This window comes from Coffea arabica, chromosome 4c (genome assembly GCF_036785885.1).
Source record: "Coffea arabica cultivar ET-39 chromosome 4c, Coffea Arabica ET-39 HiFi, whole genome shotgun sequence".
In the NCBI taxonomy this organism is placed as follows: Eukaryota; Viridiplantae; Streptophyta; class Magnoliopsida; order Gentianales; family Rubiaceae; genus Coffea; species Coffea arabica.
This window is the reverse complement of record NC_092316.1, coordinates 15374942-15447030: the sequence shown is the minus strand read 5'-3', so window position 1 is coordinate 15447030 and position 72089 is coordinate 15374942. Positions and strand designations below refer to the sequence as shown.

Here is a 72089-nt window from a genome sequence, read left to right as displayed (position 1 = left end):
CTCCATCTCCCAAGAATGCATCCTTTAAATTATCTGGTAACTGCTTTAATTCCACCTTCGGGGCTTGCACAATAGATGGCAAAAGCTGTGAATGAGACAAAGGTAATTCCAAGTAAGACACATTGGAAAATTCTGGACAAAGAGAATTCAATTCAAAAATAACTTCCTGCAATTCAAAAGGAAAAACAAACTTTCCTTTTATTTTTTGCAAATTTTCCTGACAGAGACCAGTAGAAATAGCAACCTTCAACGCATCGTCATTATTAAATTCAAAATTTTGTTGCGCCAAAGAATCAATTACATCTATAACAAAAACTGAATGAGATTCACCAGGATATTTCATGGCATCATAAATACTAAATTTAATAACATCACCATCAAATTCCATAGTCAATGTGCCAGTGAAAACATCAATTTTTGTTCTAGTAGTTTTCAAAAATGGTCTCCCTAACAGTATTGGAGATGAATTAGAATTATCATCCTCCATATCAAGCACATAAAAATCTGCAGAAAAAATTAAATTATCAATTTGCACTAAAATATCCTTCAAAACTCCATCAGGATAGGCATTTGATCGATCAGCCAGTTGAATTATTACGTCCGTCTCTTTTAAAGACCCAACGTTCATTAAATTATAAATAGAACGAGACATAACATTTATCGAAGCACCCAAATCCAACATAGTTTTTTCAATTTTAATATTGCCTATTTTGCAAGGGACAGTAAACATACCCGGGTCCTTGCATTTAGGAGGCAATTTTTTCTGCAGAACTGCCGAGACATTTTCTCCCATATGCACTTTCTCGTTTCCTATAAACTTTTTCTTACCAGTGCATAACTCCTTCAAAAATTTAGCATATCTAGGAATTTGCTTAATTACATCTAAAAGAGGGATATTTACCTCAACTTTTCGAAAAGTGTCCAAAATCTCTTGTTCTTGCTCTTGCTTTTTGGACTTTGCCAGTCGACTAGGAAATGGAGGAGGAGGTGTAACCACTTGTGTTGATTTTTCTCCAAAATCTGGTTGTTCCAAGGCCCTAGGTTGAGACACATTCCCCTCTTTTTCGAGCTCTTCCTCGATTGCTTGTTCAGAAATTCTCTTGCTCGGCTCAGGCAACTCTTTGCCACTTCTTAATGTGATGGCACTGGCATTTTGCTTGGGGTTGAAAATTGTCTGCGAGGGTAGCTTTCCAGATAATTGGGACTCCAATCTATTGACTGTGGAAGCTAACTGGTTCATTTGATTCTCCAAATTATGAATGCTAGCTTTCGTCTCCTGTTGAAATTGTTGAGTGTTAGTAGCCAAAGATTTCACAATATCCTCAAGTGACATACCTGATTTAGGAGCAGATTGTTGCTGTGAAAGTTGAGGTCTAGGTTGATATTGTGGCTGTTGTGGAAATCCTGGTGGCCTTGCTACATAACTAAAATTAGGATGATCCCTCCATCCTGGATTATAGGTGTTTGCATAGGGATCATACCGCCTTTGAGGTGGTCCTGGAAATCCAACTGCATTAGCCTGCTCAGTCGAATCATCTTGGAGTGTGGGGCACATATCTGTTGGATGACTCGAACCATAGCAGATTCCACATGTTTTCAATTGCTGCATTTGTCCTATAGCTAACTTTTCAACCAAAGAAGTTAGACAATCTAATCTTTGCTCTATTGAAGAATTACTTACCTCATTAACTCTACGAGTTGTGTTATCCTGCCTGTCTCCAAATTGTTGAGCATTTGCAGCCATACTCGATATCAAACTTCTTGCCTCCGTGGGTGTTTTATTCACTAAGGAGCCCCTACTGGCAGCATCAATAATTCTTCTGTCAGTTTGGGACAGACCCTCATAAAAATATTGGATGAGGAGCTGGTCAGGAATTTGATGTTGAGGACAACTAGCACATAATTGCTTGAATCTTTCCCAATATTCATGTAGAGTCTCTCCATTGAATTGTCGAATTCCACAGATGTCTTTCCTAATGCTTGCAGCTCGGGATGCAGGAAAGAATTTTTCTAGGAAATGCTTCTTCATGTCTGTCCATGTGGATATTGACCCAGAGGGCAGATAATAGAGCCAATCCTTAGCTTTATCGGCTAAGGAAAATGGAAAGGCTCTTAATTTAATTTGTTCCTCTGTGACTCCCTGGGGTTTCATTGTCGAGCAAACCACATGGAATTCTTTGAGATGCTTGTGGGGATCTTCACCTGGTAAGCCATGAAAAGAAGGCAGTAAATGGATTAGTCTAGATTTTAACTCAAATGCAACCTCTAATGTAGGATAAGTAATGCATAGAGGCTGTTGATTTAAATCTGGTGCAGCCAATTCTCTCAATGTCCGTTCATTAGCCATGGTGCTATTTATCTCTTCTGTCTCACTAAATGAATCCACAAAATCTCCTACTGAATTATGTCCAGTAGATGAGGAGGATGCCTCTGCTCGTTCTCTTGTTGCTTTTCTCAATGCACGAACAGTCTTCTCTATCTCAGGATTATATTGCAGTTCACCTGTATGAGAAGATCTAGGCATAAACCAGTAACAATAAAAATAAAAATAAAAATAAAAAATAAACAAAGAAAATAAATTTATTTGGACATCAAGTCCCCGGCAACGGCGCCAAAATTTGGTGGGTGTCAAACCAGCAAAAGTAAAATTCCTACTCTTAAATCACGAATTAAATCCACTATGGTACTGGAGCAGGGATTTAGGCTGTGCAATGGGTTACTAGCTTCACCCTGATGCCAGAGTTTACTTGATTCGATATACCAAAGTATCTTAATTACGTGAAAGATACAATTCGAATATAGCAGTGAGCAGGGTCGAATCCACAGGGACTTAGGAATTTATTTTGAATGAAGGTAACATTAAATAAAAATGGGGGGATTGATATGGAACTGTCTAATTTAATTGCTCAAATAAAAAATAAGACAATCACAGAAAAAATAAATAACAATAAATACAAAGTAAATTAACAGAAAAAAAATCTCTAGTCAAAGGTATAATCTCCACTAATGGTTCAAATCACTGATCACAGATGCATAGATAAAATCTTTCATTTACAAATAAACTGGTTATGGTTGTCAACAAGCTCTGACAACCTGCCTGACCTTCCTGATTCGATAACCACAACAAACTCTGTAGTTATTGCCCTAGCCAATTAAGCAGTCCTAAACACGCTCTTAGGATTTAACCTATTGACAGCATTAATCATTAGACTGGCCACCAATTATAACCAACAAACACACACGCTCTATTTATTTAGGCTATATCATATATTTCCGCAACAACAACTCAAAAGTTTCTACTACAATTGAATCATGTCACTTTCCACATGCACTAAAATTACCCAACAATTATAGATTGAGCACTCTTAGATGGCTGTTAATTATTCACACAATTAAACAGTGATCAAGTATTTAATTGCAAGAAATAATCATATGCATAAGTGAACAGGAAAATATATAAATACTTGCAAATTAAAGAACGTAGGCAAATCAATTCGATCTCACAGTTTTGTCAAACCAAAGCTTCGATTTAACCTCTGACTAAATGAAGAAATTAGCCACTCCTCATAGTTGAATTGCAGCCAAAAGTACTACTCGAGTTCTTAATTGAAAAAGGAAAATAAATTGGGAAAAGGAAGGAAAAAGGGGACGGAATAGAATGGCCTCCGTTGATTTTCAGAGTCTCCCTTTTTTTTCTTTTTCTTTTCCTCTTCAGTTGAACTAGAGGTCTTGTTTGACCTAGCCTTCCCTGGGCTTCTTTAGCGTTTCTTTTTTTTTGTTCCAAAAATGGGCCTCGTGTGCAATTGAAGCTCAATGGGATGCGGACTTCCTGCTGCATCAGTTGTACTGTTCTTTGCCGTAAACTAACCAAAAGCAAAAGTCCAAAACGCTTACTAACTTCATGCAGTAACAATCATCAACCAAACAGGGCATTGTAGATGAATACTCCTGGATGATTTCTACACCCCATCATCCCTGATGTAGCGGTTTTCAAGTATCAACTAAGAAACTTGTATCAAGATTTTCTTAATGAAATTTCCTCAATTAGGCTTCAATTTCTCCTTTTCTGCCTCAATTGACTTGAAGTTCCTAGAAATCATACGAAAATTCAAATATAAGTAGAATCTAGCAAATTATCACAATATTTGGTCAAAATAAAGGGGGAAATATTAACAAATAAACTGCCTAATTTGCGCATTAACACAGTCCCGTTTAAATTTTTGGTTCGAGTCAGTCCCATTTTAAACTTCTTGTCTGGGTCAGTCACATTTTAAAATTTTGTTAAAGGGGTCGGTCCTCAATCGCTCGAGTAGTTTGCAGCCGAATAACACAGTTGAGTATTTGGTGTCTATTTTTTTGTTTCAAGTTTTTCCAAAACTCAGACAAAAAGGGGCAAACTGTAGACACCAAATTTTTGATTTTTTAACTTTATTTGTTTAATTAATTTAATTTTAGTTTTATTTGTTTCAAGTTTAGGGTTTTTTAATTTTATTTTTATTTTGTTCTGGTTTATTTTATTATTTTATTTTATTTTTGTCTTCATACTAAATTTCAGAAAAACAAAAGAAAAAAAGGAAAAAAAAAGAGAAAAGAAAACAGAGTGAAAATGACAAGTGGAAGGGACATGCATGGGGACAAGTGTCCCTTTTGGGCATTAGACAACAAGGCACCTAAAGGGTTAGGTGTTAGACACTTGGAGGCCAAGATTTAAAGGAAAAGAAATAACCAAAGAACGGGGAGAGGCTTCGAAAAAAAAGAGAACAAGAAAAGCAACGAGAAAAGAAAAACTAGGAAAGGGAGGTAGAAGAAAGAGCTCGAGTGGAGAGAAAAAGAAAAACAGCGGAGGGGCGACGACAAAAAAAAATGGAGGAGAAAAAGGTCTTGGGGGCTAGAGGGAAAAACAGAGAACAGGAAACAGAGAAGAAGGAACAGAGCAAGAAAACAGAGGAAAAGAAATAGAAAAAACAGAGGAAAAGAAATAGAAAAAATAGAGGAAAGGAGGATGCTTCAGCGAGGAAAGAAAGCTACGGCAAGAAACCGAAGCCAAGCTGTGGCGAGAAACAGAGGAACCAAGGGTCCGTTTGTTTCGGTTGAAAATGTTTTCCAGGAAAATATTTTCCTAATTTCCTGTGTTTGGTTGCACAAAAGTTATTGAAAACATTTTCCTATGTAAAATATTTTCACTCGACTTATGGAAAACAAATTCCCTTCCAAACTTACTGAAGTTGTTTTTCGAAATGCATGCATCCCGCTTGTAGTATATTCCAAATTTACTGAAAATATCTTGTAGTGTGTTCTTTTTTTTTTTAGTGTAAACAGGAGGACTTGAACCCAAAATCTCTTCCTTACACTCCCTTCCCCGTACCACCCAACCCAACCCAACCCTCCCCCTAGTATATTCAAAATAAAAAAAAAATCTCATCCTGCTCATCTTATGCTAGTAATTAATTATGTATAATAGGGACATTCTTTTCTAGAGAAACTTTCAGCAGTGAGAGTGCAAAATATATGTCACAATAAGCATTGCATGTGATTGATATTTGACACTAAATGGTCAGCAATTTGTTTATTGTTTAAGGAGATATTTTTTATTCATATATACATTTCTCCAAGATTTTTAAAGTTAAACAATGAGATAAATTTTCTTATTTTGCATGAAAAAAAGTATGTAGTTCTAATGTGTAGAAAGTAAAGATAGAGATAAAAGTGAAAATATTTCAAAAGTTAAACAAACACCAGAAAAATGAAGTAAGAAAATATTTTCAATAAACTAACCAAACACCTGAAAATGATGAAAGGAAAATGATTTTCATGAAAAATTATTTCCACGAAAAATATTTTCCCAAGAAAAACATTTTACTTCCAGCCAAACATACCCCAAGTTGCGGGAAAAAACATAGAAGGAAGACTTATCTGAGAAATCCCCAGTCCGCATCCGCCGCTGTTGCTGTCTGCCATCGTCACCACCGCACACAACCTCCCTGGCCGCTGCCGCTCTCTACAAATCTAGATGAAAGCTCTCAGACAAAGTCAGGCTTCGTCATCTTCCAATTCCAATTCACCGTCTTCGTCTTCGTCATAATCGCCGTCTCCACCGCTCAAGTAAGAGCACTGTAAGTTGACCCTTTTCCTTTGAATTTCAGTTTTTCCTCAAGCACAAGTTTTGGAAAGTTTTCCAAACGGGTCTGCCGTGACTTTGTTGTGCGATTTCCCTGTTGATTGTCCATATTTTTTTTGAATTTACATGTTTATATGTGGATTGGATTGAAACCTCTTGTGTCGCTGACAATTTTGGGGCAGATTATAACCTTAATTGAACAAAAATTTGGTGAAATTTTAATGCTCCTTTGCTGTTCGATGAAATGCTTGTTTGAAAATTCTAATTGGAAGGTAGTCTCTCTACGTTTGCTGGTGAGGAAACAAATGGTCAGTAAGTTCCATGCCTGTTTGAATGATTGAATTTCGTGAAAAAGTGGAGTTTGAAGAGTTTCGTTTTCTTAATTTCCCTTTTCATGAACACGATTTAATGACATGAATTCGTGTGGGTTTGAAGTTGAGTTTTTTCGGATATTTTTTTCCTTTGTGAGAAAGCTGCGATGGCGGTCAGATGTTGAATTTCATTTGGAGAAGATGGCTGGCCTACATTTTGCTTATGAATAACATCTGGTCGCGTTTTCAGAAGAAAATAGCCTGTGTATTGCAAAGAAGACGAACTGGGTTGGAAAATGTTTATGAATTCGCAAATTGACCCTTGACCTTTGGTGAAATCACATTAAAGCCTGCGTAACTTCCAGATCTTGGTCAATTAAGTCATGATTTAAGCATAAATTGACCCCTGGACTTTACTTTTCTTTAATTTCGACCCCAAAACCTTCATGATTCCTCCAATTAGGTCTCTATTTTGTTGTGATTGAACCTCTCAAGTTTCCCCTTTATTCTGATATGACCCGAAAAATTGGAAAAGTGAACTTGTTTCTCCCTTTTAGATTTTAATCTTTTAATATGCATAAGTAGTCTTTTCTAGCTAGATTAATTCTTGTTTTTTTAGATCATAATTGTGGCTTAATAATTTTTGTTGATTTTATCATGTTGGGCTTAGGGAAATTGGATTTTTTGTTTGGTTGGGTTTGATAATGGATTTTGGTATATTTCTTTTGGATTTATGATTTGGCTCGGTTGGGCTGGGGTAATTAAAGATGGGCTAGTCTGATTTTTTTTAAGGCTTTCGGTCAGGGCTTGGGAGACAAACCCTAGCTGTTTTGGTTGGACTAATTGATGGACCAGCCCATACGTTTTCTTGAGATTCTTTGATGGGCTGAAGATAATCTCGGCCCAGGGAGATAAATAAAATGGCCCAATGGCCTGTTTCTTAAGAATCTGGTAACTGAATTTGCAAATCAGCCCCTGGATTTCTCCTTAACTATATTGTGGCCCTAGAAACTTTCAACTTCTTTCAATTGGGTCCCTAATTTATTTACAAATAGGTTCCTAAACTTTGTTTTTCTTTAATTTTGACCTTATATCTTTGTGATAATTATAATTTGATCCCCATAACTTTGTTAATTTTGTAATTTAGCCCCTACTTGTTTTAATTTCTTAAACGTAGGTCATTTATATGATTTAATTGATTCAGTTTCATGTTTATTTTCATCGTTTATGATTATTTGTTAATTAAAGTGATTCCTTGACCTTTTCTTTGTTTTTGGAGGGTAAATAAGTGATTGCATCTCATTAGGGGTACCAATTCAAGGGAGGTACACGCTTCCCCTTGTTTTGATTTCTACTTGACCCTATGTGAACTTATATGTGAAATTGCATGCCTTCTGAATATTCTCATTCTATTTATTCATTTAGTTACTTTATTTGTTTTAATTTTGTATATCTATTTTCATTTAATTTGTAATTATTTGGGAAGGCAATTAAATGCCACAATTGTAATAGTTAGGTTATTATATCATTTTATTTAACTCATTCCCCCTTAGATTGTAGTAGGGCCCCCCCCAAATGTAATAGTTAGGGCTTCTTTGCTTTATTTGCTTGGTGTGATTTGCGTGCCTATGTGCTATATGTTACTGCTTTCCTAGGTTTTTGCATTTAGGTAAGCATGCATATGTGCTACATGCTATGTGAAACTATGTGCTTTGCATGTCTATTTGCTTTAGCATTATATCTGATCATGTGGATGAATGCACGTCACCGTGGCTAGTCTAATGCTAGTCATGGTCTTCCCCTCGAGATCTTACAAGTCCAATGCTTGTAAATGAACGTTAGTAAAAGGCTAGTCCAACGCTAGACCTTTTTTCCGCTAGTGTCATATCTGCATGCCTTCACTACATTTCATTCATTTTTCCTTTTAGTATTTCTCATTTTGCATGCTCCCCTAATCTTTCCCCTACACATTTAGGGCTGCATTTTCATTTTAGACTAATTCATTTGCTTGCATAGGTTAGGGAGTCACCCTTCTGGTAAGGGAAACGAGCGAGTATGATTACACATAGGTTTAGCACGCTAGTTCTTCCTTCTAACCAAAAGACAAATTAAAAGTCACGATTTAGGATCTCCCCATACTCGTCTTGCTTACATCTCCCTAAGGCTCATGCATTTCCGAAGCACCTTACTATTTGCACACTCTTCACACTATCATTTTACCCCTTATCACTTTGCACTTACACTTCACATATTATCACCCTCACTCTACACTTCACACACCACCACTTTATATATTATCACTTTTTACACTACTACTTTTTACCACTATCACTTCACACACCACCACTTTATATATTATCGCTTTACACACCACCATTTTACCCACTATGACTTCACACACTCTCACTTTCTACATAGTACCCATTTGCACATTCCCACTTACACACTATTGTCTTTTATTACTTTTTTCCACTTAACACAAGCTTATGTTTTCACATTGCATACATTCATTCTATTCATTCTTACGTCATTAGCATTATTCGTGACCATCTTGGAGGGCTTATCCTTGGCTATCACAACTCATGTGATTTAGTCCAATCGAGCCTCTAAGAGATATTTGTCCCACTAGATTCATCATTAGATTTAGGATTGCATCCATGTTAGTTACATCCAAATGCAATACATCTTTTGGTTAGAAATTAAGGAAATTATGACTAAATCACGCAACTAGTTTAGGCGAGGGTAAAAGGGTGCCTTAGACTTTGTCTTTGCCTTCTCTTTTATCAACTGTGATAGACTGCAATTTATCTATTTATTTTATTATTATTTCCCCCTATTACCTGACTTGATGTGGATTAATTGCTGGATTCTACTCATTTTTCGTAATTTACGTATATTTCAGGGAGTAGAATGAAAATATGATAACAGGTGCCAAATTGACAGGAAAAAAATTCAGATGATAAAGCTTGTCCCAGGGGCACTTTTGGAACAGAAGATGTCATGCCCATTTTGGTAATTTTTGCAAAGGAATGACGGACGGAGGGCTTCTCTTCCTGTTGATGTGCGCCGCAATTAAAAAGGAACAAGGAGGAGGAAGTTCACTAGCTAGCTTAGTTTTTAGTTTTCCGTCTGTAGCTTAGCTTGAGATTGTTGACTTTTCCTTGAGCTTTTGCTCTTGACTTCTCTTACACATGGCAGGATAATTTAGCTTGAGTTCTTGACTTTTCCTAGTTACCTTACGTTTAGCTTTTTGTCTCCACGCATGTTAGGAGCAAAGAGTTGGAGCCCACCTTCTTTAACTTTTCCACCTTGTTTCTCTTGAGTGGCCCTGCTCCATGGATGCTAGCAACAATAAAGAAACTCAATTGTCACTTGTAATTGTCGTGTGCCTTATAAGTGTTCGACGAATTGCGGATTCCTAAGATGCAGACTAAGGCCGTGACTCTGGCTGAAATTTCCTGCGGGCTTAGTTCACCCAATATGAGCTAATCCCCTCATTCTAGTCAAGAAACGACGGATGCTTTGATTCGCCTAAAAATTGTGAGATCGATTTAATTTAATCTTTCCCATTTATTTATTGGTATTCGTGTATTCCTTGATTGCTACGCTTATGGTTATTCAATTAATTGATTGTCTTGGATCCGGATAATTAATTGATTGGGTAATCTATTGTCAATTGGGACGTTAAATCCGTAATTGTTTAATTGTCTCAAAATAGTGATAACTGGCATGATTAGATTTGTGTCAGGGGAATACGCGGGCTAATCTAAAATAACCCTGGTAGTGCGTTATTTGGTTAGAATAGGACTCCTCTAATACGTAAGGCAATTGGGAAATTAAATCTTATGAGCGTACCTAGGATTGTTTCCCAATTAGAGAAGTGATTAACGGGCGTACCTTGATCACCGACACAGTAAGGAGGGGTTAACTGTCATCGCTTGTTTGGCAGTTATAACCTATTTATTGATGAATAATTGGAATTGCCCTTGTTTCGATGATCAATTAGGTGAACCATTGCTGAAGTTATTTCTTGGCTAGATTCTTAATTATCACTCATTTGATTTTAGTAATTTGTTATTTAATTTCTAGTTAGCTATTTTATTTTTATTATTTTACTTTTAGTTGAATTGTCTAACTTGTCACCCCTGATATAAAAACACCCCCCTTGTCACTGTGAATTTGAAAAGAAATAATTACTCTCAGTCCCTGTGGATTCGACCCTGCTCACCGCTATCTACAGAAATTATTTTTAGTTTGAGCAGGTTTTTATTATTGCACAGGCTTCGACAACCTGTCAATTTTTGGCGCCGTTGCCGGGGACTGGCGTTATTATTTGTTTCTTTTTAAATTCATTTTTTGTCCTAATTTTCTGGTTTTCTTCTAGTGTATGCCTCGATCTTCTCGCACAGGTGATTTGATTTTTGACCCTGAGGTAGAGAAGACCGCGCGTAGAACGAGAAAGGAAACCAGACAGCTCAGAGAAGAGCACTCCAGTGCTACATCTCAAAGACCCGAGTCAGAAGTTGAACCAACAGATTCGTTTGGTAACACTTCGAGTGACTCTGACCAGAGGGAGGGCACCATGGCTAATGCACGAACATTAAGGGAGTTGGCTGCTCCTGATTTGACTCAGCAGCCTTTATGCATTACTTTCCCGAGTTTGGGTGATAACACTTCGTTCGAATTGAAATCAGGTCTAATTCATCTTTTACCTTCTTTTCATGGCTTACCAGGTGAGGAGCCGTATAAGCATCTGCAGGAGTTTGATGTCGTGTGCAATAGTATGAAACCCCCGGGAATCACAGAAGAGCAGATAAAAATGAGGGCGTTCCCCTTCTCCTTGAAAGATTCTGCGAAGGACTGGCTGTACTACCTGTCGCCAGGCAGCATCACACGTGGGACCAATTGAAGAAAAAATTTTTGGATAAATATTTTCCTGCGTCCAGGGTTGCAAGTCTGAGGAAAGAAATTTGTGGGATCAAGCAGCATCCAGGGGAGTCATTTTATGAGTATTGGGAACGGTATAAGAACTTGTTGCGCAGGTGCCCCTAACACCAAATAAGTGAGCAGTTGGTCATACAGTATTTTTATGAGGGGCTCCTTTTCAGAGACAGGAGCATCATTGATGCTGCAAGTGGAGGGGCACTGGTGAACAAGACCCCTCAGGAAGCACGGGAGCTAATAGAGGGGATGGCAGAAAATTCACAACAATTCGGTACGAGAGAGGATGTTCCAATACGCAGGGTGAATGAGGTAGAGAAACCCTCTATGCAGCAGCAGCTAGCTGAGTTGACCGCGTTTGTTAGTCAACAGGCTGTGAGAAACGCATCACAAGCCAGGGTATGCGGGATTTGCACTGGTATAGGTCACTCTGCAGACATGTGCCCAATGGTTCACGAAAAAACTGCAGAACAGGTGAACATGGCTGACCACGCGCCCGCGCCAAGAAAGCAGTACGACCCTTACTCAAGCACCTACAACCCAGGGTGGAGAGATCATCCCAACCTCAGTTATGGAGGGAGTAGGCAACCCAACTTTGCACAGAACAGGCAGTCTAACTTTATGCCAAATAAGCCACCAGGGTACCAGCAATAATACCAATCCGACCACCTCCGCCCCCAAGCTCTGGTTCATCTTTGGAGGAGATGATGAAACAAATGATGACAACCATGGTGCAAAATCAGCAAAGGACGGAGGCAACCATTATGCAAAATCAGCAAAGGACGGACTCCGAAATGCAGGATATAAGGAATCAGATAAGTCAAATGGCCACAACAATCAACCGTTTGGATTCCTAGAACCAAGGAAAATTGCCATCTCAGCCCGAATTGAATCCGAAGAACGTGAGCGCAATGACCCTAAGGAGCGGGAAGGAAATTCAAGGGTCTGAACCTGTGATCCCTAAGGATAAGGATGAGGACAAGATCGAAAATGAGATTGAAAGGGAGGACAGCAATGGTGCAGATCTAAAGGTACTTCCTGACCCAGTAATTTCAACTAAAACTAACCCGCCTCCTTTTCCTAGCAGGTTGGAAAAATCGAAAAAAGAGGATAAGGAGAAGGAGATCTTGGAGGTTTTTCGCAAAGTTGAGATAAATATCCCCCTAATGAATATTCCCTGATAAAATATCATAAATCTTTGATCTCTTTGAGCGGTATTGCTTATAAGCAATATGATATTTATAATCCACATCGACGGGATGGGTTCCATTTTGTTATCTTTGGAATGATAAATGACCTACTTAACTCAGTGGTTAGAGTATTGCTTTCATACGGCGAGAGTCATTGGTTCAAATCCAATAGTAGGTAGAACTTATTAGATACCGGAGTTTATGGTATCTAATAAGTTTTTTGACCCACCCCCCTTTTTATATTCAATTAATTGATTGTCTTGGATCTGGATAATTAATTGATTGGGTAATCTATTGTCAATTGGGACGTTAAATCCGTAATTATTTAATTGTCTCAAAATAGTGATAACTGGCATGATTAGATTTGTGTCAGGGGAATACGCGGGCTAATCTAAAATAACCCTGGTAGTGCGTTATTTGGTTAGAATAGGGCTCCTCTAATACGTAAGGCAATTGGGGAATTAAATCTTATGGGCGTACCTAGGATTGTTTCCCAATTAGAGAAGTGATTAACGGGCGTACCTTGATCACCGACACAGTAAGGAGGGGTTGACTGTCATCGCTTGTTTGGCAGTTATAACCTATTTATTGATGAATAATTGGAATTGCCCTTGTTTCGATGATCAATTAGGTGAACCATTGTTGAAGTTATTTCTTGACTAGATTCTTAATTATCACTCATTTGATTTTAGTAATTTGTTATTTAATTTCTAGTTGGCTATTTTATTTTTATTATTTTACTTTTAGTTGAATTGTCTAACTTGTCACCCCTGATATAAAAACACCCCCCTTGTTACTGTGAACTTGAAAAGAAATAATTACTCTCAGTCCCTGTGGATTCGACCCTACTCACCGCTATCTACAGAAATTATTTTTAGTTTGAGCAGGTTATTATTATTGCACAGGCTTCGACAACCTGTCAAACTGTGACCCCCGAACTCGTCTCTCTGATTTTCGTGGGTTAGGAGTTATCTAAAAAGATTTTTACTTCATTTTTTTTACTTTTTGGGTGATTTGGTACACCCTAATTCAATACCAAGTGGCGACTCCTACTTTTCTAAAAACCTTTTTAGATTATCATTTTGGCCAAACCGTCGCATTTAAAAGTCCCATGACCTTTTCTTTTATTTCTCACATTCACACACTTCACATATTTCACACACACTACACATTATGATTTCAAAACGACTCTTTTTCCGATTTTTCAAAAAATGGGGCGCGACAGTTACGTTAAGTATCTTGTTTGTTATGTTTAGTATTTTGTTTTGTATTTAATGTCTTGTTTTTGTTTGTCTTTTAAATTATTCTTTTTGACTAATCTTACTTATAAGATTATTTGAAAGTGTTTTTAGGTTCTACGGAGGATAGTAAACAAAAGTGGATAAAAACTTGAGAGAAGAAAATTCAGTAATGAACTACAATTTTCAAAACTACAACTATGGAAATAACCAAAGAATGTCTGAAGGTTCAGAGTGATTAATTCAAATTTATTAGTAACCAAATAGGCTAGACATTATATTTCACTCCCTTTCCCTTCTCTATCTCGATGTGGGATATTACACTCTCTCCACCTTTAACACTTTTGATCCTCGCAAAATCTGTTATTATTCAAACTGTCCACTTAGTCATGCATAGGTTCTAGAAGTGGCTCATATAGGTTTTAGATGTAGTCCCCATTTGATGTGTGTAGTCCCCGTTTGATGCGTTCTAAAGGTGGTCCCCCATCGAACGTGATATTTAATCCTATACAGCACTTACTTTCTTGTATTTCTTTGCGTAGTTGGAACCATAACCCAATAGTTTAAACTCATCCAGCACAGAGACCACGTGAAATTTGCTTTGATACTCACCGTAACGACTGGCCCAATACCCTTTCAGCTGAAACTACAAATTCAAAATGGTTAACCCAAAGTTATTAGTAACTCAACGGGTCGGGCATCATATTTCACTCCCTTTCCCTTCTCCGTCACGATATGCGACATTACACTTGAAAGCAAACATAATTCCATCAAGTGCATATGTACAATACTACAAATAAAAGAAACAAGCTCCAAAATCCAAACTTAATACATAAAAATTAATATTGATGTCTTTAAAGTGCAATAGAAATGGACCAAATGCAGCAACACTGCAAATCTAGATTCCACCTTCAAGTTTTGAACAGCAAAAGCAGCAACAGCAGAAATGAACAGCAGCAAAAACTAATAGCTAGCAATAGGCAGGAGCAGAAATGAGATGCAACAACAGAAGAAATAAGAAACAGCAGTAGCAATAAAAATGAATAGCAGCGGTCAGCAACATAACTCTACTGCAGCAGCAGTAGCAGGAATGAAAATTTCAGCTCCAACCATTTAACTCCATGCAGATTCTGTATTCAAAAATCAAGATTCCAACAACCATTTAAAAGTGAAAAATGAACTCCTTCTAGGCTATAATAAACATAGAATATAACAGCCATGGACTATTCATTAAAGAAATTTCCAACAATATTCGGGACTCCAAAACAAGCATTTTGAGTCTCATTCACATACAATAACAATTCACTAACAACAAAAAATGCAAAAATTTCACTAAAACAGCAACATACATCAATTCACTCACACTATCATTTCACTTAGAAGTTAGAACAAGCTTTTGATGTGAACCATTTCTCTTAGAACCAGCAATCTCATTAGCCATTTCAACAGCTATAGTGGCAATAAATGGAATAAAAAATAAAGGAATGAAGTGAACTATAAACATTAAATATTCAACAATTAAGAAAAAGAATGTACCACAATATGAAACTTGGTCCATGTGGCATAAATTTTATAACTTTTGGCAAGTCAATTTCTTTGATTGGTTTGACTTCCTGCATAAAAGAAAGGGAAAGAAGGCAAAACACAAAAAGTTAAATAAATTATGATAAGAATAAAGTAACTTATCCTCAATAACTCAAATTTGGAAGTTTGCTGGTAAAATAATAAAGCTGACCTTCATTTTCTTTTTGACCCTGTAAAGCTTCCTAAACCAATCTCCTACGTACATCAAGACTTGAACTATATTTGGATGAAGTGAAGCTTGATACGCATCAATTACTAAAGTCTAGGCACTAAATGTGGCTTCTAATGCAACTATAGTTATCAAAACGACCAATATATCATAGCCCATTCGAGATAGTACTGGGTTTGAGATCCAATTTATTTTCCACCATTCCAAGCAATCAAAGTTGTCCGGGTCTGCTCCAATCTTTTGGTGAGGTTTGTCAAGATAATCAACCAATCTAGACTTGTGGGATTCAATGGTCTTGATTTAATACTCATCACAATCAACCTACCTAGTTCCAAGCACATATTTTCCCCACCTTTGTGAAGAGTGTTCTTCCACTGCTTCTCTAGCTGCATTCACTGCCAAAGCAACATATTCATCATATAATTCAAAGATCACTTGACGAATGTTGGAAATGTTCTTAGAAACTTCTAATGGTGGTTACAATTGTGAGTAGGCGAACTCTACAACCCTTATTTTCTGTTCAAATCTAAAATAGCAGCTATAGCCATTAACAAATACACTCACCCCAATATTTGCTGAACTTAGTTTTTATCTTTTGAACCATGGCCCAAATGAAGTAGTCATCATCATTGACTCAAGCATTCCAAAAAATTTTTTTATCTTCACAACCCCCTGAAGGAACAAATTGCTTATTGGATAATTTGGCCCAAAAATTACATGTGTGCCCTCCTAAAATTTTTCTAAGATGGAGAATACCTTTGTTGCGTTTTTTCTAATCCTCAGGAGATGGGCAAATATCGTAATGTTGCTTTCTAGCCTGGAAACAGGAAAAATCTTCTTTCCATTATTGATGACCATGTACTAGATCTTTTGATTTTTTGACTTCCAAAAATCTGTTGTGATGCTCACCTTTTCCACATTCTTGAACTTATTGTTTTTTTTGAACTCCATAATCCTGCATACAATCATTTTTCACTGTTGTCCGAGAGATTTTCTTCCACTCTAGTGCCGCACGTTTCATTATAATGTGGAAACCCTCTTTCTTTAATATGGAGAAGGGATGCTCGTGCATTAACACCCAATGTGCATCTCCCTCTCTCATTTTCTCCATGTCAAACTTGTGGCTCAATAGTAGTAAAGTTGAAAAACATTCATCAACCAACTAGAAATTGAGTTTGATTTGCTGCTTCACCTTTCTGATACTTGCTTTCCTAGCTGGACAAGTGATCCAGTGTCTCAACATGGTAGTTGCTTGCATGGTCTTTCCCCTTGAACGCTTTTTCCTGCAGTGATGACAAATGGCATAGTACAAGCCATTTGCTGTAACATCCTTGAAATCATCCTGAGTCTTGAATGTTTTACTCTTTTTTGGGATGCAAAATCCTTCTCCACCTTCATTCTCCTCCCATGTGCATATTAGCACCTACTTGTTCTCCTTCAATAGGCAAAAAAGCGGTTGCAGAGCCAAGAGCAATCACTGGAACTCCCAGGTTTGCTGTTGTATCATTGCTGATAAAAATAGAACTATCCAACATCATTAGAGCAGATGAATCTGTAGTGGATACAAGTGGGATAGAAGAAACCTCTAGAGGACTAGGAATGCCTACAATTTACCCAAAATAGAAAAAAAAAATTATATTTGTGTCAGGCACCATAAAAAGTCATCAATATCACTACATATCATTGTCAAAGGCATCATTGTCAATCCAAGAAAACTGAACTGGCATTTAGCTTACCTACTCCTTCAGGAGTGGTTTCTAATCTTGAGCAACTTGTCCAAGGCCCAGTTCCGCTTTGCATTTTCTTCAAGAAATCTTCGACAAGAGAACAACAATTTCATGCTTTCACCATTTAAAAAGTCAGGCCATTTTTTTTTAACCTACTAAGCATTAGATCTAAATTTGGGTCTATATAAATATGGTCAATTTAGGTTTGGATTTAGCAGTGCAGGACATGCATACTTGTCATTTTAGGGCTGGCCATTTGGTGTCTCCTCAAATTAAGAATAGTATGAACTCGCAAGCTACTCGCGGAGACTCAGGTATCATATGTCTGGTTCGAACTTCACTTGGTTATGCAATTGAATAGCTTGTGCTGAGTTTTAAATTCAGTCCGAGCGAACTTGACTTCAATATACAATTGAGTAGTTTGTACTTAATCTCAAACTCAGTCCGAACAGTTGACCACACTGCTTGCAAGTAGTCCAATTCGCCACCACCCCTACTAGTTGATAGCATGCAGACCCAATTGGGCCTTAAGGATTAGCCGGATCAGTAGCGTGTACACCAGGAGGAGGCCTCACACGTATAATAATATGTATTAGCCAGAAATGGACTTTAAAAGTTCTAGTTTTATCAAGGGAAAAAAACATCCCCCCTTTAAAGCATAAAGGGAGGATGGAGTGCTAGAAACTTTTTTAGAAGTGTCAATAACATCTCCCTTTTTATTCCGTATAAAACAAGATCGTAATAAGATCACAATATCGTTTTCATCCGTAGTTAACACTTGATTTTGTGGATCTTTTTCTACTCTGTCCTTCACAAAATTCAAGTCCAATAAAACAAGGCCTATAAAGAATCTACGATCGGGTGCTAAACCACGCTGCATCAAATGCCCAGCTCTCACTTACAAAACATCAAATAAAATAAAACAAGTGGCTTGTCAAAAAACTTTCGTTATTCTTAAAGTTAACATGCACATCATTTCGTCGCCCAAGCTTTATACAACAGAATAGAACTGTTAATCGAGCCGAGTCGAGCCGAGTATTTGACTGCCGAGCTCGACTCGAGTTTAATTCGAGCCGAGCTCGACTCGAGCTCGTTAGGAAAACGAGCTTTAAAATGTGTTCGAACTCGACTCGTTAAATGTACATGTGGCTCGAGTTCGAGCTCGACTCGTTTATCACAAATGAGTCGAGCTTCACGAGTTCGAGCTCGAGCTCGTGCAAATTAACCTTAATAAAAACCTATAATTTTTAATTTTTATAATTTTGATTTCTAAAATGACAAATATGCCCTTCATTAACGAGCTTTAATGAGCTACTCGAGTATCAAACGAGCCGAGTAAGCTCGGCTCGTTAACTAAACGAGCATGTTTCGAGCTCGAGCTCGACTCGTTAACCAAAATTAACGAGCCGAGTTCGAGCTTTAACGAACCGAGCTCTAACGAGCTTTCGAGCTACTTGATTAACTTAACAGCTCTACAACAGATAAAGCAGCGACCAGATGGCTGAAATAACACTCCAATATACGTCTATCCAATCCTCTACGACTTAAATAGCCGCCTGCATAATTGCACAACATTCAAGACTGCATTCCCTACAATCTAAGCATCACTCTTCTAGGCCACCAAGATCTGACTCTCATTCAACTTTTTGAAACTTAATTTCTTGTTTAGAGCACCAAGATAGGCCCGAACACTAGAAACAACAATGTCCATTGCCGCACCAGTTCCACTGCAGTAGCAATCAATAATTTAATCAGTTTGATTCACTTTTAGAAAAGAAACAAGAAGTTCCTCTATTTTGCCGGTACAACTAGCATTCGGCATCAATATTATCCTTGTAAAGATCAAGCATTTTCTACCTGAATGTCCGAGACATTGCTTCTCCAGTCAAGGCATGAGTGGCTGTCTGACTATCTCCGCGAATCAAAACTCGGGTTGTCGCTATAGCATCAATGCCTTCTGTGACAGCACTCAAGGAATACTCAAGAAGTATTAGAGGAACCTGCACATATTAATGAGAAAGACTTCAGATGCTGCATTATAGAGGCAGTATCCAAGCTAGAAAAAGGGGATTTACAGCAGTCATCCATAAACTAATAACACAAAAATTGCAGGGCTCCATACAAAGACAAAAAGGCAAAACAATTTTATGTTTAGCATGTAAGTAAGCTTTAGAGCACAATCTTGTAGGCCAAACAAATTCATCACAAACAGATTGATTTGACTGAGCTTTGGCTGAAAACTTGCAGATTAACTGAAGTTCATTACAAAAAATATGCCATTAAGCAAAGAAGCAGGTACTTGACAGATTTCAAGAACCAGGTTGAAATGGTCCATGGAAGCAAGATTCTTAGACATATTATTACCTTGTCCATTTTTCACACCACCGACCAACCACCACAAGCTGTACCATACTTTATTCTAAAGCCACTCAATGATGACGAAGATAATAGAATACTCAAAAGCTAGAGAGCAATCATTTCAAGGTCCGCACAATAACTGGTTTCAACTTCAGATTGAAGGAGAATAAATTTAAAGTTCACAAACCTTGGTAATGAGATCAATTGCTTTGTAAGCTGCATCAACTGGGCCAGTACCAACAGAACATTCAATATGCTCTTTACCATCAGCGTCTATCAGTTTGACAGTTGCAGTAGAAAGACCAAGAGTTCCACAAGTTACCTGTGGCCCAGGAGGACAGCCCATACAATTGGAGTACTGTTTTCCACATTAAGGGACAACTAGACAATAAACAACTAACTGAATTTCAGTCAAATACCTGTACATCTCCAAGTTTCCAGAAAACTTGCGGCTGGAAAACCTCATCTGACACTAGTGCTATCAGGTCCTCATCAGTTATGTTCTGGGACAACAAAAACAAAATAAGAAGAGACAATTTTATTATGTCAAAACGCAAATAAATTGCTGTGGACTATTAGACGTTCATTCGATAAGAGACAAGACTCTTAAACATTCACAACTACACTAGGAAGACATAGGCCAAAAGTTCTTTCATTCATATGTACTGAAAGGACATGGTAGTAAATCACTCCCAGACAAAGTTGAAACAATTGTTAATTGCTATGAGATTTGAGAGGTGAAATCTAGGTTAGCGCCACAGTTGAAGAATGACAGATTCAAGACTGCCATAAGAGAAGACGTAATATAGATCACAAAAATTTAGCTGCAGCACAGCTGTCAGCCTTTTCAACATATGTCCAATTTGAGCAAAAGAAAACAAAATTTATCAAACTATCAACTAGCAGCATTGGTCAGAAAAACTAAACAATGAACTTCCAACAAACTTTTTAGGCACATGCATTGGAGATTATGCCACAGAGAATTTTTATGGAGAAAACATGTTAGCTTTGGTAATAGCCCAATGCATGAAAATTGGATGGAAAAAAGAGAAGTTAACAGTTAGTCTAAACAAAATGCTTCAACATGGTATCGAAAAAGAGCCAATTTATTTAGGGAAAGAATCTTTGTTAGATTGGTAATTTGGACATACGTAAAAAAAGATGACATACTTGAACAGAAGGGAAGCATTTTAGCCTCTATAGGAGTCATGAACGCAGCCTTGAAAGGTGTTCAGACACTACATCAGCATCAGCAATTTGGAAGCATTTTAGCAGAAAAAACAAGAATTATAAAGCAGAAGTTGGAAATCCAAACTAGTACAGCGCATCCTTTCTTCAATTTTAATGTATTGTTGTCCTCTATTAGTTATCTGGGCCTATACGTTTTTGAACTGTTAAATTGTATGTACCAGAGCCAACAAGGAATGTTCACAAGCAATTGTAAAAAAATATATTTATGTACAAGTTAAGGGGTATTGCCAGCATTTGACTGCACAAATAAGCAACATATTATCTAGTTACCGACTACTGCAACACATTGCACACAAGTAACACGTGATAAACACACACCAGCAAGAAAGTTTGTGAAGAATAAGTGCCTCTGTGATCTTTAACAATCTCGAATATAAGTAAGCACCATATATGATGCCTACTGAAATGTTATAACCTGTGAAGAATTATGTATAATGTGCATGCTCTCAATTCGCTTTAACTAAGTTAAACACGTCTTCCTGCAAGCTAAAAGCACTTCTATCTGATTCTAAATTGAAAGAAGACTGACTTGCAAAGCAACTCTGGAGGTGGTATTATAGCAGCCTTTACACTCAAACACTCATGAAAGAACATATGATTCCTATTTTGGTCACTTTGGTTGGATGTAAATGCTTTCAATCAGAAAACCTTTTCCTAATAAAATGTCTTAAGCTGAAAATGTCATTTTCCTGACAATTGCCTGGTGTTTGGACGACAGTTTGAATATCTTTTGAGACTTGTATTATTGTTAACGTTTTGAATTTTTTTTTTGCAATAACAGTATTATCAAATCAAAAAGACTCAGAAAATAATTGATAACAGAGAACATGTCAAGTAGTGCATAAAATTGCAGTTTGAGCTGAAAATAATATTAAAGTACTAATGGTGATACTCTTATCGCCAGACGGAGCAAAGATATGAGACAAAAATTCAAAATCAAACAAGGTTGAGTAACAGATATTATAAAAGTTTGTGTAAAGTGCTTTGAGTCACTTCCAAAATGTCTCAGGAAAAAACTTACTGTCACATAGTAATAGTATGCAAGTTATTTTGGCTAAGAGAGGAAAATCAGGAACATACTTCAAGCTGGAAAATACATTCCCGGTTATTGATGCAATTGAAAATGCTGAAAACATTTTCAGGAAATCAGAGCCACCAAACAGGCCCGAAATTCTATAGCCCTTTGAGAAATTATTTTTTGAGAAGCTTTATAAAAAGTTAAAACGGAAACAAGATCCTATATGGTACTGTAGCATGGTTACCAAGAGATTTTTCCAATTCTCTGTAACAAGTCAACTTCACAAAGTTAAGTAAATTTAAAGGATGTCAAGAAATGAATTCCGAAAAATCAACTAAACCGATTTCAAAGTAAATGGAAGAAAATTTCAGTAATAACATGCTAAACCTAACTTTAAACTAATTTGTAAGAGGACATTATCTGACAAATGCGTGATTTGATATCAAGAGGAAAGAAAAAATTCACATTTACTGAAGATGTAAATGCAAGTTTTTAACAATTATATCTGCACCATTTCATAATTTAAATAGTTCAATTGGTAGAAAAAAGAAACAAATGGATATCTTCTTTTACAGTACTCTCGAAGTATTCAATACAGTAAATTTAAGCTGCTTGTGTGCCCAATCATCAAAGACCCACCAACACACGGTCTGCAAATATGCCACTTTCGAAAGTTATCAAATATAATAAACAAAGACTCAATTTACCTTTTTGTTTTCAGCAACGGATTTAAAGCGCGGAAATAGATCATCCAATTCTTTACCATCAATGTCATAGCCAAGCTGCAATGGTAATAATAATAAGATATGACATAACACGAGGTGCCTAATGAAAGTATAACCTGCATACATATTAGAAAAAGGGTGAATGAACTTTACCTCCAAAAGTTTGGCTTTCAAAGCATGACGTCCACTGCCACAAGAATACAATATAAAAATTAAATAGCATTCATGGACTCAAAGGAAATACCATATTTCAATTTTCTTATTTGCAGGAATAAATATCACTTGAACTTTGTGACCAATGCCAAGCAAAATTTGGTAATCTGTAGACTATGCCCTTCATCAGCTCAAACTAGCAACACAAAAATCAAATGACACTGATAATAACATAAAACTGTCAACACATTTTCAATAATGACATGACAAACTAAATTCACAAGAGAGTCTCAGCGATGTGAAGCTTCAGATCTGGATAATCGGTCTACCTTTAAATTTACTTGAAAACAACAATTGCTGCTAAATATTTTCTCCAGTTAAACAAAAAATTCAACAAAAGGCCCCTGATGTAGGACAAGACAGGGTTGATTTCGCCTACTGGTGCTGGCGGAAGAATGAGAGGATCTTTGATCGTTTTAGGGCTGTGAACAGTACCCTTGAAATTTTTTTTTTCTTTTTGGGGGGAAAGGAGGAGGAGAGGAGGAAAGGACATAGGAACAGCAGTAATAATAAACAAAAAAACTCAATCCTTTATTCATCAATCTCTGCCTACAATGACATAGGAATAGCAGTAACAATAAACTTCAAACTTTCCTAAAAAGATATAGAACTCCTGTTTCCTATTCTATATAGAATGAAAACTAGTTGTAGAACCTCCCCTAGTAGCTACTGCCCCAATTACTTACCTAACACAATTAATAAGTAAAAAAGACTCAACGAAACAATTGCTGGAAATTTCTCCCCAATAAGTCAAAAATGAGAATACACCTTCAGCCCTTAAATTTCTAGAATGTACCAAATCTGAGTAAGCAAAAACAAAAATGATGTTAAACAAAGACACTTAATTGACACATTCTTTTTCCTAATTAGGCTGCTTATCTTCAAGGGATGCCTAGTCAAAGCTCAAGGAACATCATGAATATCTTTAATTTTAGATTGCCTAGAGCTCATTCTTGACTACTTCACTCTCCCCTGGTTGGAGAAAACTTGACCTCGAGTTCTATAGAATGTAGCACAAAGAACTTGAAGGTCAGAAACAAATTGAAAGAAGAATTGGAATCCAAAAACTTCTCTTTCCATGTATTTTAGGGAGCAACAAGCAAAGCAGGAGCTTCATAGGCTGAATATTGAGAAATTCTCCAAGGAAGCCTATTGTTGGAGCGAATAAAGAGGAAACAGACTATGCTTCTGCACTCATTGAATTGCCAACACTACCATGAATTGCCAACACTACCATGACCTTTTTCCATATGATCACAGCAAATTCATCCTCCTTGGCTGAAGCAGGCCTTCTGCAGACTTAGTTTCTGGAATTTTATTCACTTAGGAATCCATATCTGCCACCATTTATGTGCATCTTCAATCTTAGGTGCATGATCAAAATTTTGAAGTGTCATTTCTGTTTTACCATCAACAAACTTACGAAACTCAATAGTATTCTGAAAATTCCGGCGGTGTTAAACTCATTGAATTCAACTACCAGCAATAACTTTAGAATTATCGATTTCCACAAGAGGTTCATTAAACCAATTCACTCTTCCTACCCTCACTGCTTCTTGGATAATAGGGGAAAATTAATCTTCTTGCTGTGCTAATGGCATAACAAACTGACTTGATTCAATAAAATTGCAAAACTGCTAACTTCTTGCAGAAGGTTCCTGAGTAATTTGATTTGGGCATACAAGTGAAGCAAATCATGGCTCACAGCCTCGAACCGCCTTCAGCTAAGCAAATAGGATTTTGTTATAATCCTTAAAATTATGGCCATCAACATAACTCCAGAGAGCAAGCCATCTACTAAAATATCATAAGATGATCAAAGGCATTAAAAGATGAAACAATTCTGATTATGTGCTAGAAGAGAAAAAATGAGTAGGTCACCCAGTCATATGTAAAGAAGAAAATAATATGGCTCATGAAGAAGCTGGGGTCTTGAAATCAAACTGATCTAGAGACAAGATCGCGGTAATCTCACCTACAAGGGCTAGCTGAAGAATGAGAGGATCATGGGACTGACTTGTGGCTCTTAATAGTACCCATGAACAGTAACATGTGGGGAAAGAGGTGAAGAGCAATCTTGTGGAAGCATAAGAGAAACTAATAAACAAAAAAATCCACTCTTGATTCATAAATCTCTACATGAATTAGATAAGAACAAAAGTATTTATAACAAACTATAAACTGCCTAAAACATATAGAGCACCTATTTCCTAATCTAAATAGGAAAGCAGACTAGTTTAAAACTTCCCTTAACCGCAACTACTCCAATTAGTTACCTAATGAAATAAATAACTAAAAAGTACTTAACAACACCATTTGCTCAAAATTTCATGTGAACACTTCAAAGATGAAATTACTTTCTCGATCTAAAATTCTAGAAAGTAATCTGAGTTAGTTAAACTAGGATGAACTTAAATAAAGACACTTAATTGATGCATTTTTGCTCCTAATTAGGCTGCTTATCATCAAGGGATGCCCAGTTGAAGTTTGAGGAATATCATGAATATCTTTAAGATTTCCTGGAGCTCTTTGTTGACTGCATTAGCACTGCTGCACAAGAAAAGAAAACTATATCGTCCATACTAGAAAATTTATAACCTTTGTTCTTGGAAAGAAATTATCTTCATTTTTCCTTTTTTGATGCTTTGGGAAAAAGAGGCATAAGGTATATGCTTTAAAACAAAAGTTGATCAACTTTTTTATTTTTTTATACCATACTGAATAGGAATAAGAAATGAGACCAGAACAGCTACTTTTATATAAACTCTTTTTAATAGCATTGAGATATTGAGATCGACTCTCTGTTTATTTAAACAAAACTGTCTTTTTCGAACATAGTTTACTCTCAGGTGCTTTCAGCGAATTACTGTCCTTCAAGAGTTGATACGTTTTCTTGTAAAATTTAATGAACAAATGCAAAACACTGTACGTGCCAAAGAAAGAGAATTTGAAAACGACAAACACCATTACCAAATATACTGATCAGTTTGAAAAATACACAGCTGGAAATGTTACCACATACCTAAGTTTACCAAGAACAATTCCAGACTCGTTACTACGAAGCAGACCAATATCTTCAGGAGACATAATCTCATATGTATCTTTATTTTTAAGCATCCCATCCTATAACAGATTCAATCAAAAAGAAAATGATAAGAAGCAAAGACGGGGAAAGACTTGACAAATGCAAAACATCATATTTATATCAAGCACAAACAAATTTTGCCTGATTAATCATGTGTAAAGATAATTACAGAAGTGTAAACAAATAACTGGGCAAACAAAAGGAAAGAACTAAAAATGGAAGGACAATAATAATCATGAAGGGCAATAGAGGATACAAGATGAAGAGATGTGAGTTCCTAATACATTGAATGCAGACCACAAAAAGGAAATACTTATTCCAGTAAGTAATCATTAAAATTAGAACTATACTTCTAAAGACCATCTTTCATGGGCCAAAGTGCTCGTCCTATAACAGTATATTCCGTAAGACTTAAGATGCACGTGTGCAAGAACAGTGACATAGGATGATAAAAGAGAAACATAGCCCTGAGAATTGAGATTTGTTTCTTATACTACAGCATTAAAAAACTTGAAGTGAAATTTCTGTAACTAAAGAGAATGAAGAAGTGGGAAAGAAGTTCAAGAAAAAAGTTCAATACAGTTTTCATATCTGCCTCAGTTTCATTTCATGAACTTTGAAAAATCATGTAATGTCATTACCCAATGACAATTTTCTGCTAGATTCAAACTCAATAGCTAGCCCCTTATCAAGTACTGTTTCAAGTAACAGAAATTGATTTTATGCAAACTAACTGAGAATTGACTATTTTGTGCTACAAATTGCCCCAAGATGCTGAGATGTTTTCCAAAATCTGAAATCTGGTTTGAAGATGAAAGTGTACAAAATGCCCCACAGTTTGGAGTTTGTGAGAGAGTGAGGGGAGTTCCTCTTTTTGTTAGTACGATAGACTGGAGTTTGTTCACAAAGTTAAAACTTTACTGCACTAAAGAGAATCAGCAAGCATAGAGAAGCAATAATATCAGAAACCTACCTTGAGGTACCTATAGCTAGTTTCCCTTGTGGTCAATAATTCCACTTGCATCCCATTACGACGATATAACCCAAACAGAATTTATAAAATCAGAGTAACGACTATATTGACCTTCTGGCAAATATAACTCTTTATTTTAAGGTAAACAAAATGTCAGATACTAGTACATGGGTATGGGGAAGATTCTGGCAAATATACAAATTATGTATAAGAACTGCTGTTAAATAAAGGACGAGGGATTTTTTTTCCTTGGAATTTTTTAGATTCCTTATATTTAACGGAAATTTACAATTTTAGATAGGTCACGCTTCTCCATTTCTTTCTGCTTTTTATTTTCTTATCCACCTGATCACCTTCCTTCTTTTTAAGCTGAATGTCCTAAAGTTTTCTACTTCACTTCCCATTTCTCCTCCCCCTTCACTATCAAAATCCACCAGATTAGAAAGTCAAATAATACAAAAAATTTTCAAAGTGTCCCATATGGATCCCATACCAGTACCACTGTCATATCGTGCACAGGCATGTTGAGGTAAAACAAAGAGAGTCAGACTAACAATGGTTGACTTTGTTCTTATTTTACTCTAACTCGAGTAGAGGAATGCAATACATCTTGGTGATGACTAGTAACTTTACGACAGTACATTTTGTTTACCTTGAAATAAAGAGTTAATTACAATTACATCGCCTGATGTTTAGCCAAATTAAAAAATCTACCTTATGGTTCGATCAACTTACAACATCCCTACAGTTTGACCAAATTACAGTCAAACCCTTGAATGGCATAACATTTTTCAACTGCCCCCGTCACATTAGCTAGCATTAGCCCCAAAGACCCAATTTAAGAACTTCAAGTTCATTACATTTTACCTCACCTGTGGTTTTTAGATATCAAAAAATGAACCTGTAATTTGTCCAGATATCTATCTAATGCTTCAAATAGCCCACATTTATCAAAGATGCATCCTTCACGTGTTGAATTACTTCAATGAAATTCCCAAATTACCAATTAATTCCCATTTCTCTCTTCCTACAATTTTTTCATCTCCCTATCGGTAACAATAAGTATGACCAAAACCCTAGTTACATGGCATTACTGATGCTGCTTTAGACACCAGTGCTATATACTCAATATGCATAAAAAATTTCCAAGTCTCTATGCAGATAATCAAAATTCCATTTTTAAATGAATAAAATTTTGATTTTTAATGCACCTCTTAGCATTAAGTTGTAATATTTTTTTTTGGGCACAAAAACACTCAGTGTGACAGAAAAACTCCAAGAAAGATGCTATAATTTTATAATTTTATAATTCATGTAATCCAGCTAAATTTTATAATTTCACACCCAATACCATCCAAATATAATAGATGTTTGTCGTATGGAGAAGATGGGTTTGCAGAGTCTGATGGCAGTAGGGGTGAGCCGTAGGCAAAGAAAAAGTGGCAAGCGGAAGAATTTTTCCCAAATTCTTTCATCTTCTTTTGTTTTTAATTTTTTTTGAAACTAGCAATTGATTGTTTTCTTTAAATTTGGGTTTAATCTTTTCTTGCATGCATTGAGAGATTTGTTTATAAGCAATTTGCTTACAATTGATATGGTTAAAAGTGTGTATGCTAGTTCAACTACTGAACTTGGAAAACTTCAGAGTTTTCAGCATTTCAAATAATGAATCTGCAGCTCTCAGTACATTTTCCCCTCTTTGTCCCTCTTTCTATTTATTCTTAATTCATGATTTTGCTTTCTACCATAAAACTACCATTCACTTTATTCAAATCTTCTTTTTTCAAGCACAAATCATCCCTTAGCCATTTAGTTAACCATCGACCACCAATCTGACCTGTCCATTAAAATTAACAATTTAATTCTAATTTTACTAAAATATCCAAAATAGGATGGAAAGATAAAAATTCACATAAGATCGCTCTTGTTCTACTGGAAGGCATCCATTTTCATTATCACATGCAGACCACATCAAACTATTACATACTAATTTATTCTTCTTTTGAAAATTTTACTCCTATACCAATAAAAGACATATTAGACGAGTAGACCACTAAGTTATAAGAAAAGCCACTAAAGGACACAATTAAAGTTATATTCAACATGATGCAGATGAAAATAATCGACTACCTTAATGAAATGCTCTAAACTACAGTTGGAGCACTGAATAATAACAAGGCAGAAATGAATGCAAAAGCCAAGCACCATCAGATAGGAACACAAAATAGCCAAGCAAGCAAAGCTAAAGAACCAAGAGATATTGAAACTTTTTCAACAAATTAAACAAACCTGATGGATGCCACTTTCATGAGCAAAAGCATTAGCTCCAACAATAGCCTTGTGTGGCTGGATATGCAGTCCACTACACTCTTCTACCTAGAGGATGAGAGTGTCCAAGAAAACCTGATGAACAAAATACAACTGGAAGGATACTATCATCAACAGAAACTAATAAAGTCTCCGGCTGAATACCATCTTGCTTGTCACAACAATGTGTTGTGTGTTGATACCAGTGTAAAGGCCACCCATTACTTGTTCTCCACGACACTTGATGGCCATCACAACCTACAGGGCAAGGTATCAATTTAATACGTAAGGTGTAAATTTTATCACAAAAAATAAATCAGGCCAACCTAAAGAATGTTCAAAGACTAACCATGGAGATGAAAATTTGATTAAAAATAACTATAGCTTTAACTTCTGTAACAAACATAAATAAAGCATCCAGTAACATATCAAAGGTTAGAAAAGCAATATATAAACAACAGTAAAGGTCACTTTAAAATTTTTAAACAAGCAAAGCAAGAGGACACTTGGCAAGTTTAGACTTGTAGGCAATGTAGAAGACATGGAAATTAGATGGAAACCATTATCCATGTAAACAATTGACAAAATCCAGTAAAGAAAGTTATGTCATACACACTGATCAAAGTGATGCATTCAAAGGTTGAAAATAAAATGTCAACAACTATTGCATTGTCCTGGCCAAGAAGGCTATTTTTGGACTGTGAAGAATAACACCAGTGGCATACATTAAGGTCAAAGAATACGCCATAGCAGAGAGCACCAAACTTGACAAAGGTCAAGTAAATTAACAAGCAAAAGAATCTCAGTTGCTCAAACATTTACACTTCAAACAAAAGTAAGTTATGAAGGGGGCCAAAAAAAAAGAGAGGTATTGGAAGCTGAAAAAAAAAAGAAATTATTCTGTAATGTGAATTTAAAAAGCTTCTTAAATTCTGATCTGAGTATGTAAAGGATTTCTTTTAATGCTACTCAAAAGGTCATTAAAGTCACCATGAAACAAAATCAGGACATCCCAAGTAATTCAAACCATAGTCTAACAGAAACCCTTAGCAGAAATTATGCAATCACAAAACTAAGCGTTGAAACATACACTAACACCCAAGTTTCAAGTGTTATCTACATCCCCATCTGGAAACCAATATTGATCATCAGATAAAACTCTCACAGTGACAACAGAAGACTTTGATGGCTACCAAGATTTTTAAGTGTGTTATTTGACCCAAACAAAGGTGATCAACAAAACCTTTGTTCACAGACATCTCAGCATTATAAATTATTATTGAATTGCACCTACACTCCATCAGCAAGTTTGCATCACTTTTGCTGACATCATATCATGACAGTGTCAACAGATGGAATGACCACCCCCTGCAATTACAATCCTCGAGCAAAATTTTCCATGTCTTTGAATGTTCTGTTTGCACAGAAATCTTGCCTTAAGCATTATACCACAAAAGAAATAATTTAAACTTCTACAACTCTCTCAGATAAATGAAGATCTAAAGAGACAAGATTCTCTCTCTCCAAAATGCTATCTGATATTCTGCATGTCCACAGAATGGCTCCCATTCTAATTTCTCACATAAGTACCTCCCATCAGGAGAATTTCCACCTGTTGCATTTTGTCCAAGGATGTGATCCGTTCTATGGATCTTCAAACGCATGTACCAATGTTCTTAGATAGCCTTACAAGAGGTTCTCTACTTCATCCGTATGTTTCAATATCCAGCTCTTAACTCATCATGCATGAACCCTTTTGCAAGTTAAAAGAGTAAACTTCAATAGATAAGATCAAAGCACCAACAATTTTGCCACATAGTCTTCCCGATATTGCAGGTGCATTAAGGAATGGAAAAACAGAATCAAAACTACTGATAACCACACTGCACCCAAATAAGGAATCCAAAAGATTCATACTAATATAAGATACGCAGTGATTACTGACCTCCTCCAATGAAGCATTACCCGCTCTTTCACCAATGCCGTTGATGGTAACTTCTAATTGTCTTGCACCAGCAATTGCTCCCTAGGGTCAAATTAAACATAATGCAAGTTTAGCTTGAATTTGATAATATGTCACTCAAGTAAACAACAATGCAAGAGCTCACTCCAATAGAGTTTGCGGTAGCAAGACCCAAATCGTTCTGGCAGTGTGTTGAAATGATAACATTATCAATTCCAGGGGTGTTTGCTTTTATGTCAGCAATTAGTTGTTCAAATTCATCATGCACAAGAATGCCAACAGTGTCAGGTATGTTAAGGGTCGTTGCACCAGCTTTGATAACCTCTCCCAGAATTTCGTAAAGAAACTCCCTATCAGATCTACAAGGAAGGACAAATAGAAATAGAAACAAACAAAAATACAAAACTATGAATAACTAGAAAAAGAAAATTATTAAAAAAAATTGCAAGAGAAATACTAATTGGAAATTAAAGAAGAGTGAAACCTTCCAGCATCTTCAGGGCTGAATTCAACATCAGGACAACCCAAACTTCTAGCATAGGCCACCATACTCCTAGCAGTTTCCAGCACCTGTTCTTTAGTCTTTTTCAACTTATGCTTCAAATGAATCTCACTGGTGGCAATGAAGGTGTGTATCCTTGGCTTCTTAGCATATTTCACAGCCTCCCAAGCCTTATCAATATCCCTCTTATTACACCTAGAAAGCCCACAAATAACTGGCAAATGGCCATCAGCACCTTCGGGGCTAACATTCCCGACTTCTTTAGCAATCAATTTGACGGCTTCAAGGTCGGCTTCTGAAGAAGCAGGGAAACCTGCCTCAATGATGTCAACACCCAGCTTTGCCAGCTGTCGAGCGATGTCCAGCTTCTGTTTGGTCGTCATTGTTGCTCCGGGAGATTGCTCGCCGTCGCGGAGAGTAGTGTCGAAAATCCGGACATAGTTAGGGTCAGATATGCGGTTTGGGATGTATTCAGGACGCGGACAAGACTGCTTCAGAGTGGAGATGGGAGGAGCAGAGGATCGGATTGAGCAGCGGACAAGGAAAGAGGGTTTAGCACGTTCGAGATTGAAATTGGGGGAAATTTGGGAAGGTTTGGAGAAGAAAGCAGCAGCGGATGTAGTGGCAGTCTTGGTGGAGGAAAATCTTTTGCAGAATTGAGGATTTGGAGACACAGAAGCCGCCATTTGCAGATGCCAGCTGAAGGGGTAGGCAGCAGAGAAGAACAAGGAGACTAGAATAAGGATTTCTAATTAGTACTGCAGCATTATACAGGTTGTGATATTTAGCTCCTAATTAGACAGTAATTACTTAATTAACTAAATCCTAAAGAGCTGTTTGATGAGTTATTTTCCTAAAAATTTATCATTTCTTAAATTTCTGACCACAGCATTCATCCAACTCTCTCTCATTTTCTTCATAAGGTTTCTATCTTTCTTTTACCAGCACTGGCTCTCAAACTTGAATCAAATTTTGCTTTTCCTTTCCCATGTATTTACCTAAGCCAAAATTTCTTTAACAAAAAACATATCTGTTAAGAGACTAAAATAATTTAAGCCCAAATTACATCATGTAAAAAGTCGTGTATCTATCTAAATTTTATACCGTCAGAAATTCTACCATTCAATTATAGAGTCGAAATCAATAGTTTAATATTCTTCCAGGCAGTAAAATATGCAAAATCTGCTCAAAAAATTACAAGCAAGTAAATATACTTCCATACGAGAAATTGATTTAAAAAAAATTGCACCAAAATTCGATGCGGCTTCAGTAGTAATCTGCAACACAATTTGAAACAAAAAGATAAATTGCAAAATTAAATGCAATTATTCCAGAGAGGAGAGGAAACATTATAGAGTGATTGTACGTACAGAGATTGGAAAGAGAGACAGTACGTACAGAGATCGGAAAGAGAGACAGAGAGTAAAGGTCGAATAGAACAGCGAGAATTTCTAATTAATACTCGGTGGCATTAAATGGGGGTCTTGAGATTAAGCTCTTAATTAGCGATAATCAGAAAGTAACTGAATTAATTGAAATCGGAAGTTTGAAATCAGAATTTTTCGAAATTTTGACATGAATTTTCCCGACCGATTTCGAATTCGAAATGGCCAATTCCGATTTCAAATTCGATTTGGAATTGAATTTGGAATTCGGTGAATTTGCCGAATTCAAAAAGATGCTCCACGAGGCATGCCAACATTCAGGACCTGAAAAGGGCTTACTGTAAACAGTACTGTTGATGCTAGAGAAAAACTATTACAGGCATCATGCTTTCGAGCCTTGAGATACTATGTTGTTACTGATGACATGAACATCTTTTCTTTTTTTTCTTTTTTTTTTAGTCTTCTCCAAGTAAGCGCAGTAGTGGTCACACACACACAGAATAAAAATGGTATAGGCAACTCAGCTTTTTATTTATTAAAAAAAAAAAAGAAAAAAGAAGAAGAAGAAGAAAGCAAGGCGTGCTGCTACAACCAATACAAAGTCCATACTGGAAAGTTGTTTATGCCTTCTTCTTTTGTGTGTGTAGGATATTGAGCCGACATATGAACGGAACAAGTGCGGAGAGAAAAAATATGGCCTTTCCCTTAAAGATGCCCTGCATTTAAGGATGGCCAATCCAGGCAGCCTTTTAAATCTAAATGGTTTCTCTCAAACTCAAGAAGAAAGGACGAGATCCAATTTTTGCCCACCATGACTTTGCATCATTCTGACAAAATGTGGAAACCCCCCAACTCTCCTACTCAGAAGCTGTTTGATCAAATGCCTAAGAAAAATAAACTAGAAACATAGATTAATAGCAATTATAGCACAGCCTAAGTAAAATCACCCTCGTACCTCAATTTGTCCTTGAAGATGAAGGCTGATGATGGCTTGAAGATGAAGACTGTCGGGCTTGAAGATGGCGTGAAGATGAAGGTGAAATCGAGAGTGAGAGAGAGTGAAAATGAAAACTGAGGAAGTAGAAAAGCTGAAGGCAGAATAGTTGAGCTCCTTCTCGGGTCTCGACTCCGCCTCCACCGCCACACTCTGCCAGTCTTCAGTCGAGAGTCGAGACCCGAGAAGGAGCTCAACTATTCTGCCTTCAGCTTTTCTACTTCCTCAGTTTTCATTTTCACTCTCTCTCACTCTCGATTTCACCTTCATCTTCACGCCATCTTCAAGCCCGACAGTCTTCATCTTCAAGCCATCATCAGCCTTCATCTTCAAGGACAAATTGAGGTACGAGGGTGATTTTACTTAGGCTGTGCTATAATTGCTATTAATCTATGTTTCTAGTTTATTTTTCTTAGGCATTTGATCAAACAGCTTCTGAGTAGGAGAGTTGGGGGGTTTCCACATTTTGTCAGAATGATGCAAAGTCATGGTGGGCAAAAATTGGATCTCGTCCTTTCTTCTTGAGTTTGAGAGAAACCATTTAGATTTAAAAGGCTGCCTGGATTGGCCATCCTTAAATGCAGGGCATCTTTAAGGGAAAGGCCATATTTTTTCTCTCCGCACTTGTTCCGTTCATATGTCGGCTCAATATCCTACACACACAAAAGAAGAAGGCATAAACAACTTTCCAGTGTGGACTTTGTATTGGTTGTAGCAGCACGCCTTGCTTTCTTCTTCTTCTTCTTTTTTCTTTTTTTTTTAATAAATAAAAAGCTGAGTTGCCTATACCATTTTTATTCTGTGTGTGTGTGACCACTACTGCGCTTACTTGGAGAAGACTAAAAAAAAAAGAAAAAAAAGAAAAGATGCTCATGTCATCAGTAACAACATAGTATCTCAAGTAGGGGTGAGCATTCGGTGCAAATGCGGTAAATCGGTACGCTGAATTCAGTTTTTTCGGTTATTGCACCTATAGAAATCTAAACCATTTTCAATTTTGAATTGGGCATTACCGAATTCATGCGGTACCCGAATTCAAATTCGAAAACGGTAATGAATTCGGTCTAACCGAATTCATCTATTATTTTAAAAAAAAAACCTGAAGCAAATTAAGAGAATATATAAACCAATCTTTATAGTTCAGCAACTACCAACCCCCGCAAGCCATTAGATGTTTCTCTTTTACACATTGCAGAAAATTCATATCCAGAATCCTAGGTACAACTTCTGGAGGCGTACTTTCACTAGATGTGCACCAGAGATTGAGAATCTCCACGGACAAGGAGGTAAAATTTTCATTTTAGCAAGTTTTTTCCTTTTTAATTTTTCTAACGGGTAAAAGGTGGAATTTTTCCCCAAGGCCTTAACTTTTAAAGGCTGCACAACTGGAGAGAGCTTCTTGTGTATAAAATACAAAGCTTATGTTATATCACACCTAATCTAAACTACCAAAACAGTTAGAGTTTGCAATTGGAAGCTCAGATTTCGTCCCCTTATCAATTCAGGATAACAAGTTTTCTAGTCGATCTTGGCCCATTTTAATGCCAGAGACACAGAGCCAAAAACAGAGGAGCACTTACCTAAGTGAGCCAGAGATGAGCAGTGATGAACCAGCGATGAACTAGTGAGATCTTGGTGCTTCGTCTTCGACACTCGGCAGCGATGAACCAGCACGGCAGGACACAGCCGACAGGAGACGTAGAGCGCGGCGGACTGGCGGAGGCCGGAGAGGCAGAGAGCAGCTTCGATTTGGGAATTGGGACTTGGGACTTGGGAGTGTTAGTGCTGTGAAAGCCCTGGGTGACGGCAGTCACGGCACTATGCAATATTGCAAATTTGCAATGGTTGTTTTGATGTTTTCTCACTTTTCAATTTTCATCAGGTGAAGATGAAATCCGACTTTTTCCAAATGAAGTGATTTTGAAATTTTTAATTTACAAACTGGGGCTCCTAAATTATAATACATTCATTATGCTCCTCAATGATTTAAAAATTATTACTAATTTGATCCCCAAATTTATTCATAATTGAACGCATTACTTATGTTCAAATCATTTTGTGGTTTAATTGGCATTTATTTGATCACTTATACCTAAAATCCTTGGTATATGATTTAAGAAACACATAAAAAGTGATTAATTTAAACTAATTTAGTTAGTAGTTACAATGAATTTATAATTTACAATGATTAATAATAAGTAATATTAGTTATAAACTTACAAATTACAATGAATCAATGATTAGTGATAAGTTACATTAGTTACAAATTTATAATTTATTTCAAATCAAAATAAAACTTATTCACTTGATTTGCAACTCACATGTATTCACTTACACTGCTTAGTTATTTTGTTTATACTTAAAGCCTTAAGATTAGTAAATAGATAATATGAACTTTTAACTTATTTGATCACTTATACCTACAATCCTTAGTCTATGATTTAAGGAACACATAAAAAGTGATTAATTTAAACTAGAATAAACCTTAGACTGTACAATGGTAATTTATGAATTTATAATTTACAATGATTAATAATAAGTAATATTAGTTACAAACTTACAAATTACAATGATTAGTGATAAGTTATGTTAGTTACAAACTTATAATTTATTTCAAATCAAAATTAAACTTATTTATTTACATATGTTATTGTGAAAGTCAATACACTAATACATTGATTTGCAATTCATATACATTCACTTACACTGCTTAGTTGTCTTATCTATACTTATATGATTAGTGAATATGTAATATAAATTTAGAGTACACTAATACTTGCAAGTTATAGATTACGCATTCAAATATTCAATAATTCAAACATGAATGATATATCAAATTACCAATATCTAAATTCTAATTACTAATTATGTTTATTGTTTAATATTTAGTATTATACATATATGTATTAATTATTATCTAATTCTAGTCATGTTACTCATGTATAAAATAATAAGTATTATAGTTATCTTATATTGTAATGTATTACTATGCATTATTGTAGTCATATAACAATTAATAAATACTAAAATAATATAAATATATTGTACATTATTATATATTATTATTATTATAAGTACATGATATGATGATAATACCATATACTAATTATTATGAATAGCATTTACCTATATAATATAATAAAGTATTAGTAGTATATACTAATACTAAATAGCATTTATCTATATATTATATAATTTTATATACCAATTTGGTAATTCGAATGCGGTAATGCGGTACCCGATTTCAATTACCGAATTTGAATGCGAAATCGGTTATTACCTAATTCATAATCTCATTACCTATTTCATACCATATTAGAATTCGGTGAATTTGGTACGTGTCGAATTTGTACCAAATTACCAAATACCCGATTTCAAATTACCGAATTGAATTTGAAATCGGTTATGAATTCTGTAAGAACCGAATTTGCTCACCCCTACTTGAGAGGCGAATTGAGGAAGAGGCAGAAGAGTTAACAGATTGTTTTGCAATTTGCACTTTTGCTTTTTTGTCTTTTTGGAGGTTGTTTTGTAATTTTTGTTAATTGTTAGATGTATCAGAATTGTTATTAACTTATTATATTATATAATATAAATTATATATTACATATATAATATATTATTAAAAAATATTATATTATATATATAAATGTTATTAAACGAAATCGAAATTTTATTTCCAATTTCGATTTCCTATTTCAAATTCCAATTCGAAATCGGAATTACCGATTTCAAAAATTATATTTTCGAATTTGACTTGATTTCAACCAATTCGAAATCGGAATTACTGAATTCCATTCCGAATTACCGAATTTGAAATTTCGAATTCAATTTGAAATCGGTCGGTAAATCAGAATTTTTCGACTTTGCATATCCCTTTTATGTACGGCTATGGCCAAAATGCTCAATGGTGGGCTGGTCTTTTTCAACGAAACTAAACCAAAGGAAATCAAGTTTTACATTCCTAGGAGAAATAAGATATAATTTGTACGTGCACGAGTGCCTACTGGGCACCATTAGACAAATGACATTAAAGAATATACAAAATATTGATAAATGTGCTATATATATGGTGGGTGTCAAACCACCAAAAATAAATTTACCTGCTCTCCAAAAGTTAATGAGTATAGTGATGAATAGGATCGTCTCCTTAGAAAATTGATAAATTTATTACTCACAGATAAATGCATTAGATATTTGAGGGGGGGGAAGTTGTAGAATTTCTTTGAAATTATAATAAAATAAAATAATGCAATAGAATAAATTAATTATCAAAATCTAGTCAAGGAATGCAATAAATTAATTATCAAAATCTAGTCAAGGAAATAATCTTGGCAATGATTCACTCAATTGATCACTGATTCCAGAAATGACTTACATGTTCACTGTAGACACCAAATTTTTGTCAATTTTCAATGTTTTCTTGATTATTTTCTATTTAATGACTTATTTATTCTTCTACCCAGGAAATGTAAATTTGCAATAAGCATAAAGATTTGGACTTACTATAAAACTTTGAGTTGCACACGGAAGCTTTGAAGAAAACTTGAATCTTCTTATTATACAATAGCTTGAGGACAAGAGTGGTTGAGAGTAGTTGGGAGTAGGTTGAAAATAAGAGAGTTGTTGAGAGAGTTTACAAAGGCTTTTCAATATCTAGTCTGATAATTTCACCGATGCCTTTCTTCTGAATGTTGATTCTATTTATAGAGGCTCAGGTCTTCTCATTTCATCTTCATTTGAATTTCATTTGCCTTTCTTTATTTGTGGCCGACGTCTTTTTCAAAAGTCATCGACATCTTTTTCAAAAGTCATTTGGATCTTGTCCGCAGGGTCCTCCGAAAGGATCAAAAGTTGATTCGGATGAATCTGCTGACTCGTCAATTTTGTCGGTTTCTTCTTTCTTATCCTACTTTTGCAAATAGTCTAGATATTCTTTGAGTAGTCTTGGATCTTGTATCATCTTTTTCATCAGAAAGTCATTTGAAGTTGCCTCGAATACCATCTCGGTATCTTTTCCTTTTTCTTTCTTTATTGGAGTAGTGGTTGGAGTTGGGGCCGTAGTGGTTGGAGTTGGTGAAGACTTGGTTGTAGTAGGTACAAAAGTTGTTGGAGTAGATATTGGCTTGGTCCATTTGAGTTTATCTCTGGTAGTTAGGAATCTGATGACATTTACTTGATCTCCGAATTCTTGATTGAATCCTGTCCACCATTTAACTTTGAATTCTCTGACTAATGACATTGGAAGTGGTTTTTCAAGCTCTTGATGAATTTTGAAACTCCAGCAAAATATCCATGGAACTTTGAACTCCATATGAAATAGAATCGGTCTTGTATATTCTTCCCCCTTTGCTCTTTTTAGATACGTTTGAAATCTCATAAGCACATTTGGAGGTAATATCTCTGGTTGAGGTCCAAACCATTTCCACCAGTGATTGAACCAAATTAGAAAGTCTCTACTGCAATTTTCTTTGAACGTGAAAAACCATGAATGATTGAATGGTCCAAAAAGGAAGGCACGATACCATGCCATTTTGTAATCTTGATAAGTAAATCCATCTGGAATAAACCTTATTGAAAAGGATTTTTTAGAATAAAGAGAAGTCCATTCATTTGGGGAACAAACTCTCTTTATTATGCATTTTGAGTGGCTAATTATATTTGGATTTTTTCTGTCTGGAATTGGGAATATTTCGACAGATTGAGTATCTGTAAGAATTAATTCATAATAATCCAAATTTTTTGAAGGGTCATCTGGTTGCCAAAAGCATTTTTGAGGAAAGATTCTTTGGGTAATTTGATTAAGTGTAGAATATAAAGGTATTTCTTGAAATCTGGTTAGAGTAATATGTTGGGTAAATGGCTTTGTAAAATAGGTATTTTCTGTGGATTTTTCTGGGGATTTTGGTAGTTGTTGAAGTGGTTTAATTTGAGAGGAAGTTGGAGTACAAGCAGCTTGACTATAAGTCAATGCTGGAAAATCTGATAAAAGTTGGAATCTATTTTGAGTAACAGGATTAAGACTCATCTCATAATCCTGAGGAGTTTTTGACCTGGAATTTCCTGCTTTTGAATCCATTTCCTGCAGAATTAATAAACAACATCTTTAAGTTGGTCAAATAATTCTCTATTCTGTTCTTTGTGGTATTGAATAAGTTCCTCGTTTAGGAAGTCTTCATTTCTTCCAGCTCTTTGCAGAACTTGGATTCGAATAAGGTTTCTCTGAATATCTCTTTGTATGAGAAAAGCTCTCTTTTTTGGGGTAATAGTTGCATAGGGACTTTTGTGAATATATACTGTATCATATTTTGGAATTTGATAGGCTGGAATAAGTTGTCTCCCATTGCTGGTTTGAATAGAATACTGATATCCTCTGGATCGAATGACTTTTTCTTTATTCAAAAGTTTTGGAGAATCTCGTTGGGCTCTCAAGTAATTTGTATATTCTCGAGCATTTCTTTGAGCCATCAATTCAGGATCCATGTCCTTGTAAAAATTCTCTAGTAAGAAAATTTGGTAAAGAATTATTTTCTCCTTTAATAAATTCAATTTCGAAATCAAACACAGATCAAATAGCTTGCCATCTTGCAAATATTTGTTTTGAAACTATATTTTGAACATCTTTCTGTAAAATTTCTTTTGCAGATTTACAATCTATTCTAATTAAAAATTTCTTATTATATAAATCATCTTGAAATTTTGATATGCACAAAACTATAGATAAAATTTCTTTTTTAATTGTTGAATAATTTTTCTGAGGGTCAGACCATGTTCCTGAATGAAATCTAACTAATTCTTCTTTTGAATTATCTATTCTCTGTTTTAATATTCCACCATATCCTAATTCTGATGCATCTGTTTCAACTATCATGAATGCTTTAGGATGAGATAAACATAAACATGGTAATGACTCTATTTTTTCCTTTAAATATTTTATTTTTTGCGTATGTTCATTTGTCCAAGGTTTTGGATTTTTCTTTAGTCTATTGAATAATATAGAACATTCTTGTCTTAATTTAGGAAAGAAATCTGCTATATAATTTAAACATCCTAAAAATCTTTGTAATTGATTTTTATCTTTTATCTCATCTGGAAATTTAGTAGCAAATTCTAAAACTCTATTTATTGGTTTTATTGTTCCTTGGTATATATCATGTCCTAAAAATCTTATTTTAGTTTGAAATAATTTCATTTTTGGAGCAGAAACAACTAATCCATTTTTCTTAACTACTTTTAAAAATATATTTAAATGTTTAAAATGTTGTTCTATTGATTCAGAAAATATTAATACATCATCTATATAAACTATACTGAATAAACTATAAGGGTTAAAAATATCATTCATTATATTTTGAAATTCTGATGGTGCGTTTTTTAATCCAAATGACATTACGTTCCATTCATAATGACCAAAGGGCGTCGTAAATGCTGTTTTATATCTATCTTTTGGTATTATTAATATTTGCCAATATCCTGATTTTAAATCAAACTTTGAAAATATTTTTGCATTAAACAATCTATTTAGCAAATCTTTTTTATTAGGAATAGGATATCTAATCCATTGTAAAACTTTGTTTAAAGGTTTATAGTTTATTACTAATTTTGGAACTCCTCTTTCTTTTTCAACTTGATTCATTACATAAAATGCAGCACAACTCCAAGGTGATATGGAGGGAGTTATTAATTTCTTATCTAGTAAGGCTTTTATTTCCCTTTTGCAAAATTCTAGTAATTCAAAATTCATTTGTATTGGTCTAGCCTTAGTTGGAATATTTTTTTCATTAAACCCTGTTTCATAGGGTAATTCTACCATATGTTGTTTTCTATCCCAAAAAGCATTAGGAATATCTGCGCATACTTCTGTTTGTAATAATTTTTCTATTTCTCTAATTTTTTGTTGTATTTTATTGTCTTTTAGTTGTTCTTCAATTTTTAAATAAGATTTTTCCTCTTTAATATAATTTATATGTTGTTGTACTCTAGTAATAGTATTTATTGTTTTGTAAATGGAGGATGTTTGTAAAGTCTGTAATTCTCTTTTTTTTGTTGGGGTTAAAAATTTAAAAGTAATAATTTTTTCCATTATATTTATTGAAATTCCTTCATTGCTTACTAAAAATGGATAAATTTGAATTAAAAAAGGTGTTCATAATATTATATCATGATTTATATTTTTTACAACTATAAAATTATGTTTAATACAATATTCATTGTTACATATTGATCCTTTTGTAAACTTATATTTTACTTGTAAATTTTCTCCATTTGCTGCCATTAATGTTTCTTTTGTCCTTTCGCAATATTTAGTAGGGATTATTCCTTCTTTAATGCAACTTGCATCAGCTCCACTATCTATTAGAGTTACATAGGTTTCTTTGAAATCTTCTACTGTAATGGTTACTAAAGCAAACCATTTTTGAAACGTCATTTTTTCTATAGTGTTTAAATATTGATCTTCTTCTACTGGTTTTTCTGATATTATTATTTCTTCTGTTTTAGAATTAGAAGTTGAAGGCTGATTATTTATTAATGCTAATTTTGCTTCTATTTCTAAATCTTTTGTTTTTAATTCTATTATTTCCTGTTGTAATTGTTTTACTTGTATTTTAAGATTATTAATTTCTGATTGAAGATCTTTAGTAGTTTCTTTCTTCATTATATTTATATTTGGATATTTATCTATTAATTTCGAAATGCTAAAAGGTTCTATTATTTTTGGCATTTTATCTTCTTGAATAATTAAACTTTTTAATCTCTCTAAATATTCTTTTTTAGCTATTGGATCTTCGATTTTTTCTATTATATCTAACAAGAATTCCTTATCTTCTTTTTTAGTTATAACATTTATATATTTTGGAGTACAATTACAATTTTCTTCACTTTCGGAACTAGATATATCATCATAATAATCGTCTTCAGAATTGTTATCTTGTTCATTTATTAGTAAATTTATTAATTTATTTTTAATTTCTTCTTCGTTTGCACAGATTTCTGTGATTTTTTCTTTTAATTTACATTTGTTTGCTTTATGACCTATTTTTCTACATTTATAACAAACAATTTTCTTTTTAATAAATTTTCTCTTTTGTTCTGGTTTATCTTCCTTAGGTCTTTTATATTTTATTTTTTTATTATATTTTTTAATTTTCTTTTTGTATGCTGATGGTGATTTAATTCTTTTAATTCCAAATGCATCACAAAATGATCCTACTTCTTTTGTTTTAGATCCATACTTTATTTGTAATCTTAATTCTGAACATAACATTAATCCTTCTTTTTTGACAAATGCAAATAATTGTCCAAAAGTAATATTTTCAAATGAAATAACATTTGTTCCCATTTCTTTTTGTAAACTATCCATTATTCTTTGTGAAAATAAACTTGGTAATCCTGTTATGAATCTTTCTTTCCAAAATGAAGCATTACAATCTGGTCTTCTTAATACATTAGTTAAAAACATATCTTTATACCATCTAAAATCTGATAAGGTTGGACATCTTAAATTTGTTAAAAATGTTTTATTAGAATTTAATTCTTCTTTCGGATTTCCTATAAAATACATTACTATTGTTACTATTAAAAATTCTGCAGCATCTGACTGTATTTGAATATTTCCTTGATCATCTTCAATTTCTTGGGTATGTTCTAATATTGATAATTTATCTTGTAATGTTAGGGCATTATCCCACCAATTTTTTAATTGTCCAGTGAATTCTGAAACTAATAATGTTGCAATATTTCTTTCTTGAATATTTTTAATTTTATAAGCTAGTCTAGCCATTCCCATTTCTTATAAATTATTTAACACTTCATATTCTGCTTTACCATCTATATTCCATTCATAAATTGAATCTCCATCATATTTAGTAGTACGAAAATTTGATCTTTCTTCATATTGAATATCTGAAGGGCTAGGTCTTGGATAATAATTTCTAGTACTTATGACTTTCCAATCTTTCGTATTACCTTTATTATAAGTTTTTCTTCTTATTCTATTTATTTGATTATCTTTTTCTTCAAATTGGTTTTCTATTGGTATTACTATATTTTCTTCTAGTTCTGAATTTATTGATTCTTCGTATGAATTTTCTAGTTCTTCAGTTGAATTTTCTATAGTTTGATCTAAAGTATTTATTTTAGGTGTTGAAGGTTTTACTTCTGTAGTTATACTTTGTAATGCATGTGATATTTTATTTAATAGATTGTCTGTATTATTTATTTTCTGACTATTAATATTTTGAACTAAATCTTGTTCTTTTTCTCTGGTCAGGCTTCTTGGTTGAAAATGAGGTGCTGAAATATCATTTGGAAACTTTAATTCTGGTTTCTTTAATGTATCTATTTTTGTATTTAATACTTCCATATGTTGAGAAATTGTATGAAGAATTTGATTTGTATAATTATTTTGTTGATAAATTTTTTTAATATCTTCTAAATTTACATTATTATTTGTACTTGATTCAGCTTCTCTACCCTTTTTAAAAGGTGAGGCTATTATATCTCCTTGTCCTATATTAATTTTTATTTCTTGTAATGGGGGATGTATTGAGGTTAATATTTGATCATCTTTTAATTTCCATTTTTTATATAAATTAGTTTGAACATTTATTTGTGGTATATTATAAACATCATTTATTCCTATATAAAATGACAACCAGGTAAAGAAAGGAAAATCAAATTTTCTTTTTTCTAATTCATCTTTTCATTCTAATATTAATTTTTCTTTATATTCTGATTCTAATTGAAAAAACCAAATTCTTTTTTCAGTATTTTCTTCATCATCAAAATCTTCTTGTAAATATTTATGATTTATTTTATATGGTCTATTTATAACATTTATTTCTCCTTTCATTTGTGAATGAGTTGGGGAATATTCTGATTGATTTTGATTTATTACTTCTGGAACAGGAGTTTTATATTTAAAAGTTGAAGTATTTTCTACAGGAAAATTTATTTCAGTAGATTCATAATTAGAATGTCTAGCTGGTAACCATGAATAACTTGAACTAGGTCTTTCTCTTAATGAAGCAAATCTTATTAAAGTATTTCCATCAGGTTTTTCTATAATATCTTCAGCAGTAGTTTGTTCTATATTTCTCGCAATTTGTGGATTTTTTATTTCAAATTCACTTGGTATTGTTATTTCATTCCATTTTAGTCTTTTTGGAGTATAAGTTGTAGGTCTATCTGCATCTACTTGTAATAAAGTTGTTTCTTCTTTAAGAGTTGGAGTCATTATAAATTTTGGATTTAAATGTGAAGATAAAGATCTATAATATATTCTATATATTATTGCAAAATTCTTTGTATATTTTTCAAATTCATTTCCTTGTAAATGAATATCTAATATTACTGAATTTAGAATATGTGGGTCTGTTAAGTCTATTGAAAAATTCGGAGCACAGTTAAAATATATAGGTCCATTACAAACATTTGTTTGAATCATAGAAAGTAAAGAAGTTTTATATCGTTTGAGTCTAGTATCTCTTAATGCTAAATATATTGGAGCATCTACTCCTAGATGGAATAAAGGTTTTATAGCAATTTGTATTAAACCTATATGAATATATCGATATCCTTTACTTAAATATTTTTGAATTGTACTATGATTTCATAATGGAATTGATTGATATTTTTCTTGAATAGATATTGTTTCTTCATGAGTTTTAACTGATAATGCTGTTTTGAAATCTAACGGGCCTATTCTATAAATATGTTCTATCTTTTCTTCTGAAATTGTCCAATCTGAATTATTTATAGACATATGATATTCATGACTTTGTACTATATTAGTTTGCTTTGAATTAGATCCTAATTTAAATTGTCTAAGAAATGCAGCCATGTTTTATATTTAATTAAATTTTTACCTAACCTGGAACAACCGAGCACTATGCCTGGAACATCCTATCTTAGACTTACCAACGGTCTTACAAGGCATCAAGTCTTACCAACGATTTTAGTAAAAGTTTAATTTAATATGTAAACATAAATGCATGAATTAGCAAATTTAAAGTAGAGAGATAATTCAAACAAGATAATAAATTCAAAGTCTAAATATGCATACGTATAATTTGTCTGAGTGTGGCTCTGATACCTTGCACTTTAAAAGTATAAATGGCATTGTTTCTCCTAACCAAATTTTTATCACATTTTACTCCAAAGGAGGTGAAAGTAAAGATGTTAGTAATTGTTCTAATATAGGTCCTAAATAGCCGAGCTTCTTCAGATGATGAGCTAAGAAGTTCTTTTAGATCAATTGGGATTGAATTGCTAGTTAAAACAACATCCCCGTTAGAACAATAGAAATTTGCTATTTCATGAGTGTGGAGGCCAATTGTGGATTTGTCCACCTCGGCAACCCCTCACCTCGGCAACCGTCTTGGGGAGCAGGGGAGCCTGGACTCCCTGGTGGTCAAGAGGGTGTTGGGATGGTACCGGGAGGGGCCTCCCCAAGATTCGAACCCTGGTCCTTGTGTATAAGGGTTTTGGGGTTGAAGTCCTGGTACCACTTGAGCCCAAGTGGTACCAGGACTTCAACCTAACACACCTTAAAGGTTGCGGGTTCGAATCCTGGGGAGGCCCCCCTCTCAAGTGGTACCAGGACTTCAACCCCAAGACCCTTATACACAAGGACCAGGGTTTGAATCCTGGGGAGGCCCCCCTCCACGCACCTGATGTTGGGGCGGACAAAAACACACAATTGGCCTCCACGGGGAAAGCTCCGCGCTTCTTCAATGAGCAAATTTTTTTACACCACAATGGAGACGGTTGGCGAGAAAGCAAATCAGCAGCTGTATGGATGTGATTTAAGACCTCCCAACCTATTTTTGGCGTTCTTGCTATAATCGACAAGAAAAAGATATTTAACTATTCATTCTGTCTAACACAGGCTAATAGAGATTAAAAAACTGAAGCTAGTAAGATATTAAAATGCTAACAAAGCCTGTACGCTTTCTCTTAGACTTTACTTGGCTTGATTGGGGTATGTCTCTATCCATTCCTTCAAGTTTGCTACTGGAACCGAAAAGAATATAGTATAAGTTAAACAAAAAGGCTAAGGTATGGGAGGTTAAAGGTTTATGTGAAAGGTTTATCTAACGTTAGAAGTTTTCATACCATATTAAAGATTTGGAAAATACTGTTTGTAAAAAGATAATCATTTTAGAAGCCAAGTGCAATGTTCCAAATGTGAAAGGTCATGAAAAATGTATAAAATTAATTTTATAGCTTATAAATGATAAGTTAGAATAATTGATTTAATTTTAAAATTAAAGTCACCGGAAACTCAAGTTTAGGAAAATGGCTTTAAAAGACAACATGAGTTTAAAATATAATTACATGATGTTTTTTATGTTATAGATCTGTTTTGGTTCTTATCGAATAAAAATCATAAGGTTTTACAGAAAGAAAAAATGGCTCACTTGGAAAATATGTAGAATTTAGTGAAGATGATGATATGGAAAAAATATAGGTATCAAACTGTATAAGTTGGTTTGATTTTAATAGCAGATTAATGGGGGTAATTAAGTCAAGAACCTGTAGATTCATATTGAATTGATTGTGGTTGAGCAATACCCACTACAAGAATATCAACAATTGTAGAAGGATGAAGTTGAGGCTTGGCAGGCGCATTTTCAAATGCTTGTTTTTTCTAGCACCTTTTATCTTTTAGTATCACAGATCTCAGCCTTCTATTATTTGCTGTAGTAGGTTTTTTGCTGGCAAACGTTCTGATGGTGCATTGACGAATGAATGCACCATATTTGAACTTGCAAACAGCAAAGTAGATGGACTCACAGGCTGAGTCATACCAGACTCAATAGAGTGAGTCACAAGTCTAGAAGAGCTAGCATTTCCAGCTTCTATATGCTTTGCTTTATTCACACAATGCGTCTGAGATATTTGAGCTTCTAATCTAAGACGGTCCTCTTGGTTACAATCTATACTGGAAGACTCTAGCACTGCAAATCCAAATGACGCATTCATGGATGCTTGCTTGTCATTAGAATTGACTGGTAGTAAAGAATGAACACTGGGAGTTCTAAGAAGAAATGGCTGATGTGATTCTAGAGATATGGAGTGAAGCAAGCTGTCTCTTTGAGACTTTTTGCTTCTATATCTTATAACTCTTTGGCTTCTATTATTTCTGATACTAAGAGACTGATTTTCTAGAAATGGAAGTGATGTCCTCATGGATGGTTGATTGCTATTTGGGTCCATAGGAGCAAATGAGACACATTAATCACATTTGAGGTTCCTGGAACATGAAGACGCGACAGCCTATCTAACTGTTTTTGTCTCCATCTTTGAATAGCTTGTTTTCTATAACTGTCTTTATCCATATTTTTAGTCACTTCAAATGGAGGAATGGTAGTAACATCGTCGGAATCCTCATTTATGACAAAATGCATAAGAAAATAAGAATGCTATTCCTTCAAGTTAGACATGATAGAATAGCTAAGTCCTCCAGTAAACATATAAAGGTGATAATGGCTAACTATCAAACATTTTAATCACTATTAACCAACCATATAATTGCTTTATATTATATGGTTGTTTATATACTCTTATGCAAACAATATAAGACAACCAAATGAATAGGAAACAACTACAGAACAAAGGTAAAACCGATTGAACACATGACCTAATTAAAACTTAAAGAAACTAAACATAGAGAGCAACCAAAGCCTAACAACAAAAGCATAAACAACCTTGAACTAAGAAGGCAATACAGCTAACTAAAGAGTTTTTTTTTTAAAGGGAATCAAAACCTATTATATATAATATAAAAGTCACATTGAGGCATTAGACATACCTGGCAACAGTAACAATAAGTCAGAGAGGGAAACGTACAAAGCTTTGTGTCTAGCTGAAGTGGAGATTATCCAAGCAACAAAACACAAGGGAAAAAGAAATACAAGGGAAAAAATATGGATAAAAAGAGCAAAAAATAGTAATTATTAATTCCTGCATTAGTTTGCTATATGAACTATTGCACCATATAGTTGTGATTGGTGAATACATAGAAGTTCTACTTCTACACCATTAGTCAAATAGTACAGCAATGTTGTTTGTCTTAACAGATTGTATAACTGATCTAAATGTCACTCTTAAAATATATTGGGCTAATGACTTTGGCTCACAAAATCTGTTATTGATGTCCATTACTACAATCTTTTTTCTAGTTTATATAGCAATTTGACTGTTCAATAGAACATTGATTATATACAAACCAATAGGACAGCTCAATTGGCCAGAATCACATCAGCAAATGGATCTCTCGTTTTTGTAGTTATGCCACTGATAATATATTACTTCAAGAACTCACAAAATTTCAAAATGAGTATTATTAAATTGGGAGTTGAATTGGTATTTTCACTTTTGACTTATCTTTTTAGGTGAATAGGTAGCTGAATGGGTTGCAGCTGCACAATTCCCAAAAGGTTGCAGCAGCATACAAAAAAAGATTACCAAAGGGTTGCAGCAGCACAATTGCATGTGTATGGGCGAGTAACATTTGGACGGACTTATTGGATTGTTAAAAATGTCATCCACCACTAGAGTTTGGAGTGGGATGATCAAGAATGGTTACATCAAGCTCTTACCAATTTTCTCCTTTATTTGTTATGCTCTATTTGCAAAAACAGTACGAGTGTCAATATTAACACAATCAGCTGCTCAAATAAACAATCATTTGTTTCACAAAGGATCACACAAAACAAATAGCAGCAATAAACTTAAAATAAATGAAGCAGGAACTGAAGAAAAACTACTAAAAAGAAAAAGGAAAGGTGAAATTTTACTTCTGAAAATTTAGTAATATAAATGAATCCCAATAAAATCTAGTGAAGAAAAGCTGCTCATATATTCAAGAAACAGAACAAACTGACCTTCAAGTTAAACGATTCCTTCACTGATGATATGAAGCGTAGCAAAAGGAATCTATCAATTGAAGCATATGTCTATATTAAAATTTGTTAATTTGTCTATTATTCATACATGTAAAATATGATAAAATATGACAAAAAAAGGAAATATTTTTTTCTCACCAAAGAGACTCCAGAGAAAAATGTGTAAAGAGTAGGATGCTTCTTCTTGCAACAATTTCTCCCTAGTTAGAAAGCTCAGTTCATAAGGCAAAGGAGCCAACACCATGCACTGATAAATACCTCTATTCCATTTTTGATTTTGTAATTCTCTGGAAAAGCTAAAGGCTAAATGGCTAGGAAACCTATTTCTCATGGAATACGGGAAAATCATATCTGAAAAGATATTTTTTATACAAGGATCCCAATGTTGTGAGATGGGGAACCGTACGACTAATGACAATTGAATGGCAAAGCATGATTTGAGGGGGAAATCATTGATTGATTGGGCAAAGAGTAAAACTAATCTAACAAAACGTTCCCAATTTCCCTTCTTTGAAGTACAATTATCATGTGAGTGACCAACAACTCTTACAACATGAAATCAAAATAGAAATGGGTTGATTTGACATTGAAGCAAGAGGAAAACACAGGCAAGTGTATGCAAGAGTAGGGCTGCAAACGAATCGAGCCGCTCGCGAGTCAAGCTCGATCAATATCGAGCTCGAACTCGAGATCAAAATATTAAGCTCGTTAGCTCGCGAGCCTTGAGTATATATATATATATATATATATATATATATATATATATATATATATATATATATATATATATTATTTTTTATTTTAAGTATATATACTTATTTTTTTATTTTTTATTTTAAGTATATATATGTTTTTATTTTAATAGTAAAATTACATATATATCCTTCACTTCGTTTGGATTAGCTGTTTTTAGAGGTGTTTTTTAAAAACTTTACTGTAACTGTATATATAAAAAACTTTTACTATAGATGTTTTTTGGATTGTTTTTAAGGTATTTTTAAAATATATTTTTGAGTATTTTTATAATTTACAATTTTTTTGGAAATTTTTTTAAATATATACTGGCTCTGTTTCTATATATTATATATATATATAATATTTTTTATTTCAATTTTGTTTTATAATATATATTAATATATATAATATAGATATAATTTATAAATATAATATGTATATTAATATATATTTAATATACATATATAAATATATAAATATATATTAATATACATATTATAAAACAAATTTGAAATATATATATTTATATATTTATATAAATAAATATATATAAATATATTTTAAACAAAATATTTATATTTATATATAAATATATAAATATACATATTAATATACATATTAATATATATATATAATATAATATACATATTAATTTACATATTATAAAAATTAAAATAGATATATTTATATAGTTATATAAATATATATATTTATATAAATATAAATATAATATATTTATAAATATATATAAATATAGTTTGAACAAAATATTAATATTTATATATGAATATATGTATATATTTATTTCAATTGATATAATATATATAATATACATAATTGAAAGATACAAATTGTTTGGAGTTGCTGAAATATAATATAATTTTTTGTATATTTGGAGTTATTTTTGGTATATTTATTTGTGTATTACTGTAGCATTCTAGGTGAAAAAATTATTTTTCAAAAAATGCTGAATCCAAACAGAGCCCTTAATATTTTATTATTTATTAAGAAAAAAATATTATTTTATTTATTTTTTAAAAATAAAATAATTATTTTTATTTTTTTCGAGCTCGAACTTGAGCTCGACTTGAAATTGTCAACCCATTGAGCTCGAGCTCGAGTTCAAGTTCAATAAAATTAAGTCAAGATTTGGCTCGATTAGGTCAAAACTCGACTCGGCTCAACTCGTTTGCAGCCCTATGCAAGAGTAGTTCACCGATTCCCAATTTCCCTTCTTTGAAGTACAATTACCATGTGGGTGACCAACAATTCCTGCAACATGAAATCAAAATATGAATGGGTTGATTTGACATTGAAGCAAGAGGAAAACAAGGAAAAAATGTATGCAAGAGTAGTTGACCTACTTGTTTCAAAGGGCACAAATTTGTTTTGTTCAGTATAAAGAAAGAAAGGGCTCAATAGAAAAATTGAAGCAAGAGGAAAACAAGGGAAAGTGTATGCAAGAGTAGTTGACCTACTCGTTTCAATAGCAAAAGAACGAAGGCAAAAACTTGAGTATACCCGGTCCACCACTCACCTGTAGACCTAGAGGTATAAGATTTGCCATGTCATCTACACAAAATATATTCTTGCAATGGCCCCACCCCTTATTACCTCTGATGTAGCCCTAACTCAGCCTCAAGCCATCACCACCCTCTTTAGCTGCTGGTGTCCAAATGGAATCACCTCCCTTGCCAAAGTTTGGATTCCCAAACCCTATATTTTAGTGGTGCCACTTCTTGATAAGGTTCAAGCAGCCTAGCAGATGAGTGTCAGGAACAAGAAAGTAAAAGGGGATGTCGTTTAATGCAAAGGGTTGTGCGTTTAGGACTTTAGAAGCAACACTACGTCGTTCTACTAAAAAGGGCGGTGCTTGTATGATAGGCAGAGTTAGTTGAGGGCCAATTACATAAATAGCCTTCCAGTAACAGAATTTGGTCTTGACTTTAATGAGGAAAACTTCCGCAGCTTTCTCTCTCTCTCCTGTCTGTTAATTCCCGCCCTCTTCTTCCTTCTTTTCTCTTCCCCCTCAATCTTGTTCCTTCCTCCTGATTCTTTCCCAAACTCGATTCAATTCCAGAAATTAACTTGCAGGTCTGACATTTGGTATCAGAGCAGTCGATTCTTGGCCGGAAGGTATCGGAAATGGCAGAAAGCACTCAATTTAGATCACTGGAGGATCAACTCAAGAAGCAGGAGAGTCGATTGCAAGAACTGGTGGAATCCATGGCTACGATGCAGAGTACAAGTTCTGAGGAGTTGCGGTATAAGCTACAGGCGGAAATGGAGCAGAACAATGCGAAATTGGAGGCGGTGGTGGGAAATCTGGACCAAAGGTTCAATAAAATGGAACAGAGGCTCAGTATAGTGTTGAAGTTGCTGATGAAGGAGAAAGATCTCCTTGATATCGAAGGAGGAATGTCTGATCCAATCCTGCCGACTCCTCCATCTCATCTGAGGTTAACACCCTCAGTCGAAGGGAGTGGGCACCAACAAGAGTACAGAGGTAGGCAATTCACTCCTAATGTGCCTCGGTTAGAGCTGCCAATGTTTAACTCTGGAAACCCTAGGGAATGGACTCGGAAATGCCAGCAATATTTTTTGAACTATCAGGTAGCAGAGAGTCAAAAAGTAAATGTCGTAGAGATGTTCTTGGAAGGTAGAGCTGACAATTGGTTTCAAGGAGTGAAACTGGTGAGGCCGGGGTTGTCTTGGGGCGAATTTAGTGAACTTTTGTGTGAAAAATTCTCTGCAAGTAGTTCTCGTGACATTGTGGAGGAATTTAACAAGTTACAACAGAAAGGAACTGTTGAGGAATATGAGGAGAAGTTTGAAGAACTAAAAACTCTAATGCTGATAAAAAAACCCTAGGTTGGATGAACTTTACTTTGTTTCTAGTTTTATTAGTGGCCTCAAGGAAGAGATTAGACCTATGGTGAAGATGTTTAAACCACAAACATTGATGAAGGCCTTTGAAGTTGCTGAGTTGCAGGAGTGTTCCCTGGAAATCCAGTCGAAACAGAACAGAACTTCAGGGAGGGGTGCAGTGGAAACCAAGTTTGGGATGTATAGGAACACTATGAATGATCAAGGTCGCCCAAACTCATATAAATTGCCTGGCGTCACTCTTGTTCCCAAGAAGATGGATGCAGTACACAGGGAATTTAGTAAGATATCAGTAGAGGAAATGCAGTATAGGCGTAAGCACAATCTGTGCTTTAGGTGTGGAGAGAAGTTTGGAATAGGGCATCAATGTAAGAAAGGGAGTCTGAACTGTGTGAGCACTGAGGAGGAGGAGGATACTGAATTTGAGGACGCGGAAGGGGAACAGGATGAGTTAACAGGAAGGGTTAAGGAACTTGCAGAAGTCTCTTTGAATGCTCTGTCTTTGGGGCCATAAGGAGGAAATCCATCCTGGTGATAGGGAACCTAGGGGTGACTTCCAATCAAGATTTTGGTGGACACAGGCAGTTCTGATAGTTTCATTCACCACAGGATTGTCAATCTATTGCACCTACCATATCAGGCAGTCAGTCTCTTCACTGTGACTCTAGCAGATGGGACTGATATTACCAGTGGAGCTATCAGTCCCAGTGTGACTTGGTTAATCCAAAACTATCAATTCCAGTTTGACTTGAAAGTAATGGAATTAGGGGGATAGGATATAATTTTGGGGGTGGACTGGACGTGCCAGTTCAGTCCCATTACATTTGATTTCCACTCTCTCAGCATTGCCCTTAGTGATAGGGGTGATTTACTGCACCTCCAGGGATTTGTGAATCAACCTGCTATGGAACTGGTAAGGGGCAGGGATCTCAGGACGTTTATACAGGAGAAGCAAAGAACTATGAACTGGAAAACTCATGGCTGGCTATTTCGATTTTTTGACTAGGAAAACTCATGAACTGGATTTTGATATCGTCATAAGAAATGTAGAGTTATGTATTAGCTTCAAAAATGACTGAAGAATCACCTCAATCTGATGGTTATTGCAAATTATAGCCAAAATACCAAAAGGCATCAAAACTGTCAAATATTTCTACTTTTATACTTGATTGCATTTCATCTTTTGAACATTTTGCACTTCATGTCTTCTTTAAATCACTTTAAATCATAAACAATCATCCAAATATCTTTTCAATTCACTCCATTAGGTGATTGAATCATTAAAACCTACAAAAACATGAAGTTTTCACCATTTTAATCTATAGAAATGCAATTTTTCACATTTAAACCACAAAATATTATCTTCACTACAAATCTAGTTAATTAGCTATAAAAATAAATAAAACACACAAAAACTAAATAATAAAATACACTTAAATCACTCAAAATGCAAACTTATCAGTAGCCAAACAAAGATGATGATGAGAATGAAGATGGAGAGATTGGAACTTAAGTGACATGGGTGACATTTTTTCTATCACTTTATTTCTTTTATCGATTCTCATGCTTAGTGAATATACAAGTTTGGTTGTTGTTTGTGTTTCATTTGTGTTCTAATAGTTTGAATACCAAGGGAGTGGATGAACTTCTAAAATTATTAAGTGAAGTTTTCGTAGTTATTTCACCTTATTTCTTGAGTAAGTTATTTAAAACTTTTGTGTTACAATCATAATTAATTTGGCACCATTAATTGTGATCTTCTTAAGGTGTTCTTTCATCAATAACTATTATGACTCAATACTAGTTTATGAGAGTGTTAAACCTAGAGAATTAACTCACTAATGTAGAGCTATATCTTTGTGGTTTTGGTGGCTTGTTCCATGCAATTTCATAGAATTTAATGAATTTATAGCTATTTCATATCACGTTAGTAGGTATGGAGTTGTTATAGGGATGATTGGTATGTTGACAAAAGCATATATCACATACATTTCGAAATAATGCCATAACTAACCAAGGTAAATGAACTCATTTAATTGGTAATTTCTCTTGTAAGAGTAGCTAGTAAATCCATAATCCTAGGAATGTTTTTACTATTATTTTTACTACTTTTCTTCCATATTAATAGAGTAAATTTACTTGCTTTATTTGCGATAGTCTAAATAATGGAGGAGCTCGAAACCATCAGTAATTGACAATTTTTCATACAAGATCGACACCTAATATCCTTTAAATTCAATAAACAATTTATATACTTGCAAAAAATATGTCATTTAAATTTTTAAGATTCGCGATGAAGGAAAAACCTCCTCAATAACAAAATTTTATGTAACCTCTTGTGCAAGGTAAGAATATTGCGGCAAGAGATGATTTGAATAAGGATTAAGAAGGGATTAAAAAATAGTCTTCAACCGAACTTTGTAAACACATAACCATGCAACTTTGCAAGGTAAGAAAATTGTAGCAAGAGACGTTTTACCTAAACCATGCATGCAACTTGCAATAATTTATAAAATTTTTTAATTTATTTTATGTGGACGTACTTGGCTTTTACTGGGCACCTCCTGTAATTTCACACCGTCCATGTGCGCGGTGTCCCCTCCTAGTGATCAATAATTTCTTTTATATACAAACTCAAGGTAGACCTGGGGCAGTTCCAGCTACCGGTCTCACCCTTGTAACTTATTGAATGTTAATCGCCACTATTATATTCTACCCTATAATCTCAACTCAATTACATTTGGACCGTTAAAGTTGGCAATTGCAGAGGGACTCCCTTTGGCTGTTCTGCAGAGAGATTACATCTGGACCGCTAATGTTGGTAATTACATCTAGGTGGATCTGGACCGTTCTAGTTTTGTCACTTATTCCTTTATTATTCTACAATTTCATTCTATAAATACCATCTCCCGTCGCATTGCTTAGCACCCCAGATCCTCTTCAAGAACTACACATTTCTTCAAACCCTTTGTTCCTGAAGAGAACTTTTGTTTATTCCCAAACACCAACCAAGGCATCATGGCCCCTCTCACTTGTGATTATGAGGTCCCCTGCTCAATCCCTCCTGCAAGGTTGTTCAAGGCCTTCTTCCTTGATGACCACCTCATTACCAAGATGCTGCCACAGGCCATTAAAAGCGTCGAAATCGTTGAAGGAGATGGAGGAGTGGGATCCATCAAGTTGATCACTTTTGGTGAAGGTTAGTTCTAAATATTCACTTAATCATCATTTCATTATTTTTTGTCCATAAATTCTTATAATTTTATATATATATATATATATATATATATATTAACTTTGTTGAATGTTTAGGTAGTCATTATAAGGGTTTAAAACAAAGAGTCGATGGAATTGACAAAGACAACTTCACCTTCAGCCATACTATTCTTGAAAGTGATGCCTTCAGTGATAAGATTGAAAAAGTAGCTAACGTGATTAAAATCGAAGCTTCAGCTGATGGAGGGTCAATCTGTAAGACCACCAGGACATGCCACCTCAAGGGCAATACCGAAGAACGAATTGTGGGAGCAAAACAGGAAATTAAGGCAGCAAAAGAAATGTCCTCAGCCATGTTCAAGGCTGTGGAAGCCTACCTCATCGCAAATCCTGATGTATACAACTGATCAATGCTGCTTCATATATGTCCACATACTTGTTGGATGATTGAAATAAACATATTGAGGATCTGTTTTCTTTGGTAGCTCTTTTCCTGAGCTTCAATTGTTGGGTAATGCGATTTTAATGTATCATCAAAGTGTGTTTTGCTTGTAATATTTTACCGGTCATCAATAATAAATCTTGTTTGAAGCTTTGATTTATGATTGCGCCGTGAGTGACACCTAAATTTTTAATGCCTATGTTGAAATTTGAAGCACCCCTATTGATTGGAGAATCCTTAGGAGATATCTATCACCATTTTAGCAATTGCCCAAAATTTACTTGGTGACGAAAATGATGGTTTAATAAGGTTAAGAAATGTCAAAAGTTGGCTAGTTCTTCAGTGTCTGTGGATCCATAGTTTCTGTTAATTATAAATGTCTACAATTGTTGCATCATTGACTATTAGCACCCATAAGTATGCTTATGTCATTGACTATCTAGCCTCCAACTCGGATGGAGTGCTAAGAAAATACGAAAAAAATGAAAATTTTGTTTTAAAAAACAGCCATATATAGTTATTTATACAATTATTACTAAAGTGGTCCAATCAAATCCCTTTTTGAGTATAAGGGATTTCAAACCGAATTTAGCAACTTTCATACTCGATTTTGCCAGTAAGAAGGTGTCACCCAGTGGTGGAGCTAGGAACTAATTTTGGGGGGCGGGGGGAAGGGGAGGTGAGTCTCTGTTATTTGGATCAAGTCCAAATAACTTTCAAACATTTTGTTTGGACCCTTGGGAGGCAAATTGAATTTTTTGATCAATTTTTGGGGGGTAAAACATAATAATAATAATTTTTTTACTTAGAATTTTTTTTAAACAATTGGAGGGGGGCAGCCAATTTTGTGGGGGGGGGGTGAGCCTCTGTTATTTGGATCAAGTCCAAATAACTTTCAAACATTTTGTTTGGGCCCTTGGGGGGCAAAGTGAATTTTTTGATCAATTTTTGAGGGGGCAAAACATAATAATAATAAAATTTTTACTTAGAAATTTATTTTAACAACCCCCTGGCCCCCCCTTCCCTCCGCCCCCAAAAATTGATCAAAAATTCACTTTGCCCAATACTAGTTCTCCAAAAAAGTTTTGGGGATTAGTTTTTCTTTTTGCCCAGCGCATTTCGCGGCTACCACCAGGTCCATTTGCATGGCCGGTCATAGGCAACCTTTTCGACCTTGAATGGAAGAGTGCACATATTTCTCTCGCCAAGCTTGCACAATCTTATGGGCCTATAATGTCTTTGAGATTCGGCGCAAGACTGGTGATAGTTGCATCATCACCAGAAGCTGCTAGAGAAGTACTCAAGACTCATGATCGGGATCTATCCGGAAGGTACGTTCCTCAAATATTGAATCGAATCCCACAAATTCACACTTCAATCATGGGATTGGCGACAGATTGCAATGAGAGGTGGAAGTTTCTACGCATCACTTCCCACATGGGGCTTTTCTCAGCTATGGCGCTGGAATCGTGTTCACGAATCAGACTAGAGAAGGCCAAAGAGATGCTACACTTCTTGGGTTCAAAAGAAGGTGAAGTGGTAAATATTGCAGACATTTTATTTGCAACTACTGCTAATACTTTGACTAATGCTATGGTGTCCCAAGGTATTGTCGAGTCTTGGAACAATATTGGAGAAGTGAAAAGGAAATCAAGGAAAATGCTTGGGATTGTAATTCTAAGCTTAGCCGACCTTTATCCTGCAATTGGGGGTTTAGATTTTTGGATTAAGCAAAAAGCAGCAGAGGCTAACCAAATATACAGAGCCGTATGGGGTGATATTGTAAGCAAGAGAAGAGGAGGGAGGCAGGACTCGAACCAGGACATTTTAGACGTCCTGATTGAAAGTTCCTTTGATGATTATCAGATCTACAATTTCCTGTAGGTATGTAAGGTCTATCTCCTAGATTTTCTACTTTGATAATATGATTTCTCATTGCTTTTAGATATACACATTGGCATCTTGCATTAGCGTACTGTTTCACTAAACTGAAGACAAATAGGGTGCTGGAGTCCACAACCATTAGATTGGGATTTTCCTGTTACTACAGATTAGTTGTATTTCTTACCTAATTTAGTGTATACTCATATAATTTGTAGAAAAATAACAAGCATATGTTATAAATTAGTACATTTTTAAAAACAATAACGTACCGACAAACCGCGATTAAATAGACAAATAATAGTATTATATTATATTACCACTCACAATTGTAACACTAAAGGCCGAGGTCTCTTGGGCTTTCGATCTTAACCTTGTTTCCACCAATGAACGAAACCTCATTAGTGGTCTACTGGGATCATTTGAATAGAATAGAAATAGTAAAAGAATTTTTTTTTTTTTTTTGGGTAAGTACTCATTATTGAACAAGAGATTTAACAAGAACTCACGATTGATCTTTCTAACTTTTATACACTGCAGGAGCTTTTTCCCAGTTCTGAAGCCGTTAGCTCAGTAGTCGAATGGGCAATGATAGAATTAACAAGAAATCAAGAAGCCTTTTCCAAACTTCGTGATGAAATCATGACAAAAGATATTGAAGGAACTGCTTTAAGTGAGAAACGCCTAACCAAGCTGCCATATTTACAGGCCTGTATAAAAGAAACACTTCGATTGCATCCTCCGGACCCAATTCTTGTGCCTCGTTGTGCATTGCAAACTTGCCAGATCATGAACTACCGAATTCCAAAGAATAGCTTGGTGATTGTAAATGCTTATGCCTTAGGACGAGATGAAAAGACATGGGAAGATGCTCAAAACTTCAAACCAGAACGATTCCTCGGCAGAAATTTTGACGTTAAGGGAACCCACTATGAACTTTTGCCATTTGGTGGAGGTAGAAGGATGTGCCCTGGGCAGCACTGGGCTCTTACGGAGATTCAGTTGCTTCTTGGATCATTGGTCTATGCATTTGATTGGTTGGTTCCCCCAGGAACGGACCCAGAAAGTCTTGATATGAGCGAAAAATTGATTGCCATCACATTGAAAAGGGAAAAGCCTCTGCTTTTGATTCCGAAAATGAAAAATGACGTATCTCAAGATTGGGCTGAAGCACTTGGAACCAAAGGGTTCTAGTTTCAGGTTCCATTGAATTTATATGAGCGAACAGTTCAACTTATGGTTGTGATAAATGTGTTGTTGTGTACGGTTCTTGAATATGTTACATGTTTTAATGTATCCTTATGTAAATCTATATGTTATATGCAATTGTGTTATGTGAGGTTATGTAAAGTTGTTGTATATGTTATATGTTTTGGTTCACCGTTATTTTGTTGTACGTGTGATGTTTTCTTTTTCTTTTTGTCAAATTCTAATATATAAGTATACACCAAATTCTGTAAAAGTATAGTGACAAGGGTTTTCTTTCACTCCAAATTTTAAAAAACCTAAACACCCTATTTTCTACAAATATATAGATCATTTATCGAATATAGAAAATATTAGATCTCGATCCCATACGGAAGAATGATCAATTATTAGTGATTTTCGAACTACTTTATTATTTAGGCTATCTTAAATGTAAGAAATTAAATCTACACTGCAAACATGTAATAAAATAGAAGTAAAAATAACAATAAAAATGCTCCTTAGGTTATGAAATTCCTAACTACTTTTGCTAGTAAAATTTCAGGTTAAATGAGTGTTGTTACCTTGGCTAAGTTATGATATAATTTCATAATATATGTGAAACCTATTCGCACAGTGATTCAACTATACTTATAGTTAATCCATACCTACTTTCATGGTTATGAAATTAACTACAAATTCATTAACTCCTATGGAATTATATGGAACAAACCTTCAAGGCCATAAAGATGCATCTTTACTCTCGTGAGTGTATTCTCTAAATTTAGCACTTCCTTGAACTAGCCCTATATCACAATTCTCATTGCAAACTTAATACCTTGAAATGATCACAATTAATGACTAGTTAACCATGATTTGATAACTAAAAGTGCTAAATAATTTGCTCAAAATAATATCATCATATAACAAAATAAACATCACAAGAAAGATATAAAAAGTTCATTCATAACTCTAAGTATTAACTTTAACAAAATATAAGCAAAAGAAAAGCCAGATCCAAACTAGTAATATAACTAAACTTGAAATCCAATACAAGAAAGAAATTTCAGGTTAAATGAGTGTCATTACTTTGGCTAAATTATGACATAATTTTTTAATGTGTGTGAAACCTATTTTCGTAGTGTGTCAATTATACTTATAGCTAATTCATACCTACTCTTATGGTCATGAAATTAACTACAAATTCATTAAATTCTATGAAATTACATAGAACAAACCTTCAAGGCCATAAAGACGCACCTCTATTTTTGTGAGTGTATTCCCTAGATTTAGTAGTTCCTTGAACTAGCACTAAATCTCAATTCTCATTGCAAAGTTAATATCTGGAGATTATCACAAAAGTGTTAAATAACTTATTCAAAATAATAACATACACACGCGCACATATATTATCAGAGAAATCAACTCAAAGTTGTATAATAATAATAACATCTTACATAACTTAGAAATTTCATCAAATTCTATTACATACTGAAATCCAAAACCCTAACCTATTATAGGGATTAACTGATGAACCTAATGTTCATCAATTTCCTAAACATATCCTATTAAGCAATAAACAAATATAATTTGAATAACAGTCATTAATAAACCTAGCCAACTACTTGTCCAAATAACGTTAATTAAAATAAAGGTCAAATCTTCCTAAATCCTCTTTATTGCTTGTCTCCTGGGATATTGATACTAACATCGACTGCTCTATCTCCCAAATTCTCCTCATCGATGCCATCCTCACCACCCAATTGATCTTCTACCGAATAATCACCAATCGGTACATCCTATAATGATTCCTCCTTAGGGTGAGACTCTGGTTCGCTATCTGTCTTGCTATCACTATCGAGCCATAACTGAGCCCATCTTGACAACTGAGTTGCAAGTGTCATAGGGCTTTCTATCCAAATAAAGATAGGTTGCCTCCTTTTCTCTAATTTCATGGTTAATGCATGATAGGAAGCATCACGCTCATCAAGGAGGGTATTCATCTCCTAGTATCGTTCCAGATACATGTTAGCAAGAGCCTTTTGCTCATCCCTCTCTGCTTTGGGATAGTTGACCTCCTTACACAGAGTTTCATTGCTTTACCTTAAGTGTTCCATAGACACAAATAAAGTGCATATCTCGTTTGTCTAATTAGCTATCCAGCTTGCCAGTGCCTCAGTCTTCATAACCTTGTCGGTGGCTCGTTCTAACTCCTTGAGGTATAAATCTCTATAAACCTCTGCTTCTTCCTAAGACGAGTCATATCGCATCCCATCAAATGAACTTGATAGTCACAATCCTGGTTCTCCACATGGATTAGATCAACCATTTTTCTACAAAATCACAATACTACCATTAGTAGCTACTTCAATTTAAACCACATGTATAGACCTTTCAAGCCTAATCTTTTCAGCTACAACTTATCATTTTCCTAGTATGTGACTCTCCTAAATTATCAATCTTAACCTGGCTCTGATATCACTAAAAATGTCATACCCCTAGTCTACACATGCCAAACATAGGGCATTTGCTATACCTTCAAGATTCTCTCGAGAACACATGGCAACAATAATAATCGAGCAATACTACTTTAATAAGCAATAATATGACTACTTAAAGTGGAATACATAAGTAAAACCCAGTGGATTAGCTGTTTTTGGGTTTGTTTTTCAAAAACACCACTGTAGCATTTTGAATCTGAAAAACAAGTCCGTTTGGATTAGTTGTTTTTTGGGTTGTTTTTCAAAAACTATATGAAAAACTTTTACTATAGATTTTTTTGGATTATTTTTAGAGGTATTTTTGAAACATATTTTTGAGTATTTTTAGAATATTATAATTTTATATTTTTATATAAATATACATTTATGCATTTATAATACATTTATATTTACAAATGTATAGATGTATATTATTATAAATGAATAAATTATAAATGAATATTATATAAATGTATAAATGTATAAATTATATATTTTTATACAAATATGCATTTATAATACATTTATAGATATTTATAAATAAATATATTTATATATTCATATAAAAATATATAAATGTATTATATTATATATAATACATAATATAAATATATTTATAAATGTATAAGTGTATATTATTATAAATGTATAAATTATAAATGAATATTATAAATATATTATAAATTATAAGTGTATATTATTATAAATGTATAAATTAATATATTAGAAATATATACTAATATTATGTAGAAATGTATTTATATAATTAATATAAATATATATATGTATTGATATTATGTATAAATGTAAAATTAATATTATGTATATTAATATAAATGTATAAATGTATTATATTATATATAATACATAATATAAATGTATATTTAAATGTATAAGTGTATATTATTAAAAATGTATAAATTATAAATGAATATTATATAAATGTATAAATTAATAAATTATAAATATATATTAATATTATGTAGAAATGTATTAATATAATTAATATAAATATATACATGTATTAATATTATGTATAAATGTAAAATTAATATTATGTATATTAATATAAATGTATAAATGTGTTATATTATATATTATACATAATATAAATGTATATTATAAATATACATAAATATTTATATATTATGTATAAATGTACATTTATATAAATGTATAATATATTATATATTATATTATATATAATTTATATAACATATAATATTTATGTAAATATATTATAAATATATAAAAATATATTATAAATAAAATATTTATAATATGTATGTATAAATATATAATATTAGAAATGTATAATATATATAACATACATTATTATTAATATAATTTATGTATAATATACATAATTGAAATATACATATTAATATATATTAATATATATTATAAAACAAAATTGAATAAATGTATTTATAAATGTATTTATATAAATATATAATATTTATTTCAATTGATATAATATATATAATATTATACATAATTGAAATAAATATATTTATATTAATATAATATATATAATATACATAATTGAAATATACATATTAAAATACATAATTGAAATATACATATTAAAATATATTAAAATATAATTGAAATATACATATTAAAATACATAATTAAAATATACAAATTGAAATATACTTATTAAAATATAAAAATTAAATATACATAATTGAAATATATTTGGAGTTGTTTTTGATATATTGTTTGGATATGATGTTTTTGAAGTTATTTTTGAAATACACGTTACTGTAGCATTTGGAATGTGAAAAACAGTTTTTCAAAAACAGATGCAAAAACACCCAATCCAAATGCAGCCCAGGTTTTTAAACTCGGATCGGATCGGTCAGTCGAACGGGGAACCTGCCATGTGTCCGGTCCGAGTTATCCTAAAAACTTGGATGGCAAAAACTTGGTCAAACCTGGTCAAAATCCGGGTTAGTCCAGAAATCGGTAAAACAGATAAGGACTGGAGCCTTTTCATTTTTCCTTTCCTTGATTCTTTCTCTATTCACCTCTAACTATTGATCTCACCTCATACAAATCCAGTTTTACTTTTTTTCACTTTCTTCAATTCAGCCATCAAAATATTTTCTCTTAAACAAGATCTAATCCTAGATGTTGCATCTAAAAGGAGAAAAGATTTAAAAAAAAAAAGCAGAAAAGAGAGATGGAGATGAGAAGTTTGAAGAAAACAAATAAAAAGTTTGATATTTTATGAGTTTGAAAATAAATAACTAACAAAACAAGAATGAAAATGAAAAAAAAAAAAAGAAGAATGAGTCAAGAAAATGGTAGGAGAAGAAGATGATGATGCAGGGATAGTGGAGTGGTGAAGGCTTGTGCGGCAGGCTTGGAAGAACTAAAAAGGAACATGAATGTGGGTCGAAGCTTTTTCAACATTAAGTTTTGACCTAATATGGGGTCAAAGTTTTTTAATATTATGTTGTGACCCCTAGGATGCTAAAAACTATTAATATAACTGAAATTTGTCATGGTCTATAAATATTGTCCTAAAGTTTGGTGTGATTTTTCAAATAAGTCCACAATTTTAATTTTAAACTTGTTAATGTTCATTGAATAATACAAATTGCTACTTGTTGTTCTAATTTTTATGCTCTTGTTAAACAGCTTTGAAACCATAAATATATATAAATATACCTTTTTTAATATTAACATGCTCTTAAATATTTTACATAGTATTTTAATTTTTAAATAATTTTTATTAATGACATCATCCGATTCTTTGTTCCAATCCGACCCGATCAAAGCTTTTTGACCCCTGACCCCTAACATTCTTCGAGTTATTACCCTGTCCAAGTTTCAGAACATAGAGTAAAACTAAGAAGACAACATAACATCCAAATTGGGCCCACATGCCACCAACTATCAGAAATGTAAGTTAAAAAGTATTCAACATCCTAATACATATCCAATACGACATAAACATAAAATCCTAACTCTAGGGTCTATTCTCTATAACTACACATAACTAGTACAAGTTGTATTCTCTATAACTAGTACAAGTTGTATTCTAGGTCCTTAACGTAGACCACCTTGTAATCCTTGAATTTTGCAAAAATTGTAAAAGGTAATGGATTGAGTGACATGATGCTCAGTAGGCAGTATTTACTCCTCTGTCCATACACACACACACACACACACATACATATACATGCAAAAATACACACACATTACACTCCTGTAACATTTGGCATACCATATCAAATGTATAATTAATTGAAAAACATTGGTATTTTTTCTTAATACACAAATACATATCATTAAGAATTGAGTTGCACCAAATCACAGGACGAAATGTTTGACAAATCATACAAAATGTCAAACATATCATTTCATTTCAAAAAACATAACTCATAAACAGGTATATACAATATTAGGCTTCTAAGTACTTACTTTGGGATTTAACCCATACATGGATCAAGTATTTTCTTTGATCTTCACTTGATCTGCCCATACATGGATCAATGGCAGGGAACATGGTTACAATTGACCATCCATTATAGATCAAGCATTCTTCCTGATCTTAACTTGACCGTCATAACATGGCAAGACTATGGCTCTTATCGTCTATTTTATGACTCTTCAGACCTTTTTATAATATGAACCTAGTTCATGCATCACATGTATTGTTCATTCATTTCATGAAAACATACCACTCAATTCATATTTTGTAGCATAACAAAGTACATTAAATAATCATACATGATCAAATTTTCATATAACAAATTAAGATTTTCATGTGAGAGAATTCATAAATAACATTTCAGAAAATGTAAAGGAGTAAGCACCAACTACCTCAGACTACTCACGTAAGATAACCTTAACGCTTCTTACACTTGTTTTGTACCTAGAGTAAATATATGTTTGTCCTAGTTAGTTTGCATTTCTTAATCATAGAGTACATTTTAGTGTTAGTACTCATGTTTGGACTATCCATAAAAAGTACCTTAAAAGCTTCCCCTTTTATAAGGTTTCCTGGCTAGAAAGTTTCCTTTTATGAAACCTACATGATCACCTAGCTCCATGGCTTTGATACCAATACCACTCTTCAAAATCAAGTATTCATTAATAGTACTACATTACATAGTGTACAGATTTTGTTCAACTTAGGGGTTTGGTGAGTTGAAACTTCAAACTTGCTTGGTGAGCCTTACAATTATCACAAAAAATAGTGTTTAGAAAAGTTTAAAAAAGTGAAAGACCAAGTGCACGTTTACTAGTTTTGAGTCAAATTGATAATAGAAAAAAAATGAATCCATTGAATTTAAGTACTTAATGAAATTATCAAATACCTTCTAAGACTCAAACATATGTAGGTAGCAAAAGGCTAATCATGACATCATTGGAGAAAAATTGTCAAATGAACCAAGGGGGAGGGGGAGGGGGAGGGGGAGGGGGAGGGGTGGGGAAGGGTTGGGTTGGGTGATAAAATAAGAAAGATTGTAAGTAAGAGATTTTGGATTCAAGATCTCCGAAAAGACCTAAAATGGGACATGTAAAGTGCAATGATTTTGGCCCAAAATAATAGTATAAAAAGGATTTTTTAGGAAAAAAAAGGAATCACCACTTGGTATTGAATTTAGGTGTACCAAATCACCCAAAATATATTTTTAAATAAATAAAAAAACCAACTTTTAGATGACTCCAAATCTTTGAAAATAAGAGAAAAGAGTTCGGAAGTCATATTTGAAGAAAGGGAAGGTAAAGATTTGATCTAAGTCACCCTTTCAACCTAACCAAAATTAGTTATGAGATTTAGTTGAAAATTTTCTTAATCTAACATATAAAACTTATCATATTTGGATGTTTCTATATGGATGCGAGTCTAGACCTAGGGAGTATCGAGAGGGTTAGAATGTCTCTTCAAAATTTAATTGGTGCAAATCACATTAATTGCGACACCCAAAAATGATTCTTAGAAGAGGTCAAGAATATGCAAAAGATAAGACTTAAAAAGAAATTATAATATATATATAGATAAATATATATATATATATGACCTAAAAGAGAGGAATGCAACATAACAGGTACGGGAGACTAAAATTCATGACATAATTTTCCTTCTCATAGAGGGGATGAGAGCTTGCTAAGATTAAAAAATCATATTTGTTCATTTTTCATATTTAAAGGGTGACTCTCCTAATCTAGTCATGCAAATGAACTAACTTACTTCTAATTTACTAAATAGAATGCATGTCTAAATGTCATATTTCGCCCACATAGGGATAAGAAAGATAATATATAGAGAAAATATCATGCAAGTATGAAAAAAGGTCCTAAAAATGAAAAACATGTATGAAATGCGATGAATGTAACGCAAAAAATATAAATTTAGCATGAAACAGTCTAAAAGGTCTAGCATTGGATTAGTTCATTTCTACAAGTCCTCCATTGGACTAGTGAGAAATCGGGAAGAAAAGACACAACTAGCATTAGACTACTGTGGTGACGTCACGCATTTATCATAAATAAATAAATCTTATGAAACATAATTAAAGCAAGTAAACACATAAAACACATAGAGCATATAGTACATAAACATAATATCTAGATGTAAAGACCCTAAAGAAAGCGAATAAACACATAAGTACACAAATATGCAAGCACACAAGTAAAGAAATGCATATAAAGACCTAACTATTACATTTGAGGCCCTAACTAGAATTTAAGGGGGAAATTTAAAAAATAATAACCTAACTATTTCACTTATCTAACTAATTATATTTGGCAAAAATAAAAACCTATATATTACAAAACCTAACTAAATACATATCTTGAACATCTATCTATTACAATCTGGCATTTAAATACCCTCCAAATAATCAACAAAAATTAAATATAATAAATGAAAATTTAAAATGAGTAAAATGAGTAAATACAAGAAAAACAATAAAAACATACAATCACACATAAAAAGCACACAGGAACACATAAGAGAATTTAAAATAATCACGAAATCTACTAATTATAAAGAAATGGAAATAATCAGGAAATCTACTAATTATAAAGAAATGGAAATAATCATGAAATCTACCAATTAAAAGTATTTAAATGAAATATAATTAATAATTAAGCAGATAGACAAATTATATTTAAGAAATCAAAACTATTAGGGACTTAATTGCAAAAATTGAGAAAATTTAGGGACCTAATTTAAAGAAATCCAAACTTTTTAGAGACACAGTGAAATTACTTAAAAGACCAAGGACCAGATTGCATTTTTCCTATCAAATTTTGTAAGATAAAAAACCACTTGGGCTATTCTTAGAATTTCCTTGGGCCAAAGCCCCTTAGGCACAGCGAGAGTCCAAAGAAAAAACACAGGCCAGACCACTCTTTTGTCCAAACAAACACATACCACAAACCCAAAAATAAAGCCGAGGTCTTTAACAAAAATCCAATCAAAATAACGTTAATCAAAACTTAACTCATTTTATTAAAACCCAACAAGACATTAAATCTATCAAAAATTATTAAGCCTTAATTATGTCCTAAAATCTAGAAGTAATTTGACCTAAAACATGTATAAAATATATAAAAGAATATCAAAACTTGAAAAGGGCATATTTGCTTCATTTTTCCAGTTTTGAGCCACAATACAATTGTACAACAATTTAGGGTCCAAAATGCAATTTTTTAAAAATATTCATCGTCCTCCATGCAAACCCATCGGGAAGCTTTGAACATTTTGCAGGTTTATCAGGCCCAGAAAACACAAGAAAACAATCTCACAGCTTCAGCTTCAAACACCAAGATCAAACTTCATTAACCAAGTGCTAGGCTGAACGTAGAATTATGTGTCAAGAATCTAACTAACGGTTTGCAACAAAAGAGACGAAAAAAGAAAAAACAGCAGAAGAACAAGAGGAACAATAGATGCAGCAAAATTTTGCTATATGTAGTAAAGATTTAGGCTTGTGTGAGGAGGAGAGGGGCAAAAGGGATTACATTTGACATCTTTTGGAGTCAAGCAAGCACAGTAAAACTCAAAAAAAAATGGATCCGGAAGCTAATGGATGAATTGGTGATGTTCGCTTCGAAGATCAAGGGCTGTAAAAGCAGCGAATTCCAGCCTCGATTCGACACACTTAGATGTGTTTCTTCTAAAATTTTGTGAATAAAAGTTGTACTTCTTCTAGTGTAGATAGCGCAGCAATGAAGAAGTCACCTAAATGATTCAAGTTAAGATCGGATTTTGATCTGAAAGTGAGCAGGATGATCAACCCTGGCTCAATTTTTTTGAAAATTTTCTGCTCTTTTTTTCTTCTTCCTCTCTCTCTGTTTTATCTGTTTCTCCCTTTTTCTATTTTTCCGCCGCCTCCTTTTTTGTTCTCTTACCCTAATCCTACCTTTTGATGGCTTTTATACAAAACAAGGGTTTCTAAACCCTCATCTCAATGGTTCATATGAAAGCTGGGTTTTTGTGACGTTTTAGGGCCATTAGATAACTTTGATTCTAGAATTTTCTTGCTAAAGATCAATGGGTGAGGTGTCCCCTTGTACCGAGGGGTTTGGAGAGGAAAAAATCGAGTGGAAATGGGATCAAATTTGCTGCTGCAATTTCCTCCTTATACTGGTTTCTTGCTTCCTACGAAGGAGGAAGCAAAATGCGTGGGAAGTTCTTTTTTTTTTTACTAAATCTGATTTGATTTTTCTTTTTCTTTCCTTTCCCTTTTTTTTCTTTCTAATTTTCTAAAAACGAACTGAGATAATTTTCCTTAGAAAAAGTAAGAAATAAAAAAAAAAAGAATAGATAAAAATGAAATAGGAATAAAATAAATGACACAAAAATTTTTGGTATCTACAACTTGTCCCTTCTTGTCTGAGTTTCGAAGAAATTCAAAATAAAGATGTAGATATCAAATTACTTATTTGTTTGGCTCGACTGCATCTGAATCAAAGTGAACAAAGTGAGTTCTAGGTAAAATCAGCAAGCATTTAAATCAATTAGTGGGATTTAACCCTAGTCCAAACTGGTAAAACCTAATGGATTGGAGAATTCAAACCTAAAGAAATGAAAGGTTGATGGGATACGACCCGAACCTATAAAATAAAAGATTTGTGAGATAAAATCTAAATCCAATAAAATAAACAATCAGTGGGATATAATTCAAACCTAACAAAATAACGGTTGGTAGGATAAAATTCAAATCCAATAAAATAACGGTGGGTGGGATGAAATTTAAATCCAACAAAATAAACAGTCATGGGATAAAACTCAAATCCAACAAAATAACAGTCGGTGGGATGAAATCCAAACCCAACAAGATAAAGGATTGATGAGATAAAATTCAAATCCAACAAAATAATGGTTTGTGGGATAAAATTCAAACCCAACAAGATAAAAGTTGATGGGATAAAATCCAAATTCAACAAAAATGATAGTTGATGGGATAGAATCCAATCCCAGTAAAATAAAGGTTGGTGGGACAAAATTCAAACCCAACAAAATAACAATTTGTGGCATAAAATTCAAACCTAACAAAATAACGGTTTATGGGATAAAATTCAAACCCAACAAGATAAAGGTTGGTGGGGTAAAATCCAAATCTAACAAAATAATAGTTAGTGGGATAAAATCCAAACCCAACAAAATAAAGGTTGGTGGGATAAATTCCAAACCCAACAAAATAACAGTTGGTAAGATAAAACTCAAATCTAACAAAATAACGTGTTACATGAAAAAGTATTTGAATCAAAAGAAGCGATTTTTGCTATTTTCTTAAGCAAACATTAAATTTACTTATAGAATCAGGTATCATATTTGCAAAAAATTTGCCCCAATATAGATCAAACTTAGCTAAATAATTGTTGTTTGTTCTTCTTTCTTCAAGAAGACATGCGTAATCCAATTCTGCAAAAAAATAATCGCGACGAAATATAATGCCACCACCATGCGGTCCCTTGAGTCTTGAGAACCCTATAAATATAAATTTTTTGATATCAAGGAATTGTCCGGTTAGAAATCTTATGCAACATTCTCTTGATTTGTTAGTATCTATACTCAACCAACCATGCTTATATCATAAAATATACATTTATGCACTAATTACGATAAATTATGAAAATTGTCTATTGACTGAATTTAATAGGAAGCACGTAAAAGTTTTAAACAAGATTATTTCATGTAATGACACAAAAAAATAGTAAAAATAATTTTCAATGGGAAAATGACTCTTATTAAATTTACGAAAATGATTTAGAGATTCAGATACAAATTTGAATAGCTCTCCTATGATAAGAGAAACATCACATTTGA

General features: G+C 33.8%; 1 protein-coding gene and 3 long non-coding RNA genes across 7 annotated transcripts; 3 read left to right on the top strand and 1 right to left on the bottom strand.

Annotated features, from left to right (window-relative positions):
• The first annotated feature begins 5474 nt into the window (after positions 1-5474).
• LOC140005308 (uncharacterized) lies at positions 5475-9807 on the top strand. 2 transcript variants are annotated; one of them, XR_011813103.1, is made up of 2 exons: positions 5475-6113; positions 9332-9807. It is a non-coding gene; the product is annotated as an uncharacterized lncRNA (long non-coding RNA). The 2 variants fall into 2 exon arrangements; XR_011813104.1 differs by having other exon boundaries at positions 5475-7754.
• Positions 9808-18776: 8969 nt separating this feature from the next.
• Positions 18777-35898, bottom strand: LOC113739945 (2-isopropylmalate synthase A-like). Of its 3 annotated transcripts, none has more exons than XM_072046121.1 (13): positions 35633-35898; positions 31656-33382; positions 31317-31530; positions 31154-31234; positions 29374-29466; positions 29191-29277; positions 25866-25966; positions 22784-22817; positions 22613-22687; positions 20056-20139; positions 19824-19958; positions 19136-19278; positions 18777-19005 (listed from the first exon to the last, which is right to left on the bottom strand). In XM_072046121.1, the coding sequence occupies exons 2-13, from the start codon at positions 32357-32359 to the stop codon at positions 18891-18893; spliced, it is 1866 nt and encodes a 621-aa protein (XP_071902222.1). In that variant the 5' UTR covers positions 32360-33382; positions 35633-35898; the 3' UTR covers positions 18777-18890. The 3 variants fall into 3 exon arrangements, with proteins under 3 accessions (XP_071902222.1, XP_027123175.1, XP_027123176.1); XM_027267374.2 differs by having other exon boundaries at positions 31656-32406; XM_027267375.2 differs by having other exon boundaries at positions 31656-32372.
• A 20612-nt stretch (positions 35899-56510) lies between these two features.
• LOC113738493 (uncharacterized) lies at positions 56511-57402 on the top strand. Its single transcript, XR_011813102.1, has 2 exons — positions 56511-56783; positions 56897-57402. It is a non-coding gene; the product is annotated as an uncharacterized lncRNA (long non-coding RNA).
• Positions 57403-58341: 939 nt separating this feature from the next.
• Positions 58342-60509, top strand: LOC113738766 (uncharacterized). Its single transcript, XR_011812750.1, has 2 exons — positions 58342-59126; positions 59664-60509. It is a non-coding gene; the product is annotated as an uncharacterized lncRNA (long non-coding RNA).
• Positions 60510-72089: the final 11580 nt, after the last annotated feature.

What these genes read in the sequence shown, in the direction of transcription:
- LOC113739945 (XM_072046121.1), bottom strand. Translation starts at nt 32,359, where the DNA reads ATGGCGGCTTCTGTGTCTCCAAATCCTCAATTCTGCAAAAGATTTTCC. An exon ending in GTAATGCTTCATTGGAGGAG is followed by an intron (nt 29,467 to 31,153) that starts GTCAGTAATCAC and finishes CTTGCCCTGTAG; the next exon opens with GTTGTGATGGCCATCAAGTG. An exon ending in TTGTTGTGACAAGCAAGATG is followed by an intron (nt 29,278 to 29,373) that starts GTATTCAGCCGG and finishes CTCATCCTCTAG; the next exon opens with GTAGAAGAGTGTAGTGGACT.